Source organism: Emys orbicularis, chromosome 1 (assembly GCF_028017835.1).
Source record: "Emys orbicularis isolate rEmyOrb1 chromosome 1, rEmyOrb1.hap1, whole genome shotgun sequence".
Classification (NCBI taxonomy): Eukaryota; Metazoa; Chordata; order Testudines; family Emydidae; genus Emys; species Emys orbicularis.
This window is the reverse complement of record NC_088683.1, coordinates 195637404-195709492: the sequence shown is the minus strand read 5'-3', so window position 1 is coordinate 195709492 and position 72089 is coordinate 195637404.

Here is a 72089-nt window from a genome sequence, read left to right as displayed (position 1 = left end):
GGAAGCACCCTATTAGTGTGCTGCTCTTAATATGGAGGAGGGGTTATGCTGAAGTTTTGGCTAGTGAGAAATCATGCCAAAGACAAATGCTTCAGGTAAGAGTCTCAGAACGTGCCTGGTGCTTTGGGGTGGGGGGAGGAGGGGATAATCAGGAAAGAAGCCAGTGTGTTTAAAAAAAATATTTCTTAAAAGTATTTATTGACTTCTGATTCTCTGTTGGATTGTTCAGCATGAGATAAACATCTGACTAATGAGTTAAGTATTTTCTAATAATTTTGTGTTCCTGCAACATATTATAATACTCTTGTAATTGTTTATTAAAACTTTCATCTATTAACAAGTTTCAATGTACCCTTACTTCAAAGTGCTATAACTTAAAATTGCAAAATAAATACATTAGGATTCATATTATGATTGACTTTATGCCTCTTAACTGCACTAATGGAAAGACATTAATAATTGTCTTCTGCATGAATGAGATACATAGTTATTACCCTTGCATAAATTCAACCCTGTATTGTAAGACATTTGTAAATAATTTGCACAGAAACTCCAAACCAATACGTTTGTCTAGCTATTTTCTGAATATAAATGAATATTAAAATTTACTCTATTTTTAAATCAATCTTAATAGTCAGAATTTTATAAGGCGAGCTGGTACTGACCCCTATATTCAGATTGCCTAATATTTTCAATTTCGAAGGACTGTTGTGACCTTATCTTTGAGAAGTATTAACATCTTCATTGTTTGCCTTTGGTATACAGGAGGGAGAAACTTCTCAATCTATAAAGGTGCCTTTTCTTTTCCCCATGAAATTCCACTCATATTTAGCTGAATTTTAAAGTGTTAAAAATTATAATTTATCATACTTTGCTTTGTTCCTAGGGAAAATCATTGACTGGTCTAAAGATCCTACCCTGTGCCACTGCCAAAACATCTTGGAGGTGCCAGCGCACCCATAGTGGGAGCGGGAGGCATAGAATAAAGCTGGGCTTCCCCTGACAAATCCTACCTTCTTGCTAGGACCCAACACATGGTCCTAGTGTCCCAGCATCCTTCAGGAACATCCTCTGGGGACGGGGCTCCTGTTCCTCCCACAATGGAGAAGAGAGAAATCTAACATGGGCCCACTGATTGCCCTTTGGATCCTGGCACATGGCACCAGCAACCCCCAAGCTAACAACCTTCTCCCTTTGGTAAGTAATAGAGTTGGTCCTATAGCTCACGTGTTAGACATTTGTACTGCAATAGTCTTGTGTCTTTAGAGGAACCTACAAACCATATTATTTCTCTCAATTGTCCAAGAGAGGGCCGGACAGTGTAGAGCACATGGTTTTGGGAAAATTTGGGACTGAGAATGTGTTGGGGTCACCTTGCTGGTTGTAACCAAGGCTGGTGGAAACCAGAGTGGGGCTGTAAAGAGGCTGCTGGTGTCAGAGCTGCTGACCCAGGGCTGTCTAGACAAAGACACTTCAGGGTGTGATCTGTATGCTTGTAGGCTAGTTATGAGCATCACAGGCTGGAAGCTACAGCACAGTTACAGGGAAAATGGTGACACAATCCATCACAGGTCTGGATTGCACCCTGAACCTAGTAACAGGGTCACCTTAATTGTTTTCACCTGTTTGGGAGGCTGCCACCAGCCCTTTCCCTTTTCAACCTGGTCCCAGACAGCCCATTGCCCTTGAATAAGAGTAAAAAGGGTTGAAAAGGAAGGGGGATTGGCCCCTGCTATACCACATGTTAGGAGCCCGTTACCCAGCTTTTTTCTAAATCCTCTTCCAGTCCATTTCATCCAATCACTGTATCCAATCCATAATGAGTACCTGCCCTGGGCATATGCCACAAGGGGGCTCTGGCAATTAGCTTAGCTGCCTCCCTCCCACCTGCTCTGGGTTCCCATATATTTGTACAATTCTTTCCTTAATATTGGACAAGAATATATGTGCGCACCTGTCAGATAGGTGTACCCCATCCTCCCTGAATAACTTGGTTGCCCAATAATATCTGTCCAGGTGAGTAATTACCAATCCCCTGATTATTTGGTTTGAAATGTTGCAATGGAGTATATGTGGGGAGCTAGAAAAGCCTGCCTGGATTGATAAGGCTAGAGGTGGCTAAATATTTATACAACCAGCACATACTGTTGTTTCCAAAACCCCAACAGTTCCCTCCTTAAAAAGAGATTCAAAAGTTAATCAGTGGTTTCGCATGGTGACTTAATCAAGTGGAAAAACTGCTCTGAGCATTCCTGAGTTTTGCGAAGTTGAATTTGCCTTTTTACACACTATATTTTCAATTCATAAAGCTGTAAAAATGATTGGGAATAAGAGAGAGTCATTCAGCATATTGAAGTTTATCCATTTTAATACATCATTTCCTTCTAATTGCTTCTTGGTTGCACAGCTGTGTTTGCCTCAACAAGCTTGCCCATTAGGCCATTCCAAAAGTGTATTAGCCGACTGTGTTTAAAAGTGCTTCTTGACATCTGCTCTACATTTGTTCTTTTTGTACCTTGTATTTCTGTCACTCATGCTGTCTGAGATCTCCGCCTGATTTCAAACTGTGCTGTTAAGGATTTTATACATTTCTAATTTACCATCTCCATCAACCTACATTTTAAGCGTATTGTAAATTAGAATTCTAATATTCTTACTTTGCCAACTAGATCAGAAATTACTTTGCATGATCTGAGTTCTTGCACCTTTCATCGTTTTTCTGTTTCCCTCATTTAAATGCTTGATCCTGGTCCTATTGTATTCAGTAGGGCTTTGTTTTGTTTTATTTTTGTGTGGGTTTTTTTGCTGTGAGCAAGCCCTGAGTGTGAAAACAACAAAGAGGAAAGTGTTCAGTCAGGGGCCACATGCTAAATGGGATTTGGTTGTCTAGCTCCCTTAGGATGCTTTCAAAATCTGTGATAATGTAGGAAGACAAGAAAAATGAGATAGGGTGCCCTAGTGTCTAGCACACTGCATTGGGACTCAGGAGACCTAGGTTCTGCTCTAAATGATATTTGTAAATATGTGGCTATATGCATAAACTAATCTCCATCTTTAATTGTTTTATTTCCCTACCAATTGATTAGGTATAAAGTTTATCTGTCATCTAGAATCCAAGTTCCAAATCCTCCTTTTCCCCTCTTTTAAAAATAGCTGCTCTGGGACAGTTTCCTATCCATCCACACCCAAAACTCCCATTGAATGCTATTATCAGACTTGTATGTATTTAACAATGAAAGAATTGAGCCTACACTGTCCTACATTTCTTCCCATCTGTGGAGACACCAATCATTATGCAAGATGGAGTTCTAAAAATACTTGGAAAATTTCAAAGCAAATTTCATCTTTCCTTGTTGATTTTGGAATGCACTGACATTATCTGTGAATTCCTTAACCGAACCCCGTGATTATGTCACCTGACCCCACAGGATTAAGTCATGGTTTTTTTTTTCTTCAATAACTATTACTGCCTGAAATATCCTGTGACTTACTATCCATATTTAGTGAAGTGAAAGCAAGGTAGCTAAGTGTTTCAGTCTCTGCTTGCTCCTTATTTCCTGCCCCTCCATACTAAATAGAAGACCTTTACTTTCTATAGTTATTGTCTTGCATCTCATGTACCTATACATTCAGCACTACATCAATACACTACATCATTTCTTTACTGATACTTTTTTAGCTCAGAGTGTACGTTTGCATTTGAGTTAGTTCCTAAAATGATGACTCTCAATACAAGTGGTAAGACAACTCTGAGCAATGTGGATTTTGTGCTCTCAGAGCTCTGAATGTAAGAAGCTATGTATTGTGTAGCTAATCCCAGATATATCCTCTTCTTAAAGGGTCTGACAAATAACAGCCTCATTTCATTTGATAGTTCCTACCCATATTGTGACTGGCTGTATATCATCTGATGGGATTTCTGCCAGGTTTGTAAGGTTACTTCAGTGTGTACAGTATTTGATGTGTTTTTACTGTTTCAATTTGCTCTTGATGTACACTGTTATAACCTTTTGTATACTGGTCTGAGAGGAACTTCACAATTCCATGAAGTGTCTTGATACCTTATTCCATTACCTAATGTACAATTGAGCCATTTTCCATAACTCTTGTTGACATTTACTATTTTCAGAAAACCCTTGCATTCAAAACATTGTAAGTGACCCTTCTGATAGACAAAATTAGATGCTGCAGGCATGGAGACTGTACTATTTGAATTTGTTCATATTTTATCATTATCTGGGATATCATTTGATGTGTGATAGTTTATGTTAATATCAGGTCTGCTATGTCATAGTGATTTGGTGATGTTGAACATTTTTTCATAAGAAACATTGTGCATTATATACCTTGTTTGTTTAAGTGAATTTTGTGACCCGCATATGCGTCTTACATAGCCTCGTGCTCCAGGTGAGGTTGTAAGAGATCGTTGCACCGGAGTTCCCTCTTACCGCTGTATGGTCAGCATCTTCTCTCCCTGTGCTTGTAGCTTCTGTGAGAGCAATCATCCATTGTATATAGTTAGTTAAATTGTCCTCTTATTTGTGGATGTAGCTGGGCCCACCCTGACTTTGTCAGGGGACTATGCCCCATGTCCCAGGGTTTAAGAACTGTGCTTCATGCCCTCGTTTGCTCTTGATGAGCGAAGAGCACAGCCACTGCCTCTACTGCTTGGGGGAAGCGCATCTAGCAGTATATTGTGATAGCTGCAGGTCCTTTTCATCACGGACCCATGAGGCTTGTCTCCTGCACCTCTGCAAATTCCTCATGGAGGAAATACTCCGGCACTATGTAGCATCTGATCCTGGACCCACAGAACTAGTGGTGCATGCCCCGCCTCTACCTCCCACCCGGATCCGGCAGCACCACCAAAGCACAACGAGGGCAAGAAGGAGAGCTGCAAGCGCTCCCATCCTATGATCACTGGACTACAAGCACCAACAGCCCCGCTGATGGCAGGCTTTTCCGCGGAAGAGCTGTCATTCTCCCTGGGGTCCCGGAGCAGCTTGGATTTCTGGGTGCATCAGCTGCACTAGGGGGGCTACCCCCAGTCCTGCTGCAGCGGTACACTTATTCCTGGGGTGGGGTCTGTCCCACTGCTCGTACCCACCTCTGCCAGCCTTGCACTACTCCATCCATGCCCCTCTGCTGAAACTCTCCAGCTCGGACCCAGAGGCAGACCTGATGGCATCATCCTCTCCAGATGAAACACTGATTTCCTCCAAACCTCTCATCTCCTGATGATCATCACCAGAAATGTATGGCACAGCACTCCTGTCCCTACTGCTACCCTTACCACAGATGCCTCCCTAGCTGGATGGAGTGCACACCTAGATGGCCATGCCGTGCACGTGATGTGGACTCCATCGGAGGCACACATGCACATCAACATCTTGGAGCTGCATGGAGTAAGCCTGCCTTGCCGCACATTCCTGCCTCTTCTCTGCGATCAACACACCCAGACACTCTCGGACAATACTGCAGGAGACCATCTGCCTCTGGAACTGGTATATATGCCACAACATCATGCCCCATATGGCGTAACTTTCAGGGATGCAGACCTTCTGGCGGATGCACTCAACCAGACCTGGTACCTCAACCATGAGTGGGAGCTCCATGGTCTGACTGTTACCAGGGGTTTTCAGAACCCCCAACAGGAGCAACTTAACTATTTCATTCCAGATGGTGTAAGGAATAAATCAACAGGAACACAACAGTTCTGTCTGATAAGATTCATGCAAGTAAACATACTCTATCTAAAACTACAGTTTATTAGATTTAAGCACACACAAACATAAGCAATAGGTTTAGAACATACCAGATATTTACCTAACATCTGGAAGGGTATTGAGTAATTAACACAGGGCTGGCCTTACCATGAGGCGAACTGAGGCGGCTGCCTCAGGTGCCAGACTGTGGCGGGGGGGCACCACTAGGACCCAGAGTGTAGAAAATTGTGTCTGCTGGTGGTGCATATGTATTCTCTCTGCTCTAGATGCACAGAGATAGTGGAGTGCTGTGCTGGAGGAAGGAGAGCACAAGAGATATAACAGGCAGGCAGGAGCTGCTGGGAGAAAGAGAGAGGAGGAGGAGCCTCTTATGTACCTCTCTAGCACCCCCAGGAGCCTGGACTGATTAACACCAGCTCCTCAGGGAGCTTCCTATTTCCTGATGCTTCCCTGAACCCACTTGAGGAGAACAGGCAGTCAACTGAAGTAGTAGGAGCCAGTTAGGCCCTTAAGACGCTGATATCTTCCCTCACTCAGGTCCTGCTACCAACCTGCTTATTTGTCCCCTTCAATTGAGTGTTGAGAGCCACTATAGCTGGCACAGAACAGCAGTCATGAGTGAAAGAAGAAAACGCCCCTCTGAGGCAGCATTCAGAAAAAGAAAGAAAGCAAAGCAAGCTTTTCTATCTAAGCAGGAAGGAGCTCTTCTGAGATACATAGACACAAATGTTCATGGTGAGCCTTCCGGCCCCAGTGAGGATGTGAGTGGTGAGGAGATACCTGATCTTCCAGTTAGTCAGAGTGCAGGTGACCTGGCAGCTACTGCAGCATCTGTATCTCCATCTCAAATGGATGTAACCATGCACATTCCTGAAGAAAAGTGTAGATCAGAGAAGTGTGTGGTGGAGGTGCAAGAAACAGCTGCTGATGAGTTTAGTTCCTTAAGTCTAGATGATCCAGGACTGTGGACCCACTTGAGCAGTAGCCTGAGGGACTTCCTTGTACTGCATGGGCCACAGCAAGTGAAAAACTTCATGTTCCACAAAGACAATGAAAATAGATGTTTTCGTCCAACACATTACTGGCGTGAAATCCCCAATGGTGACAAAGTGGAGAGGCCATGGGTTATGTACTCAAAAACCCAGAATGCTGCATACTGTTTTGGTTGCAAACTCTTCCAGTCTAATATTCCAGCCACATTGGATTCTACAGGAACAAAGGACAGGAAAAATCTGGGTAGAAATCTGGCATGCCATGAGAAGGCAGCAAATCACCAGAGAGCATTCCATAGGTGGAAAGAGCTTGAGATGAGACTAAGGTTAAAGGCCACCATAGATGATCAGCATCAAGAGAAGATTGCATCAGAGTCTCTTTACTGGCAAAATGTTCTGAAAAGGCTCATTGCCATTGTGAGAATGCTTGCTACCCAAAACCTAGCACTGTGTGGCACTTCAAGTCAGCTGTATGTGCCAAACAATGGAAATTTCCTTAAAATTGTGGAGCTGATGGCTGAGTTTGATACTGTACTCCAGGAGCATCTAAGAAGAGTCACCACCCAAGAAATGTACACACACCACTACCTTGGAAAAACCATTAAAAATGAGATCATACAGTTACTGGCAACAAAAGTCAAACAGAAGATTGTGGTAGATCTGAAGTCTGCAAGATATTACTCTGTTATTCTGGACTACACCCCTGACATCAGTCATACAGAACAAATGACTTTAACGATGCATTTTGTAACAACAACAGGACTTAGTGAAAATGTCCCTGCAATGGTGACTGTCAGAGAGCATTTTCTAGAATTTATTGACATTGATGATACTACAGGAGTTGGTATAACAAATGTGCTTCTGAAAAAGCTGGAAGATACGGGAATTGCGATAGCTGACATGAGAGGTCAGGGCTATGATAATGGTGCCAACATGAGAGGAAAGAACAGAGGAGTGCAGACACGGATCCGAGAGTTAAACCCTCGAGCTTTTTTTGTCCCATGCAGTTCTCATTCATTGAACTTGGTGGTCAGTGATGTAGCATCAGCTTCTAGTGAGGCTGCTGAATTTTTTAATGTAATCCAAAGCATCTATGTATTTTTCTCTGCATCAACTCATCGATGGCAAATTTTGAAGCAACATCTGGGAACATCCTCTCTGACACTGAAACCACTGAGTGCCACACAATGGGAAAGTCGAGTGGAGGTGATAAAGCCTATCAAACACCAAATTGGGAAGATAGATGATACCATAGTTTCCATTATGGAGGATAATGCTATGACAGGAACTGTTCATGGGAGAACAGTGGCAGAGGGAAATGGAATCACCAGAAATGTACATAACTTCAAATTTCTGTGTGGCTTAGTGTTGTGGCATGACATACTCTTTGAAATAAATGTTGTAAGCAAGAGACTCCAAGGTGTTGACCTTGATATATCTGGAGCAATGGAATAACTGGACAAAGCAAAGTCATATCTATAGTCTTACCGGTCAGATGAGGGATTTCAAAATGTTCTGAAGAGTGCACAGAAGTTGGCAGAGGAACTTCACACTGAAGCTATTTCCCCATCCATTCAAGAATACAAGAGTCACCGAGGAAGAAGACGTTTTGATTATGAGGCACGGGATAATCCCATAAGAGACCCCAAACAACAATTCAAAGTTGAATTCTTTAACCAGGTGCTAGATTGTGCAATACAGTCAGTTGAAGAATGTTTCATGCAGCTCAAGGAACACAGCAGTATATTTGGGACGTTGTATGATATTACAAAACTCCTCACTATATCTGAAGAAGACCTACACCGGCAATGCAGGGCACTAGACAGTGTTGACACATGATGACATGCGCGATATTGATGCGAGTGATTTAGGTGATGAACTGAAAGCCCTTTCAAGCTACATTTCAGCAGGATCAACTCCAAAGGCTGTTCTGGAATATATGTGCACAAATAAGATGACCACCCTCTTTCCAAATGCTTTTGTTGTTCTGCGCTTACTTCTATCACTTCCTGTAACAGTTGCCAGTGGAGAACGCAGCTTCTCCAAGCTGAAATTAATAAAAACACATCTACGCTCCACAATGACACAGGAGATGCTGGTCAGCCTTGCAACCATCTCAGTAGAGCATGAGCTGGCCCAGACTGTAGACCTTCAGGAAGCAGTTCAAATCTTCGCAACCAAGAAGGCACTGAAAGCACCACTTTGATTATTCATACAGATACAAATGCCAGTGTTTACTATGCAGACAAGAAAAGTTACATTTGCTGTTCAGGCGTTTGAAATTTAAGTGTTACTTACCATTTTTGAACAAGGCATTTTAAGTTGTTAGTTCTCCTTTATTGGCATAGGTAGCAGAGCAGTACCATGAGAGGAGTAGAACAGGAAGAAGGCAGAATTGAGACCTTTCATAATTTTGGCCCAAGCGAGGAGGCTTGAGGGTGTCATTTGAGCTCCCCGCCTCAAGTGCCAAAATGTTGTGGGCTGGCCCTGAATTAACAGCAGGTTTGAAGTGTCCAGTTGCTCACCCACTGTGGAGAAAAGGTGTCAGGAAAAATGACTCTCAAGATGGCTTCAGAGGGCTGCTCCCAAGTACACTCTATTAACTAATCTTTTATAAGTAACTTCTACAAAACACATAGGTCATAATGACCCCAACTGTATCATCACTTTTCTAACTTTCAATATACTTTTAATATCAGAGGTGTCTAGACTCAAGATTTTCCAATCACCAAGGTTTTCAGTCTCAGTTGTTTACTTGTTTGTCCCCTCCTCCCATTCTGATTAGCAGAAACTGTAGCTAGGAACTGCTTTCTGCCCTCACCAGATCACCCTTCAAACCACTGACCACATGCTCCCTCTCACATCTATCCATGAAGGTTCTCTTCCTCATGGCCATCACTTCTGCTCAGTGGGTCAGCGAATTGGCAGCCATGATGCCTGAACCCCCATATGCATCTCCCATAAGGACAAAGTTTTCCTGCACCTTCACCCTAAGTTCCTCCCAAAAGTCATCTCCAAATTCCACCTCAACCAGTCAATCCATCTCCCGATCTTCCATCCTAAACTGCATGCCACTCCCTGGATATTCGGCGAGCACTGGCCTTCTACTTTGACAGGACTTACGCCTTCTGCACCTCCCCACACCTCTTTGTGGCCATTGCAGAACGATCAAAGCAGTAAGCCTTCTCCTCACAGAGCATATCCAGATGGATCTCTAAACGCATTGCAGAATGCTGTGCATGGTCCAAAGCTGCACTACCCTGCAGGATTACGGCCCACTCAATGAGGGCACACACAACCATCTCTACCTCCCTGGCAGATGTTCCAGGCACGATAGCTACCTTGCATTGACCTGGTGCTCCATCCACACCTTCCTAGCGCACTACAACATTGACCAGTGGGCAGCCGTGGACATGACCATGGGACGTGCCATCCTGCAGCAAGCGTTACCCATCATGTTCTTGCAGCCATCTCCAAGCTGATCACTGCTCCATACTCACCCACGTTTGGAATACATATAGGGACCATCGCTTGAGGAGGAAGAGGAGGCTACTTACCTGTAACTGGAGGTTCTTCAAGATGTGTGGTCCTTATTTGTATTCCAATGCCTGCCCACTGTCCCTTCTGCTGCGGACTGTCTATTCAGCTGTAAGAGGGTGACTGAAGGCACATAGCCCCACATGGCCTCTTATAACCTTGCCTGGAGCACGAGGCAATGTAAGGCACATGTGCGGGTCAAAAGACACTGCTGCTGAAAACTTCCAGCTCTGGCTCATGGTGTGGATGTGCACCCACATTTGTAATACAAATAGAGACAACACATCTCAAAGAACCTCTAGTTACGGGTAAGTAACCTCCTCTTCCCGACCTCAAATATGGCAATCGGTTAGACCCTGAGCATGTGGACAAGACCCACTAGGTAGACACCTGGGAAATAATTATTCCCATCAGAGCCCTCCCTATCTAGTGTCCCATCACCAGCCATTGGAGATATTTGCTTCTAGCAGTTGCAGATCAGCTACATGCCATTTTAGGAAGTCTCATACAATCCCCTCCATAAACTTATCAACTGCCAACAAGGATGCTGTTTGGGGTGCTGATTTTTGCAATATAGAACTGGTACAGAGACACCAGGAACTGAGATTTTCAATTAGCTCTACATAACCCACTGAATACCCTTCAGATGATAAAGACTTTAAGTCACTGTGTGCTAGTGCTGGGCTTTAACTAGTGACTAAGAAATTGATCCTGCAAGAGAATGAGCATCTTAGTCCTGAGCACTCTCTATTCCCACTGGGCCAGAATGTAATATTACCCTTACACTGAACAGTACATTACACTACACATAGTCCTGTTGATTTCAGTGGGACTACTTGTGGAGAAAGATTCTACTCAGAGATACAGCATGGCTCAGTGGTTGGTTCATTAGTCTAGGACTTGAGAGACTGGGCTTCAAGTTCCTGTTCTGCTACAACCTTCTTGTGTGACATTGGGAAATCATTTAGCCTCTCTGGCTGAGTTCCCTATCTGTAAAATGGGGATGAAAATACTTTCCTAGCTCACCGGGGTGTTGTGAGGATAAGTACATTAAAGATTATGAGGTGGTCAGATAGTATGGTGATGGAGGCAACATAATTACCTTAGACAGTGTGACTAAAGGTATCAAAATTTAGTTAGTGGGATACAGAGGCTACTCAACAGCTAAAAGTGATGGGCCTTGAAAGTGGACATCCAAATCCCATTACCAATCCAAATTCTAAGAGCCACTCTGTCCCTCCATTATAATTTTAACTACATGAGTTTATGGGGAAAATATTAATCCTGAGACTTACTAAAACACGTTTTTGCAAATTCATTTAGAGCAAAAGATTTCTGAAAGTGCCAGTTTACTCCTGCTCAAATTGGTTATATTTTATATATATTGTTGTTTAACCTAACCTAACAGGCTTGAAGCAAATTGATATAGATGAACTGGCTCTTTGTAATGTATCTATTAAACAATACTCTGCATTTTCTATACAAGATAAATATTGATGAAATAAACAGTACTTTGTAGTCTACTATGTGCAGATTTCTCTGAAATTTTAATGGTGTGTGGAAGCAACAAAGTAGTCAATGGTCTCAATGTTACTATATCTCCTAACGTCATAAATGTCTTGAAATTATAAAGGAAAACAAATATCTTTTGTTCTGATCTCTTTAATTTGAAGGATGAAACCAGCAGGGGGAAAAAAAAGATTTTGTGTAGAGAGAAAGTAAAACCACAGTGTGAGTGCTTTCTGTTCAGTCACCAAGAGCAATTTTCATATAGGGCCTGATTCTCCATCCCTTACTCAGCCAAAGGGAGTTTGACAACTAATGGTTATCCAAAGAGACCGTGTTAATTCAAACTTAGATTTTTTTAAAACAAGCTGGTATGGACTTTAAGATCAAGAGAAATGTTTCCTTAATTTCTGTTTTAAATAAATAAATGCAGCTACTTTTAAATGGACAAGCAATTCCCCTGCAGCATAAGAAGCTCAGACATTGCAGTGCTAAGAACATGACAGTGAAACTATCTAGGGTCCTGGTCTTGCACACACGTCCTCACATGAGTGGATACCACTTTCATGGATGTCATTGGGAATATTCATATGCTTAAAATTAAGTATGTTAGTGTTTGCAGGATCAGAGCCCTACTTTATTGTATTGCTCCCATTATCAATGCACAAACTGATTGTACGCATAGCACACACTGATAATGGCATAGCAGATGCATTTTTGATTTAATAATTTAAAAATTGATTTAATATTTTTTCATTATTCAAGCTAAGAGAAATGCAAAAGGTAAAATAGAGTTCTAAAATTTTCAGACTCAGTAATTAAAGGTTCTATTAAAGACATGTTTGTTTACAAGATTATTTTTTAGTTAAAAATGAAAGGTAAATCAAACTAAAACTGAAGATTCCTTATGTTTAGAATGCCTTAATTAGATACATTTTCTAAAACAATTTGAATATGGAAAGTTCTAAGTATTGTTATTTTATCAATATGTTTAAGCAATGACTTCTAAACAAGCTGTTAGAAAAGGCTGTATTTTTTTCTGTCATTAGCAAAGAAACAATTGAAGGAAAAATAAACGGACAGTGACTGCTATCACATCAATAACTAAATAACTTGATTTTGCAATTGCAAGTCAGCTTTAATGGCTACACTCTCATTTTATTGCCATTTCACTAAATACGGTGAGAGACTTGTCTCTTGACACCACGGTGTTTAGTTTGATTACTGACTTAAGGGCGTGGGAAAGTTTTCTGAGTCGATTTAATAGAGTATCATTCTGGAGGGAGGAATGGTTATTACAAGGTGGGTTAAAAATCCACTCAGATGCAGCAGAGGGCACAGGTTTTGGAGTGTTTTATCAAGGCAAATGGTGTGCACAAAAATGGCCTGACACCTGGACACAAAACGGGGTTGTGCGTAAAATAACCTTGGAATTTCCCCCCATTTTAGTTGTGGTGGTGATTTGGGGATTGGAGCTGGCTAATAAAAGGGTGTGCTTCTGGTGCAACAACATGACAGTGGTACAGGCTATCAATAGCCAAACTTCCAGATCACCCAGGGTTATGAAGTTGGTAAGGGCGTTTGTTCTACAATGTTTAATCTTCAACATCTGTTTTTCTTCCAAGCATGTGCTGGGTATGGATAATAGCATAACAGATGCCTTGTCTCGTTTCCAGTTTGACAGATTTCGTGAGTTTGCACCAATGGCTAGCAGTGAACCCGAGCAGATGCCGCTGGCTCTCTGGAACCTCAGAATATGATGTGGTCGGCGGAATTGAGATTTTTTGGCTCCAGGCTTACAAGTTGTTTATTTTGTTTTCTCTTAAGGAGTCTTGTCAATTCAAGGATCCAGAGAGTAGGTTGCCTATACGGCCCTCCATAGAGGGCGGTTGTTGCAGTACCGGGTCAAGGACAATGCAGCTGCTGGTGCCCATTGACGATCACACATGGAACAATGGGTTATTTCTCCCCAGTAGGGCTGCTAGGCAAGAGGCCATTTGGAAATGTCTGGGAACCCGGCTGGGTTGGGGGGGAGGCAGCCAAGCAAATTGCTGGTGCCTCCTTGTGGTGGATGTCCAGTGCAGGTACTCCATAGGGAAGGCAGCCAGTGACCAGATAAATGGCCTGGTAAAGGACTTAAAAGGAGGTGCTGGATAAAGGAACAGAACGGGGGAGGGGGTTGGGGACTCCTCTGATTGGTATGGCAGGGAGCCAACCCCCACCCATTCTCATAACCCACCTTAACCCACTTACGAGAGTGGTGGATGGTAAGGTCCAAGCCAAGGGTTGGCTGGGGGACCTGGATGGAAACAAAGGGGGGCTGGTGGAAGCCCCAGAGAATTGATTTAAATAAACATGGATTTGCCAGCACTGTACACTTTATCTGCTGGGTAGTACCAGACATCTATGTAATAAAGTTGCGGCCTGATTAAAATCCATAACAAGTGTCTCCAGTCCTTCTTGTGGTGTACCCAGACAATTAGTTTGATTACTGACTGAAGGCAATCTTTAGTGTGTTTTCTTAACAATTTTGATTTAATAAACTTTCTTCCTTAATTATATTACAAAGTATTACAAAGAATATTCCTTGAAGCCTGTAGTTAAGACTTCTTTTTAGCAATAGAATTTTTAAAGAATATTTTTGACATGGACAGTCTTATCATAGAAAATAAGAATCACTTTTGGTATCATTTTGTTGTGAACACCACCTGTATACTATTTCCATCTCCTTCACTTTCAAGCTGTAGATACATATACAATCTACCCTAAGTGTGTCTTTCCTCCAGCTGCATTACTGTTATTTTTTCCCCAATCTTTCTTCATTTTAGATCCTATGTCTAAAGATGCTAGAGTTCAGTTTTGAAATATCCTGGCTATCAAATCTCACGTGATGTCTATCACTAGGTCAGTATAATTCTCTTATAGGGACAAAGCTGGAATATATAGATGTGTTCTTCCCATGCTAACATAAATGTTCTTAAGGTCAGGTAGGGAGAATCATTTGTCAATCATGTGTCTCTAGGACTTCTAAGACTAGTTTACATTTATAAAAAGCTGTTATACTGTTCATGACAATAGCATAGCCTTTGCTCTTTTAGTTTTTCCTTTCTAAAGTACATGATATACTATAGGGTTACCATATTTCCACAAGCAAAAAAGAGGACACTGGGGGGGGAGGAGGAGCCCCGATCTAGCCCCACCCCTGCCCTGCCCCATCCACTCCCTCCCACTTCCCACCCCCTGATTGCCCCCCTCAGAACCCCCAACCCCCCCCGCTCCTTGTCCCCTGACTGCCCCCTCCTGGGACCCCTGCCACTAACTGCCCCCTAGGACCCCACCCCCTATCTAAGCTGCCCTGCTTCTTGACTGCCCCCTCCTGAGAACCCCCTACGACCCTACCTGTCCCCTGACTGCCCCGACCCTTATCCACACCCCCACCCCATATTCACACCCCCGCCCCCAGACAGACCCCCGGGGACTCCCATGCCCTATCCAACTGCGCCCCACCCCCTGACAGGACCCCCAGAACTCCTGACCCATCCAACCCCCTCTGCTACCTGCCTGCCTCAACCCCTCTCCACACCCCTGCCCCCCTGACAGCCCCGCCAGAACCCCAGACCCATCTAAACCCCCCTGCTCCCTGTCCCTGACTGGCCCAACCCCTCTCCACACCCCTGCCCCCTGACAGCCCCCCCAGAACCCCCAACCTATCTAACCCCCCCGCTCCCTGTCCCTGACTGTCCCAACCCCTCTCCACACCCCTGCCCCCCTGACAGCCCCCCCAGAACCCCAGACTCATCTAACCCACCCTGCTTCCTGTCCCTGACTGTCCCAACCCCTCTCCACCCCCCTGCCCCCCTGACAGCTCCCCCCCCAAACTCCCGACCCATCCAACCCCCCCTCCCTGTCCCCTGACCAGGGCCGGCTTTAAAGAGCCCAGGAATCGGGCTGCACTCCGGCTGGGGTTGCGGGGCTTGGGGCCGGGCCGGAGGTGCTTGGCCGGGGCTGGGCCGGCATGCTCGGCCGGAACCAGGGGTCCGACTCGGGCTGCTGAGGCCCGAGCCGGGCCGGCACGCTCGGCCGGAACCAGGGGTCCGGCTCGGGCTGCTGGGGCCCGAGCTGGGCCGGGCCCAGGCTGGCGCTTCTGGGGGCCGGGCCGGCGCTGCTGGGGCCCGGGCCGGGCCGGGGGTGCTCGGCCGGAACCGGGGTCGCCGCCCTGGGGCCGGAACCGGGGCCGGAGCCGCTGGGGCCCGAGCTGGGCCAGGGCCGCCGGGCGCCACTCGGCCAGGGCGCCACTCGGCCAGGGCCGCCGGGCGCCACTCGGCCTCCCCGGAGCTCTCCTCCTCGCGCCCCCCCCCGCCCCAGCTTACCTGCTGCTGCCTCCCCGCTTGCCCCTGCTTCTTTTCAGACTTCCCGCGAAGATCTGATTCGCGGGACGCAGGGGAGGGGGAGGAGCAGGTGGGCGGAGTGTTCAGGGGAAGGGAGGAGGGGGAAGACAGCTGTGGGGCCGGACAGCGTGGTAAGGCTGCAGGGGATGGGGGGAGCCAGGAAGGGGCTTTGGGTGCCCAGCGGCGCTTGGCTGCCGCTTTTCTGTCTATAAATAGCCGACCGGGGGGAAATCCTGGACATTTTTAGATTTTTAAAAATCCCCCCGGACGGCTATTTATAGACCGAAAAGCCGGACATGTCCAGGGAAATCCGGACATATGGTAGCCCTATATACTACCACTGAGCAATACATCAGTCTGTTTCAATCAGTGAACAGGAACAGGTGGGAGGGTCTCTTGATCACTTCTGGAATTTTTTAGTGTGAACAGAATGCAATCAAGAGGGTTAACTCCAGATTCTAGTCTCTCCAACAGGTGCTGTGACTCATTCTTGTAATTATATGCTGTTAGTTCAGGTACTACTATTCCCTTATGTAATTTGATTTCTTTGCTATAGTACAGAATATAAAATGACTCACTTTTCCATTTCCAATTGGTCTTTTTGTCCAAATCTTATCTCCAGGAGAACGTTTAATTGATTGGTGCTCTTTAGTTTGTTAGGATTGTGTAATACAAATTATATGACATCCTGGCCTCCTCAGGTTCTGTGATTCACCCTCAGTAGTTTTGGGTATTATCGATGCTAACTCTCCCCTGTTTTTGCCAACTAGTTGGTTTACTGAATCACTAGAATGTTGGGACATGCCTGACACATTCAGTAGCACAGTGGGTGCACTCTCTTAGGCCTGGTCTACACTAGGAGTTTATGTTGAATTTAGCACCGTTACATCGAATTAACTCTGCACCCGTCCACACCACGAAGCTATTTAGTTCGACATAGAGGTCTCTTAAATTCAACTTCTGTACTCCTCCCCAACGAGGGGAGTAGCGCTAAATTCGACATGGCCATGTCGAATTAGGCTAGGTGTGGATGGAAATCGACGGTAATAGCTCCGGGAGCTATCCCACAGTGCACCACTCTGTTGACGCTCTGGACAGCAGTCCGAGCTCAGATGCTCTGACCAGCCACACAGGAAAAGCCCCGGGAAAATTTGAATTCCTTTTCCTGTCTGGGCAGTTTGAATCTCATTTCCTGTTTGGACATCGTGGCGAGCTCAGCAGCACTGGCAACGATGCAGAGCTCTCCAGCAGAGATGGCCATGCAATCTCAGAATAGAAAGAGGACCCCAGCATGGACTGATCGGGAAGTCTTGGATCTGATCGCTGTGTGGGGCGATGAGTCCGTGCTTTCTGAGCTGCGATCGAAAAGACGGAATGCAAAGATCTACGAGAAGATCTCTAAAGCCATGGCAGAGAGAGGATACAGCCGGGATGCAACGCAGTGCCGCGTGAAAATCAAGGAGCTGAGACAAGGCTACCAGAAGACCAAAGAGGCAAACGGACGCTCCGTATCCCAGCCCCAGACATCCCGTTTCTACGAGGCACTGCATTCCATCCTAGGTGCAGCCGCCACCACTACCCCACCACTGACCGTGGACTCTGAGGATGGGATATTGTCGACGGCCGGTTCCTCGGACATGTTAGCGGACGGGGAAGATGAGGAAGGAGATGAGGAGGACGAGGCAGTCGACAGCGCTTACAACGCTGATTTCCCCGACAGCCAGGATCTCTTCATCACCCTTACAGAGATCCCCTACCAACCGTCCCCAGGCGTTAACCCAGACACAGAATCAGGGGAAGGATCAGTCAGTAAGTGTTTTAAACATGTAAACATTTATTTTTAACAGAACAGGAATATTAACAATATTAACAATGGGTTTTTCATGATTACTTTGCCCTAGGCGCTTAACGTTTCAGTCCTTGGCAGTGCAACTACTGAAAAAAAATCTAACAATGTCCGGTTTAGCATGATTGTTTTGCCCTAGGCACTCTACTGTTTAGTTCCTGCCAGTGCAGCTACAGTAAAATCCGGTCTATATGTCCAGGGATACAGCAGAAATCCTCCTGGGACATCTCCACGAAGCTCTCCTGGAGGTAATTGGAAAGCCTTTGCATCAGGTTCCTGGGGAGAGCGGCCTTATTGGGTCCTCCGTGGTAGGAAACGTTTCCGCGCCAGGAGACAATCAAGTACTCGGGTATCATTGCCTTGCCGAGCATGGCGGCATACGGCCCTGGTCTTTGCAGGCTTTCCCGAAGCATCCGTTCTTTCTCCGTCTCTGAAATCCTCATCAGAGTGATGTCACTCATGGTGACCTGCTTTGAATTAGGTAGGGGAATGTTAGTATTGGGACTGCTTGCCCGTTCCTTTACAGAACTGTAACCGGCGGTTTAGAGCCACGCGGTGGAGGCGGGAGAGGAGCAGCATACAGGGATCTTTCCCTGGGACAGCCGCGAGGGGGTGGGACAGGGACAGAGTTCATGCTTGCCGGATTGCTGGCAGCAGGGACTGGCATTGCTTTGAACGTGAAAGGAGGCCATGCTATTATTAAAGTTTTAAGCAGCCACAAGTCTACGGCTTACCATGTCAGCCTGTTACCCAAATTCCGCTGTCCTGTCCCGCTTGTCTGATCTGCACTGCAAGACCCCAGGCACTGAATGCGAAGGCCGAAAATTCAACCTTGTCCTGAGTGCGCATGTGATAGGTGCTGTGCATGGTCTTGTTCACAGAGAAAGACTATGTTCTTTGTTCACCCCAAAATTTATCTTTCTGAGGAATTCACTCCCTTTTTCCCATCCCACAGCTGCGACTGTCTCCCGACCTAGCCTGGCATCACACTCCCAGAGGCTAGCGCAGATTAGGCGTAGGAAGAAGAGGACACGAGAGGACATGTTCTCGGAACTTATGGGCTGCTCCCGATCCCAGGCAGCCCAGCAGACCCAGTGGAGGGAGAACTTGTCCCAAATGCACCGATCACACATGGAACGGGAGGAGAGGTGGCGGCAGGAAGACCAGCAGGCGACTCAAATGCTGCTCAGACTAATGAGGGAGCAAACGGACACGCTCCGGCGCCTTGTGGATGTTCTGCAGGACCGGAGGCAGGAGGACAGAGCCCCGCTGCAGTCTATCTCTAACCGCCCTCCCCCGCCACAAAGTCCCATACCCCCCTCACCCAAAGTCCCAAGAAGGAGGGGCGGCAGAGTCCGTGAAAACTCTCACTCCACCCCTGCAGACTGCTCAAGTACCAGAAGGCTGTCATTCCCCAAAATTTGATAAGTCCTTTCCTTCCCGCCTCACCCAAGCCCCCGTCCCAGTTTCATCCCCCAGTTTCATGTGTGGTTGCTAATAAAAAATATGTTTCTGTTAATTTCTGTTTCCATCATGTTCTTTTAGAGGAGAGTCTGTTTGAAGGGGGAAAGGGGGTTGGTAATTGGACAGGACAGTCACCTTTACCAGTGTACAGATGCGGGGGCAGGTTCAGCAGCAGGGCACACACACACTGCAGTCACTAGTTACCCTGGTCAATCTGGGAGGTGGTTTTCATGTTCTGTGGGGGGCGGGGGGGCTACGTGACTTTGTGGCAGGGGAGGGCGGTTAGAGATCTTATGCAGCGGTCCTTATCCTGGATCACAGAGCCACGCAGCAGGGGATCTGTAACCGTCCTCCCCCTGCCACAAAGTCACATAGCCCCCACGCACAGAGTCCCGAACAGGAGGGGTGGCAGGCTCCATTGAAACAACCAGTCCACCAGTGCGGAGCCGGTCATTCCTGGAGTTTAGAAGCGTCCTTTGCATCACTACACTACACCCGCTCCCCACCACAGTCTGCGTCCCAGGTTCAACACTTTACCGAGAAAACAGTAATAAAGAAAACGGGGTGTTCATTAACAAATTTCAAGTGATTTTATTTTTAAACGTGTGTTGGAAGGGGGGGAACGGGGTGAACGGGGTATGTAACTAGAGAGGATAGTGAACATTTACTGGGTAAAGAAACGGGGGCAGGTTCAGCTTCTCTGTAAACAAACTTAATAGTCACAGGTTACCCTGCTCACTCAGGAACCTAGCTTTCAAAGCCTCCCGGATGCACAGCGTGTCCCGCTGGGCTCTTCTAATCGCCCGGCTGTCTGGCTGGGCGTAATCAGCAGCCAGGCTATTTGCCTCAACCTCCCACCCCGCCATAAAGGTCTCCCCCTTGCTCTCACACAGATTGTGGAGCACACAGCAAGCTGCAATAACAATGGGGATATTGGTTTCACTGAGATCACAACGACTCAGTAAGGTTCTCCATCTCCCCTTGAGACGTCCAAAAGCACACTCCACCACCATTCTGCACTTGCTCAGCCGGTAGTTGAAGAGTTCTTTTTCAGTGTTCAGGGCACCTGTATAGGGCTTCATGAGCCAGGGCATTAGCGGGTAGGCTGGGTCCCCGAGGATGACTATAGGCATCTCCACATCCCCAAGAGTTATTTTGTGGTCCGGGAAGTAAATACCTTCCTGCAGCCATCTAAACAGACCAGAGTTCCTGAAAACATGAGCGTCATGAACCTTGCCCGGCCATCCGACGTTGATGTTTGTAAAACGTCCCCAATGGTCCACCAGTGCTTGCAGCACCATTGAAAAGTAGCCCTTTCGGTTAATGTACTGGCTGGCCTGGTGGTCCGGTCCCAGGATAGGGATGTGAGTTCCATCTATAGCCCCACCGCAGTTTGGGAATCCCATCGCGGCGAAGCCATCTATGATGACCTCCACGTTTCCCAGGGTCACTACCTTTGAGAGCAGTAGCTCAACGATTGCGTTGGCTACTTGCATGACAACAACCCCCACGGTAGATTTGCCCATGCCAAAGTGGTTCGCTACTGACCGGTAGCTGTCCGGCGTTGCAAGCTTCCAGAGGGCTATGGCCACTCGCTTCTGGACAGTCAGGGCTGCTCGCATCCGGGTGTCCTTGCACTTCAGGGCAGGGGACAGCAACTCACAAAGTTCAAGGAAAGTTCCCTTACGCATGCGAAAGTTTCGCAGCCACTGTGATTCATCCCAGACCTGCAGCACTATGCGGTCCCACCAGTCCGTGCTTGTTTCCCGGGCCCAGAATCGCCGTTCCACAACATCAACATGACCCATTGCCACAATGATGTCCTCGGCGCGGGGTCCCGTGCTTTGTGACAGGTCTGTGCCACTCTCAGACTTCAGGTCCTCACCGCGCTGCCGTAGCCTCCTCGCCCGATTTCTCAGCATCTGCCTCTGGGAAAGGTGGATGATAAGGTGCGAGGTGTTGACAACGGCCATAACTGCAGCGATGGTCGCAGCGGGCTCCATGCTCGCAGTGCTTTGGCATCTGCGCTGTCACTGACCAGAAAAGTGTGCGAACTGATTTCCCGCCGGCGCTTTCAGGGAGGGAGGGCGGTAGTGACGGTTGGATGACGACAGTTACCCAAAAGCACCCTCAACACATTTTTTTCCCCAGAAGGCATTGGGGGCTCAACCCAGAATTCCAATGGACAGCGGGGACTGCGGGAACTGTGGGATAGCTGCCCACAGTGCACCGCTTCCAATGTCGACGCTTGCCCCGTTAGTGTGGACTCACAAAGTCGAATTACTGTCCTTAGTGTGGACACACATGTTCGACTTTGTAATATCGATTCCACATATTCGATTTAAGTAAAATCAAACTACTCTCGTAGTGTAGACATACCCTTAGTGAACACAGGAATGATAGGAAGCAGTCAAGTTGTTAATTGCTCTCTGTTGGTGTAGTACTAGTCCAAGTGAGAAATATAATGTTTGTACTTTCAGAGCTCTCACAATCTGCCATTCAATCAATTGATCTAAAACATCAATAATTAAAATAAAAAAAATTTTTAAAAAGGAAAATAGGCCTACATAAAACTTTTGTTATTGCTAACTTGCTTGCTGTCTAATACAATAAGTATGAATGTATGAATTTTCATGCAATGTGTGAACTTACAGGGAGAGTGAAAGATTTCACATAGGAAGCACATGGATAAAGTAATAAAATTCTCTAATAGGAAACATCTAAACTTCAACACAATTCTCTGTGAACACAAACTTTCACCTACCAGTGACAGTGGCCATTTCCTAGTGTCTCTCACGCAAAAGTAGACAGCTGTTCATCTGTGATGAAATGTGTAAAATATATTTGAGGGTTCCCTTCCTCTCATTTTAAAATGTATTCAGGAGTGTTTTAATCCTTGTACTAATTCTTAACAAACAGGGTCCAGGTAGCTATTTACTTAAAAGAAAGCTCTCTTGATATGGCAAAATAGAAAAGAAAAATTAAAAGACCCACTAAAAAGTCTTCACATGAAGTCAGCTGTATCCATTTCTTGGGGTACTGAGGCTTTAGGACCTGATAGGCTTTTGTAGCTTTATTTGTGACTGAGCAGTTTGTTTGGCAGTAACTGTTCACTGCAGACACTACTGTGATTCTGGAAAGCCTTACAAATGTAACTTTGACAAAAAAAGACTTGTCTTTACTTCAGATTTTTTGGGAACTTGAATGGATTGTGGCAGTGAGCTTTTGGCTGGATACCTCTATTGTGTGGGCTCAAACAAAGTACCTGCCAAATATATTATCTTAACAGTATTCTATCATCCAAGTACATCCAGCATGATATCATTGCATTGTATGCTCCCATATTCACTGATTATAAAAAGCCATACTTCTAAATTTACTCCCCCCATTTAATAGAGAGAGGATGGGGGAAATAAATGTATGTTGTTGTTTTTTTCATGCTTTTTGGAAGGCTGTTGATTGGGAACTTGAGCCAGTAGGCTGTGAATGAAACATGAATGAAAACAGTAGGTGGCTAACCTATTTGTACTTAGAGTATTGATTAGTTGACAAGGCCATCAACAGGAACAAAGACTTACATTTAAAAATGAGGTGTAATATCCCGAATCATGAGATAGAAAGTAACTGCATCAAGGTCTATTTCCCCCTCCTTATTGGATAGATGGCTATTGAAATCTGTTCTTCTGTGGGAGTGGTAGGGATTTTTAACATAATTATTGGTGCCATTTGAATTATGCTTCCAAATCTTCATTTTAGAAGTTTGTTTCTAGTGCCTGGCAGGGATATTTGTGTTTGTGGGTCTGATATTTGGATTTAATTTTGTTGGCTATTTGTATTGATGTTTGGAGATGTAATCTTAAAAACAGCATAAAATCCATGAAAATTAATGATGAGAGATATTCCCATGCTAGTGTGATGAAAGTCAAACTAACTAAGAAGTGTGAAATATCCTTTTCTACCAGCTATACCAAGGTTGTGCCTGAGGTTTGGCCACAGATGAATGCAGATAGTGGGTTGGCAGTACACTAGCATATCTGTGTGTCCCTGTGCTCATCCAGTGCCCCTTTCTTCCTCTCTCTCCAACAAAACTCAACTGAGTGCAAGTGGAAGCCTGCAGATCATTCCTGTGTAATGATTTTGTACCCTCCTGTGTGTTCAGGATGCCTTGGACTCTTCTTTCTCTTCACAGAATTAACACTATGGGCCTGATTCACCTCCCATTTAAGTCAGTATTAGGATTCCCTATTAGCTCAAATGGGAGGTGGATAAGGCCCACATAAGTTAATAGGAGTTGGATCAGGTCTTATATGATCATTCCATTCTACTCACTGTTGGCCAGCAAGGACGTTTTCTCCCACTACAGGGTCGTTCATATTCACCCAGTCTCACTTTAGTATAGTCTGACCTTCACTGTGAAATAGAATCCACACTTCACTGAAGTTAAGGGGTCTACATGAGATCAGTCATGGTCTTCTATGGACTGAGGCATGGTAATTTTGAGGGCTGTTCATGCCTGTGTCAGAGATTGAACTGGCACAAACAACCTCTCTTTTGTCCCTGTACTAGTGCAGCTGGCCCATTGTATTTCCTTTCACTGTATTCTCAGTCATTCCCACTGGAGATGAATCTGTCCCTTTTAACATAGTGAGCTGCTTCTAAGTTTTCATACAATGAATTCTTTACTTTCAGTTTCGAAGCATTCATGGCATCTTTAGTGTTTATATCTACTGTTGTTATTCAGATGCTTTTCCATATAGCTATGACATTTTTGCTGACCCTTCTTTTCTTTCTTCTCTCTCGCGCTGAGTTGTTGAAATAGTAGTAAAAGCAGTAAATGGCAAGTTTTTTTAAATATGTCTGCTGTACTTGGTTTTTCTTCGGCTACATAATTAGCAATCATTCCAGTCTCCAGTCTCTTTAGACAGCTTTCAAGGTCATCTTTGTTTTCTTTAGACTCCATAATTCTGCCTATATGGAACATTTTGTTGTTTTTCTCCTTTTCTTTCTGCATCAATGTAGAAGATTACTGCCTTAGATATTACTACTACAGCTGGTTGATACAAATTCACTCTGCATTATACACGTACAAACTGATTCAGCAGTGTGCTACTCTTGGTTTCAATAGAAATCAATAGAATTATAGTGTATAAAACAGGGATCGGCAACCTTTGGAATGCGGCCCACCACAGTAAGCCCCCTGGCAGGCCGGGCAGGTTAGGCCGATTGCGGCTCCCACTGACTGCAGTTCACTACTCCAGGCCAATGGGGGCTGCGGGAAGCGGCAAGGGCCCAGGGATGTGCTGGCCGCCACTTCCCACAGCCCCCATTAGCCTGGAGCAGTGAACCGCAGCCAGTGAGAACCGCGATCGGCTGAACCTGCGGATGTGACAGGTAAACAAAACGGCCCGGCCTGCCAGGGGGCTTACCCTAGTGGGCCGCATACCAAAGGTTGCCAATCCCTGGTATAAAACATGAATGAGGTAGTGAAACAGGTCTTTTACCTTACCTAAAGTTAGACTGGGTCTACATAAGAAAATTGTGCTGATTTAAGTCAATTTAGTCATTGATTTCAGTAGGGCTCCCTACTGAAATGCATGGATGTAAGTATTTGCAAAACTGGGGCCTAATTTAATTAAACCAGTGCAACCCCTTCAAGTGGAAACTCTTAAATCAGCTTACGAGCACCTTGCATCTATTTTAGCTTAAATCAGTCCCTTTTTGATTTAAGCTAAATGTGTATATAGAAATATAAAATTGATTTAAGACTGTCCACTCAAGAGTCTGCACTGATTTCATGCCATCAGTTTCTATACCAATGTAGTTAAAAACAGTACTATGTTTGTGTGTAGACAAGATCCCAGAAACTTTGAGTCTGAGTCTCCACTGTCTTGCACCTTGTATAGTCGTTTGCATCTGTGCAAAGTGTATGTAATATGCCTTTGGTATGACTTTGGTAGTATTTTATACCTACTTGACACTCACTTTGTTACATGTATAAATGACTACATAAGGTGCAAGGTAGTGGAGAATTGGGCTCCTTGATTTTGCTGCTAACAAGCCACATATACCAGCTTCTTTTTAGGAATTCTGGGTAGTGTGGTCCAACAGTTAATATCAGTAGTAAATACTACCATATGCTCTATTTAAAACTACCTCCCTTATGTTACTCTTTATAAGCACACATGTTTAAGTGAAAGCACACTCAAGCCCTATATGTGCACTTATTAATAAATGATGTAATATGACCCCTAATCCTGGGCTGTGTCCAAACAGCACTTAGATGAATTTGTGGGGTAGGGTGCAGGTAAAAAAATGGCTTTACAACACAGTGACATGACCTCTATCCTGGGGCAAGCTGGGGACTGCAGCTAAGTTCCAGTACAAGTTAAAGCAGCCTCAGGACTTCTTCTAACCTACACCAGGTTGTCTATATGGACAAAAGTCCATTCTCGCAACTAGGCATTATGGGGACCAAAGACGTCCACTTTCCGAAGACATATTCCATGGATGAGGATGAGGACAGACTGTTCTCGTAGCCCTCCTTAAGCCTCTTGCGAGGCTGGTGGATGGTAAAGTCCAAGCCATGGGTCGGCTGGGGTATCTGGATGGAAACAAAGGGGGGGCTGGTGGAAGCCCCAGAGAATTGATGTGAATAAGCATGGATTTGCCTGCACTGTACACTTTATCTGCCGGATAGTCCCAGACATCTATATAATAAAGTTGAGGCCTGATTAAAACCCATAACACGACTCCTGTTCTTCTTGCGGTGTAGCCAGCAAAGGCTCTGACACAAATCTACTAAGCACAGGAGATTCATAGTTACCAAACTAGCCACAAGCCCAGTTTCAGTAAGGTTCATGTTCATTGGGGAATTAATTCTTCACTTTAAGAATCTTTGATTTGGTGGAGATCATCTCATAACTTCAACACCCTTCTAAGGTAGTTAGTATTCTGCGGATTTCCTTGGTGATTTTTTATATATTAGAAAAGTCCCTTTTTGTGCATTTCCATAATTCATGAAATTATCTGTAATTGTGTAATTAGTATAAATACATGCAATCACATTTACAACATATAATTACAAAGTTCAATGGCATAATTGTGATGGATAATGTCATAAAGAAAAATCTATATACAGGAGCCTATATGTAAAGCTGAATACTTGTGATGTCTATTAAGTTGTTTATGAAATTTGCCCCAAAATAACACCAAAATAGTTATTCCCCATTCAGAAATGATCTGAAATTGTATTTTTTTTTAAATTATGAGTTATAGAACAAAATTATTAGTACCTGAATTGGTTCTGAAACGTTTTGCTAGTGATACTTTCATTTAACTCTTAAACAGGTGTCAATTTACAGACTGCCAGCCAAATCGGTGTTTAGAAGCACAGACAGTCAGTGGGTAATTGTTTCTGTCCCTACAATTCTGGAAGTTCATTTTATCTCTGAAATCTTTACTTTCTCTAAAACTAGAATGAACTTTTTAGGTGTTCCAACTGTAGGAGTATAAGACAGCTTTTGAATCATAAAAATGTAGGGTTGGAAGGGACCTTGAGAAGTCATAAAGTCCAGCCCCCTGTACTGAGGTAGGGCTAAGCAAAGCTAGGCCGTCCCTCACAGGTGCTTGTCTAACCTGTTCTTAAATCAACCGGTTGATACATCAACAAGAACATGGAATAGGGTGGAGTAAACACAAAAAGTATTCTTTTCTTAAATAAATTAGTCATTATAAGATGCTCACAATTTCCTTCCATCCTCATTCCTCACGAGCGTATTCCTCAAAGTCAAAGACCATTTATTCTCAAATTAGTACTGCCATCCTGTGTCTGATGATACTTTGAGTATCTGTCAAATATATAAACAGTACTGTCTGCATCCTTTTGGAAAAAATCAGCTTCTCTGTTTTTAAATGTTTTAGCCAGTGATATCTTCAGTCACCTTACAGTATTGAATTTAAGCTTTTCCTAAATACTTGAAGTGGGAAGTATGAGTACAGCATATGGAACCGGTTTAATAAAGATGGTCACAACAGCCTCCTCATTAATTTGTATGAATTTTTCTATTCAAATTACTTTACTTGAGTCTATAAACTGGTATATGTCAGTGCACTTTGTTTAGAACAGAAGGACCATGAAAAATAATTTTACATTGTTTATTTTTCAGGTTAAGTTGGACCATGGAATGTGACTATAATGAACTTCTGAGGAAGATATTCCTCAACTTTATGTTGTGCATGGTTTAACTGATGGGAATTCTTTTGCGATTATTTTTTATTTCACTCAGGTGCATTGTGTAAATAAAGCACTTGAGGCCAAATTCTGTTCACAGTGGAACAGGAAGTACCAAAAAAAAAAAAATGTGGAACACAAATAGACTCAAGTGTAAGTCAGATATTTACCCCAAACTAAACTCCTTGATAAATGAAATGGGATTTGAAAATCAGTACAAAATATTCTGATCCTTTAAAATTCACTCACGACCATTGTCTGACCATACTGAAAGAAGGACAGGTGACACTTGATATGGATTTTAATCAGGCCGCAACTTTGTTATATAAATGTCTGGGATTGCCTGGCAGATAAAATGTACCGTGCAGGCAAATCTATGTTTATTTAAATCATTACTCGGGGCTTCCACCAGCCCACCTTCATTTTCCATCCAGTTCTCCCCAGCCAGCCCCTGGCTTGGACCTTACCATCCACCCCACTTGTAGGAGGGTTAAGGTGGGCTATAGGAATGGGGTTGGCTCCCTGCCATACCAATCATAGGAGTCCCCAACCCCCCATCCCCGTTCTGTTCCTTTTTCCGGCACCTCCTTTTAAGTCCTTTACCAGGCCATTTATCTGGTCAATGGATGCCTCCCCTATGGAGTACGTGCACTGGACATCCGCCCCACGCTACAAAATAAATTGCAACATATAGCCTACCCCCTTGTCTTCTTACCAGAAAAGGTCCTCCCTAACATCTGCTGTGGGGAAGGTGAAAAAACCTCACTTCACCGAAGCCAATCTAGTGGTGTGGGAAAAATTCCTTCCCAGCCCCCCTAGAAAGGAGAGACCAGCACAATGCCCACAGCAGGTCCTAACCCAACCTGATATTCGCCACCTCTAGGGGAGGGGGAGTGGGTGCTGCCTTGCCTGCTGCATGGAAAAAGGGGCTTTCAATTCCCAGGGCTCGCACCTTTATAGCCTTCTGATCTCACATTCCTCGGGCGTGAGTCAGTGCCACAAAACTGACCACTGATCACCTTTTGTAGTAATTTCTGACCTCCTTCTCTCCCCCCGCCATAAAACACTGCTACCTTCCCTTGGAAAGCCCAGACGTTCTCCCCACTTTAGGTGCAGTACGGTCAAACCAAATATTATTTTATTTCAATCATCCTATTCCATTCCTTCCACCCCTTTCTGAGTGTTGTCCATTTTTAATCCATACTTAGGTCTCAGTCCAGCAATGAAATCTATTTGGACAGAATTTTCCACCCAAAAAGAAGAAATCCAACAGCATGAACAAGTCTTTAGATTGTAAGCTTTCTTTGCTATAAGTTAGGTCTAGAGGATCACATTGAAGGGAGTAGGATCTAGATGGATGGAAGGATTTCGACATGTAAGTATGTCACTGAATTGTTGACTTGACTGCTTTCCCTGTTTTACTTTAGACATAATCCTAAACAGATTTTGGCCCTTTAACTAATGAGAACTCTGAAAATGAATAGCTCTTCTCATTCTCTAATTTCTATGTTAATGACATCTAATTCAGGGAGGAAAAATAACTCACAAGTTAAATTCAAGCTGCTCTTTTAATTATTGTGTTAAATTTCTATTCTAAGCATGAACTGTCTTACATTATTCCCAGTTACAGCTATGCACCCAGACATACTAACCCTCAAATACTTCTGACAAATAAGGGAGTTACATGTCAGTCCTTATGGTTGTTATAAGCTTTTTAGTTGTAAGTATGAAGAATGTGGGAGAATCCGTGTTTGGAATAGAAATATACTTCAGAAACTGAAAGAGTATTTTGAATTTGAGTATTGCTTTTCCTCTGTGTCTAAGATTTATCTGGCAAAGACCTAGTAGGTCTCACAGAGTGAATGCATTCTTTAAACTAATGGCAAGCATTAAAAGAAAAGACAACAGAATGAAACACATTCTTTACTCAATATATTATGTTTCCCCCCCATCAGAAAAATGGTCATTCATATTTGGAAGTCAAATGACATATAACTCAAAGTCTGTCATAAATGGTATTTCATACACTGCTTAAATATGGTACTTTGGATTTTATTATGGTTTTATAGTCTTTCTCTTAAAATCATTCCTTTACCTATCCACTCATCTGCAGAATTAGGGAACTTCGCTTAGACAAATGAGCCCAATGCTCATTAAGACGCTTATTCAGCAAATAACTTAAGTATGTGCTTAATTTTAAGCACAAGTAGTCTTGTTGAAGCCAATGAGATTTATGAGTTTAAAGTTAGGCCCCACGCTCAAGTATCTGGCTGAACTCATACCTGAGGGCTTGTCTTACTGCATGCTAAGTGTGCCTTTCGGCAGTGTAGTTTAACACACTTCAAGGTATGGAAAGCTACTGCATACAAAGGCACTCTTAGGGTATGTCTACACTACGAAATTAGGTAGAATTTATAGAAGTCGGTTGTTTAGAAATCGTTTTTATAAGGTTGATTGTGTGTGTCCCCACACAAAATGCTCTAAGTGCATAAAGTCGCCGGACTGCGTCCACAGTACCGAGGCTAGCATTGACTTCTGGAGTGTTGCACTGTGGTAGCTATCCCACAGTTCCCGCAGTCTCTGCCGCCCATTGGAATTCTGGGTTGAGATCCCAATGCCTGATGGGGCAAAAATAGTGTCGCGGGTGATTCTGGGTACATGTCGTGAGGCCCCACTCTCCCTCCCTCCCTGCCATGAAAGCAACAGCAGACAATTGTTTCGCGCCTTTTTTCAGCCCAGACGCCATAGCACTGGGATCATGGAGCCCGCTCAGATCACCACGGCAATTATGAGCACTTTAAACACCACGCACATTATCCTGGAGTATATGCAGGACCAGAACCTGCCAAGGCAAAACCAGGCGAGGAGGCGACAGCAGCGCGGCGACGAGAGTGATGAGGAAATAGACATGGACATAGACCTCTCACAAAGTACGGGCCCCAGCAATGTGCAAATCATGGTGTTAATGGGGCAGGTTCATGCCTTGGAACGCCGATTCTGGGCCAGGGAAACAAGCACAGACTGGTGGGACCGCATAGTGTTGCAGATGTGGGATGATTCCCAGTGGCTGCGAAACTTTCGCATGCGTAAGGGCACTTTCATGGAACTTTGTGAGTTGCTTTCCCCTGCCCTGAAGCGCCAGAATACCAAGATGAGAGCAGCCCTCACAGTTGAGAAGCGAGTGGCGATAGCCCTGTGGAAGCTTGCAATGCCAGACAGCTACCGGTCAGTCGGGAATCAGTTTGGAGTGGGTAAATCTACTGTGGGGGCTGCTGTGATCCAAGTAGCCAAAGCAATCAAAGAGCTGCTGGTATCAAGGGTAGTGACTCTGGGAAACGTGCAGGTCATAGTGGATGGCTTTGCTGCAATGGGATTCCCTAACTGTGGTGGGGCGATAGACGGAACCCATATCCCTATCTTGGAACCAGCGCACCAAGCCAGCGAGTACATAAACCTCAAGGGGTACTTTTCAATGCTGCTGCAAGCACTGGTGGATCACAAGGGATGTTTCACTAACATCAACGTGGGATGGCCGGGAAAGGTACATGATGCTCACGTCTTCAGGAACTCTGGTCTGTTTCAAAAGCTGCAGGAAGGGACTTTCTTCCCAGACCAGAAAATAACCGTTGGGGATGTTGAAATGCCTATAGTTTTCCTTGGGGACCCAGCCTACCCCTTAATGCCATGGCTCATGAAGCCATACACAGGCAGCCTGGACAGTAGTCAGGACCTGTTCAACTATAGGCTGAGCAAGTGCAGAATGGTGGTAGAATGTGCATTTGGACGTTTAAAAGCGTGCTGGCATGGTTTACTGACTCGGATAGACCTCAGCGAAACCAATATTCCCATTGTTATTACTGCTTGCTGTGCGCTCCACAATATCTGTGAGAGTAAGGGGGAGACATTTATGGCGGTGTGGGAGGTTGAGGAAAATTGCCTGGCCGCTGATTACGCGCAGCCAGACACCAGGGCGGTTAGAAGAGCACAACAGGGCGCGGGGCGCATCAGAGAAGCTTTGAAAACCAGTTTCATGACTGGCCAGGCTACGGTGTGAAAGTTCTGTTTGTTTCTCCTTGATGAACCCCCCCATCCCGGTTCACTCTACTTCCCTGTAAGCTAACCACCCTCCCCTCCCCCCTTCGATCACTGCTTGCAGAGGCAATAAAGTCATTGTTACTTCACATTCATGCATTCTTTATTAATTCATCACACAAATAGGGGGATAACTGCCAAGGTAGCCCGGGAGGGGTGGGGGAGGAGGTAAGGACAAGGGCACACTGCACTTTAAAACTTTAAAACTTATTGAAGGCCAGCCTTCTGTTGCTTGGGCAATCCTCTGGGGTGGAGTGGCTGGTTCTCCGGAGGCCTCCCCACTGCGTTCTTGGGCGTCTGGGTGAGCAGGCAATGGAACTTGGGGAGGAGGGCTGTTGGTTACACAGGAGCTGTAGCGGCGGTCTGTGCTCCTGCTGCCTTTCCTGCAGCTCAACCATACGCTGGAGCATATCAGTTTGATGCTCCAGCAGCCGGAGCATCGACTCTTGCCTTCTGTCAGCAAGCTGACGCCACCTATCCTGTTCAGCCCGCCACTTGCTCTCTTCAGCCCGCGATTCATCCCGCCTCCTCTCCTCGCGTTCATATTGTGCTTTTCTGCACTCTGACGTTGTCTGCCTCCACGCATTCTGCTGTGCTCTGTCAGCGTGGGAGGACATCTGGAGTGCCAAGAACATGTCATCCTGAGTGCGCATTTTTCGCCTTCTAATCTTCACTAGCCTCTGCGAAGGAGAAACATTTGCAGCTGGTGGAGGAGAAGGGAGAGGTGGTAGTTAAAAAGACACATTTTAGAGAACAATGGGTACACTCTTTCACGTTAAATCTTCCTGTTCACATTACACAGCACATGTGCTTTCGTTACAAGGTCACATTTTTCCTCTTATATTGAGGGCCTGCCAGTTTGGTGTGAGAGAGCACTCACGCAGTGCCAGGCAACAGAATTTGGCTTGCAGGCAGCCATGGTAAGCCACAGTCTTTTGGCTTTTTTAACCTTCATAATATGTGGGAATGGTTTCAAACAGCAGCGCCCTCATTTCTCATACCAAGCGGCCGTTGGGTTGGCCATTTAAAATGGGTTTGCAATTTAAAAGGAGGGGCTGCGGTTTCTGGGTTAACGTGCAGCACAAACCCAACTAACCTCCCTCCCTTCCCCCCCACACCCAATTCTCTGGGATGATCACTAACAGCGGGGAACATTTCTGTTCAGCAGAGCAGGAACGGGCACCTCTGAACGTCCCCTTAATAAAATTATCCTATTTCAACCAGGTGACTGTGAATGATATCACTCTCCTGAGGATAACAAAGAGAGATAAGGAATGGATGTTGTCTGCATGCCAGCAAACACCGGGACCATACGCTGCCATGCTTGTTATGCAATGATTCCAGACTACATGCTACTGGCCTGGCGTGGTAAAGTGTCCTACCATGGAGGACGGAATAAGGCAGCCCTCCACAGAAACCTTTTGCAGAGGCTTTGGGAGTACATCAAGGAAAGCTTTCTGGAGATGTCCTTGGAGGATTTCCGCTCCATCCCCATACACATTAACAGACTTTTCCAGTAGCTGTATTGGCCGCGAATGCCAGGGCAAATTAATCATTAAACACTCTTGCTTTTAAACCATGTGTAATATTTACAAAGGTACACTCACCAGAGGTGCCTTGCGTGCCCTCAGGGTCTGGGAGCACACCTTGGGTGGGTTCGGGGGTTACTGATTCCAGGTCCAGGGTGAAAAACGTCTCCTGGCTGCTGGGGAAACCGGTTTCTCCGCTTCCTTGCTGTGAGCTATCTTCATTGTCTTCATCATCATCTTCCTCATACCCTGAACCCGCTTCCCTGGTGTGTGCTTCTCCATTGATGGAGTCAAAGCACAGGGTTGGGATAGTGGTGGCCGCACCCCCTAGCATGGCATGCCGCTCAGCGTAGAAGCGGCATGTCTGCGGCTCTGCCCCGGACCTTCCGTTTGCCTCTCTGGCTTTGTGGTAGGCTTGCCTTAGCTCCTTAATTTTCACGTGGCATTGCTGTGCGTCCCTGTTATGGCCTCTGTCCTTCATGCCCTTTGAGACTTTTTCTAATATTTTGGCATTTTGTTTACTGCTACGGAGTTCAGCTAGCACTGATTCGTCTCCCCATATGGCGAGCAGATCCCGTACCTCCCGTTCGGTCCATGCTGGAGCTCTTTTGCCATCCTGGGACTCCATCATGGTTACCTGTACTGATGAGCTCTGCATATTCACCTGGGCTCTCCACCACGCTGGGCAAACAGGAAATTCAAAATTTTGCGGGCCTTTTCCTGTCTACCTGGCCAGTGCATCTGGGTTGAGAGTGCTGTCCAGAGCGGTCACAATGGAGCACTCTGGGATTGCTCCCGGAGGCCAATACCGTCGAATTGCATCCACACTACCCCAAATCCGACCCGGAAAGGCCGGTTTCAGCGCTTATCCCCTCGTCGGAGGTGGATTAAAGAAATTGATTTAAAGAGTCCTTTAAGTCGAAAAAAAGGGCTTTGTCGTGTGGACGTGTCCAGGCTTAAATCGAGGTAATGCTGCTAAATTCGATCTAAAATCGTAGTGTAGACCAGGCCTGAGTGTGCAGTACTGGCGTCACACTAAGAGTTAGTGTGGAATAGTTAGTATGCACTAGCTGTTGCAAGCTTTTCCCCCCATATAGAGAATCCATAGAAAAAACAATCACTTATTGGATGAAATCTTGACTCTGCTGAAATCAGTGGGAGTTTTGACTTTAACTTCAAAGTGGCCAGGACTTCACCCAATGTGTTTTCACCCACATCCAGAGTGATGACAATAATATACAGTTTAAAGTGGTTGGGCCAGTATTGTGAACGCTCTTACAAATTGTACCTACAAAAGTTGAAGAGGATCACATACAAATAGGAAACTTCAATGGGATACCCTTCTTTATTTGCTTAGTAGCACTGTAATATCAAGGCAAGTCCTGTACTTGATCAGAATGTAACATTACTTTTATTATGCTTGGTTTTAAAAAAAAAGTTATTTATAATCTGATTTACATTTTCCACATTAGACACTAACTTTGTATGTCACACTTGCATAAGATGACAGAGCTGAAACAAATTATATATATTTGACTCCTGTTTCTCTTGACAGTAATAAGCAGCATTTCAATTAGATGTAGCCTAAGCATCAGGGGCATATTACTCTAATAGTATTACACTGTCAGAAAAGAAGTATGATTTGCTCAGTCTGAAAAAAAAAATTAGTATGTCTCCCTAGTCTTAAAATAAGCACTGAGACCACTTGACAGTTAATATTGAGTACATAATTTGTTAGGGACGCTTATCTTGAAAAGTATGTGCACTGTAAAATCTTTATACAATCAAATGTGTGTGTGTGTGTGTGTATATTATATTCCTTCAAGAGAGTGTGCTAGAATTGGACTCCCTCTTTTGCATAAAATACTATTTCTAAGCGGGGGAAATTATAAGGCTTTCAGAATCAAAGGAGATGTAAAGGAAAACTGACATTTCACCAGGTTCTGCTATGTGACTATGGAAACTATGGACAAAAGTCATTCCAAAGTTGGAAACTGCTTTTGTCCCAGACATATAGAAAGAAAGACAAGATGCAAGGAATAAGATAATTAGATCACAAACTTACTAACTTAGCTCACCTGGGAACTATACATCAATAACTTGTATAGTGCAAGTCATGATTCCTTCCTTAATCATTTCCATGAGGTAGAGGACTTCTGTCAACCCCCCACCCCTCCACAAATGGTTCCCAATATATATCTATATTGGACACCTGCCACAAGGAGGCACCAGCAATTAACTTGGCTTCCTCCTCCCCCTTCCTCCCAACTCTGAACCAGGTTCCCAGATAATTAACATTTCCCTCCCTAACTTTGGCCAAAAATATAGCTGTTCCCTTCTCAGAGAGGTGTAACCCATTGTTCCTGAATGACCAAATATGTTGTTTATGATGGGTAGTTCCTGAGCTTCCCCATTCCAGATGCTTCATACATCTGTTGTTGTCAACTTCCTGCTTTATTCTCCACTGCAGCATTTCAGATCAGTTTACTTTAATCCCTAGGGAAAGGTACAGGGTATGTCTTACATGCTCTGTGCCCTGATGATTAAGTCAACAGCCTTACAAAATCCCAGATCATTTTCACACAGGTATACAATAATAAGTTTCCTGGATGTCAAAAAGTGTAAGAGAGGGCATCAGCTGCATACCCTCCTGCTCTGCCAACTCAGCTTCACCCTGGTACTGAGGCCCAGCTGAAAAGGGGCTCAAGCTAGAGGAACAGGGTTGATATACCCTTCCCCATGTGTTCATGGCTTACCTGAGCCCCACCAGCCTTCCCAGCTCAGGTGATTCTTTCCCCTGCACTCCCATCCACCCCTCTGAACTCTGGAGGGAGGGGAAGGACTTAAAAAGTCACTAACTTTTTTCCCACCTTGAGATTGCATTTTTCCAGCAAAAGAAATACAAAATAATTAATTAAAAATAAATATGGCAAAGGAAGATGCAACTATTTAATATAGACTCTATTTAGTTCATTTCTTTTGTACTCTGTTTTCAACTTGACACCAATCTTACAATGAATGGCAGAAAGGCAGACCCCTGTGCCCATGTGGAGCCCCAATAACTTCTCTCAGTGCACATCAAGATCAGGGTATAATTGGCATGGCAAAAAGTGACAGAAAATCCTCAAGCTCCAATATTGTAAGAAATACAATGTGTTTTTGCACTCCACCTGTTCATCTTTCTAAATTCCTTGCATATAATGTTGACATCATACAGCCACCTTTATGGATTTCAGATTCTCTTATAATCCAAAGATTGTTTTTTCTTGTTTTGGGATAATTTTGTAGTCTTCCCTTTTCTACAAAAGAGGAGTAACCTTGAAGAGATTCAAATTAACATCCAGAGTTGATGATATCAATGTTGTCCACTACCATTCCATTTCCAATCGTGCATGCTTATTAATAACATCATTGAAAACTTGACTTTCAAGCAGCAAGTTCATAAGTGATGAACCTGAATAATGCCACAAATGAAGTCACACTAAATGCTGCAGTTCTCAGCTGTGAGTAGCTTGTTTAATTGGAGATTTAATTAGGAATTTGTTATTTCAGAGAAATGCCAACTCTGACTGAATCTTAAACAATTGTTTATAACTACAAAACAGAGCTTAAGATAAAAAATTGTGAGAAGAGTATAGAAGTCAAAATTATTCTTAATTTATTTCAGAAGGATTATAAGGAAACAAAAAATATAAACACCTTTTTTAATTTGAATTTAAGATATTTGTAAGTGTGTAAAGAGGTTGTCTACAAGGGGAATGCACAGGGAAGTTAGTGTGACATAACTAGGTTGTAATTTTAAAGTGCCATAGCTAATCTGCACTAACTGCCCATACGGACACTCTAATTCCACACAACGTGGGATAACACTAATGTGCTTTAACATAGTGCTGTTTCAGATGGATAGCCATGTTAGTCTGTATCAGCAAAACCAAGGAGTCCTTGTGGCACCTGAGAGCATAAGCTTTGGGCACAAGCTTTTGTTGGCTAAAACCCACTTCATCAGATGCATGGAGTGAAAAATACAGTAGGCAGGTATATATATTACAGCACATGAAAAGATGGGAGTTGCCTTACCAAGTGGGGGGTCAGTGCTAATGAGGCCAATTCAATTAGGGTGAATGTGGCCAATTCCCAACAGTTGACAAGAAGGGGTGAATATCAACAGAGGGAAAATTACTTTTTGTAGTGACCCAGCCACTCCCAGTCTTTATTCAGGCCTAATTTGATGGTGTCAAGTTTGCAAATTAATTCCAGTTCTGCAGTTTCTTGCTGAAGTCTGTTTTTGAAGGTTTTTTTTGTTAAAGAATGGCCACTTTAAAGTCTGTCATTGAGTGTCCAGGGAGATTGAAGTGCTCTCCTACTGGTTTTTGAATGTTACAATTCTTGATGTCTGATTTGTGTCTATTTATTCTTTTGCGTAGAGACTGCTTGGTTTGGCCAATATACATGGCAGAGGGGCATTGCTGGCACATGATGGCATATATCAAATTGGTAGGTGCGCAGGTGAACAAGCCCCTGATGGTGTGGCTGATGTGGTTAGGTCCTATGATGGTGTCCCTTGAATAGATATGCGGACAGAGTTGGCAACAGGGTTTGTCGCAGGGATTGATTTCTGGGTTAGTGTTTTTGTTGTGTGGTGTATAGTTGCTGGTGAGTATTTGCTTCAGGTTGGGGGGCTGTCTGTAAGCGAGGACTGGCCTGTCTCCCAAGGTCTGTGAGAATGAGGGATCGTCCTTCAGCATAGGTTGTAGATCCTTGATGATGCGCTGGAGAGGTTTTAGTTGGGGGCTGTAGGTGACGGCTAGTGGCATTCTGTTACTTTCTTTGTTGGGTCTGTCCTGTAGTAGGTGACTTCTGGGTACCCTTCTGGCTCTGTCAGTCTGTTTCTTCACTTCCCCAGGTGGGTATTGTAGTTTTAAGAACGCTTGATAGAGTTTCTGTAGGTGTTTGTCTGAAGGATTGGAGCAAATGCGGTTGTATCATAGGGCTTGGCTGTAGACAATGGATCGTGTGATGTGGTCTGGATGGAAGCTGGAGGCATGTAGGTAAGTATAGTGGTCAGCAGGTTTCCGGTATAGGGTGGTGTTTATGTGACCATCGCTTATTTGCATTGTAGTGTCCAAGAAGTGGATCTCTTGTGTGGACTGGTCTAGGCTGAGGTTGATGGTGGGGTGGAAATTGTTGAAATCCTAGTGGAATTCCTCAAGGGCCTCCTTCCCATGCATCCAGATGATGAAGATGTCATCTATGTAGCACAAGTAGTGTAGGTGCAGCATTATTCTAAGTCAGCCATAAAAATGTTGGCGTACTGTGGGGCCATGCAGGTACCCATAGCAGTGCCGCTGACTTGAAGGTATAAATTGCCCCCAAATCTGAAATAGTTGTGTGTGAGGACAAAGTCACAAAGTTCAGCCACCAGGAACAGTATCCCCGATAATGTCATGGCAAACCTGGTGGCTGAACTTTGTGACTTTGTCCTCACACACAACTAACACAAGGAGCTGGTGCAGAGTAGCTATTCAGCAATAGATATTCTGCACTAGCTATTCTGGGCTTTTCACCATGTAGACTTTATATATTTAAACTTTTCACATATGTGATTGTTCAGGATAAATACGGTGACTAATTTTAAATTTAACATACATAAAGCATTAGAGAAGGATGGTTTTGAGTATATCAGGCAGTAAACTAGGATTGCTCACAAAGAGGCATAGGAAGAGAAAACATTTGTCTCCAATTCGTTATCTTCAGCACTGGTTTAAATTCTTGAACCCTAAATTGTGGGGCAAAGGATATGCAAATTAGAAGGCATTATTGATGATTATTCATCTATTCCGTTAGGAAGAAGTTTTACATCATTTTGCAGTACACTTTTAAAAGCATCCTTTGCCTTTTAGAACCGTGTCATTTGTCTTGTGTGTTTAAAGTCCATTAACTGCACTTACATGGAAACACATACTGCACTGGGTACTTAGTACAGCTAAAGTTTTAGGTTGATTTCTTTATCCATTGAGACGACAATTTGTCTTTTGGACCTGGGAGGCAAAACAGGTTATGTTGTCACCTCTAAAAGAGAAAATACAATTAGTTTTCAGTCTGAAAAGACTGACTAAAGAAATTTTCCACTATGCTGATCACTTCAAGAGATTCATCTTTCTAAAACACTACAAAGATCAGATGGATATCTTTTCATAGATGTATCTTTCAGCCCAGCTATCCAGATCTCAGATGACTTTGTTTCATTGTCCGGCTTTACCAAAAGGAGGACAGGAGACACTTGATATGGTTTTAATCAGGCTGCAACTTTATTATTAGATGTCTAGGACTACCTGGCAGATAAAAGTGTACAGTGCAGGCTCATTCCATAATTACCTGGGGGACTTTCACCAGCTCCCCCTCTTTTTCCATCCAGGCCCTCCAGCCAACCCATTGCTGGGACCTTATCATCCACCCCCTTTTGTAGAAGGGTAAAGGTGGGCTATAAGAACGGGGGTTGGCTCCCTGCCGTACCAACCAGTAGTGCAGTAGTCTGGGAGCTGACCTTGTTCGTGAAGAAAGAGGCAAAAAAAGCATTGAGTACATTACCTTTTTCCATATCCTCTGTCACTAGTTTGCCTCCCGCATTCAGTAAGGGGCCCGCACTTTCCCTGACCTTCTTCTTGTTGCTAACATACCTGTAGAAACCCTTTTTGTTACTCTTAACATCCCTTGCTAGTTGCAACTCCAAGTGTGATTTGACCTTCCTGATTTCACTCCTGCATGCCTGAGCAATATTTTTATACTCCCCCCTGGTCATTTGTCCAATCTTCCACTTCTTGTAAGCTTCTTTTTTGTGTTTAAGATCAGCAAGTTAAGCCAAGTTGGTCGCCTGCCATATTTACTATTATTTCTACACATCAGGATGGTTTGTTCCTGCAACTTCAATAAGGATTCTTTAAAATACAGCCAGCTCTCCTGGACTCTTTCCCCCTCATGTTATTCTCCCAGGGTATCCTGCCCATCAGTTCCATGAGGGAGTCAAAGTCTGCTTTTCTGAAGTCCGGGGTCCGTATTCTGCTGCTCTCCTTTCTTCTTTGGGTCAGGAAGGTAGAAATGATCCAGGGAAGGTAGTTTTGAAGAAACCACTTAAAGTGAATGTGTAACCCCATTAACAACAGGATTTCTCTCCACACTCCTCCCAACCCCTTTGCCCCAAATAACCTACTATAAAAGATCTTTGTATTTGTCATAAAATAGTTGGCTTTTGTTGTTTTATTATATGGTCACACACAATGGTGGCTATGATCTGGCACTTTGCTGACAGAGGCCAAGAATAGACATGATGACTGAACTAACCTTTTATTATGAAGGTGGGTAAAAGTTGTGTTTGGTAAGTACACTGTAATCACATAGGAACTTTGTTTGTTTTTGATTATTAACTAAGATTTTACTTTTGAAACTCCATATAGATGTTCCTTTAAACGATTTTTGAAACCTGCTGGCAGAGAAGTTCATTGAAGCATGTGTTATCATAGTCTATGTTCCATCTACAGATAGATAGAGAACTCCAATCTCTAGTGAATAAGTCTGACATATTTTATGAAAACCAAATTCCTTTATAACACTGCTGCAAATGTGTCACTGAAATTCTGAAAGGCTTTGTTTAAAATAAGTTCAGCTTCCAAAATACAGTGCAGATAGAGTTTCTACTGAGATCAGAAGGACAGTAACAATTTCCAATTGCATTACCTCATTTTAAAGACCAGGAATCTCAAACCCACAGTGTCTTTCAAAATGGGAGACACTTTCTAAGTGAGAACATGGTATGTATTTTCTGATTTTTTTTTCTTTCCATGGGGCTTCAACAAGTGCAAAGAAGTGGATGTTATAAAGGAGAGAGAACAAATAAATTCAGGAATTATTATTATTTATTTGTATTGTGGTAGCATCTAGGAGCCCAAGTCACAGAGCAAGACCCTACTGTTCTAGGCATTGCACTTCCTTACATTTAATACATACACACAGTGTAAAGAGTTGACAAAAAACAAAACAAACAAACAAACAAAACCCTCCAGCATATAAAAGCAATAGAGGATGCTATTTTAGAAAAAAAAAGAGAGAAAAAAATCCATATGAATCAACCTCTACCATACAGTGATATCTGAGATACATTACCACAGGTACTTAGAACTGAAAATACTTTTGATATCTCAGATACTGATGTGAAGTAATTGTTGGTGAAGATTGAGTTTTTCATGGTGATCGCTGTAAGTATTTTGACCAAGTTAGACTTGCTTCACATTTGTATTCCTCTAAGATAGTATCCCTGAGACCTATAGATGACTGCATATGCTTGGCCTGCCACACCACTTCTGTTCAGCTCTAAATGCAGAGTCTTTGGTCCCCAACTAAATTCCCATCATTCATGGCCTTCAAACTACCTTAACATATTTAATATAGACACTAACACTTTATCAAAAATATTGCAAACACAGATGTTCTGTGTATCTATATGTCAGCAAGTAGAATATAATCTATGTTGTAGGAAATATTTCAAGATAATTCCAGGTCCCATTTTGAGGTAGTTCTTTTTTCTCTCTCCTTTTCAGGGTTCTGTAGCTAAACAAACATTAAATTAGTACCAAAGTAGGATTTTTTTTCATATATATATTTTTTAATATCCCTATTCTTTAGGTAGGTATCCCAGTTTATAAAAGGTATGGAAAATATGACTGATTCTAATGGAAAAAAATCTTATTTTCTTAATCATACAGGTCATTCATACAAGTGAGTTTTCAGCAAGCTTTTCCTTAAACTCCAGAATAATTCTTATTTATAATCTCAGAAATAGTATTAATTTTTAAAATTAATTTTAGAGTGGTAAGGCAATTTTACAGTATATCCACAGTTTGGTAGAAGTGGACACTTCCTGAGTTATCTTCATTAAAGTATGATATGGGGCACTTAGGTGTAGTTATGATTAGAAAAGTGGCTGTATAGATAGCACTTTCTTAGTCAATAAATCAGTTCACTTTGTGTATTCTGAGTTGTATCCAGTTACATTACTGATTACTTGTCAACATGATGGCAGATGAAATTCAGTGTGGTCAAGTACAAGAACCACATTGGAACAGAGAATTTCAATGACTCAGACAAAATGATAAATTGTAAATTACTGCAACCACTCAGGGAAAAGGGGCCTACATGGCATTATAGACTGTTCAATAAAAATAAAATTACAAAAAAACCCAACCCTGTTCAATGGACATTTCATGGTGAAAAAGCAAACAATAAGGCAGGTTCTATCTAGAAAAAAAAACCAAAAAAACAGAGAGTCATACTAAAATATTATGATGTCTCAATATAAAACCCTAAACCAAAAGTGCTTTCTGGTGACTCCAAATGTCCCCTCTAGAATGTTTCTAGTGCATAGAGTCTTGATCTATCAATATTTCTATTGAAAACAGATAGCCCTTCTTTCTTGTCATTGTTGTTCTGAAATGGTGAAACACAGTAAACAGCTAAGCAAAGTTATCTCCATCCATTTCTACAGTGAACATGTAAAAGATGGACACTGACATCCAAAGACCTATCTCTGAAAATATTGACATCTCCTTACCCCCACCCCTTGGTGGTGGATAAACATTTTGAATGAAGTAGCTTGTTTACAGAAACTATTTGGGAATGCTAGACAAAACTTTAATTAAAGCTATAAAGTAATGGATCAAATATCTGCATTGTTTGAACCCTGCAGTGATATTAATGTGGTTCATGTGCAAAACTTTTTAAGGACTAATGGACCTTTGTAATGGAGAGCATATTGCTTTGGGAGCTGGTATGACTGGTGAATATTGTAAGATGAATCATCCAAGAGTTTGTGACATCAAATTTTATTAAATCCCTCTGAGTTGTTGTGTATTTGAAAATTTAGTGCCTAATTTGTATCTCGTTTATGTCTCTGTAAATCAGTCCATTTTTACACCTGTCTGCATGAGATCAGAATTTGGCCATTTTCTTGTTTTCTGGAAAATATTTTACCTGTTAGCACTCAAAGACATAAATCTTTTTACTGATTTTCACAAACTTGTTTACATTCTAGAGACTTGTGATATCCTGGCCTGACTCACAGGCTTGGGGAAGGAAAGTGGTTGCTGCTCACAGCTGCTGAGAATTATCTCATTCTACTGCTGGGACAATTTGCAAGAAGGATATGATAACAGTTTTATTGAAAGACAGACACATAGCAAATCCCACACATGCCTCTACAAGGGACAGGGAAAAGTTTCAGGCATAAAGGTGTGAATCCTTTGATAATAGAGTGTCTCAGATGTTTTTGCTATAACATTATTATCCTGTAATAATCTGCAAATTGTTAGATTACAGTGCATTTAAAAACTTGTTTCTATCCTATTCTTTAGTGCAAATGCAATACAACTCTCACAGTATAAACATTGCTGCATCCATTGCTCCTCTGTTAGCTGTTATTGCAGGATACATCAGTGAACTGTGGCACCAAATTGTACTCTGATATAGCACTATGGTGAGTCGGGAGTAAATCTGTGAGTAAATTGGCCCATGGACTTCAAAGCCTAATTTGGACTTTACAAGCTAACAAGGTTAGATTTTAACAATACAGTCTGGCCTCTGGTTGCTCTTGTAATATCAATATGAAATGAATGGTAATATAATTGTAATTGATGTACACCATAACATTAAGAATAATGTTGTTGGAATCTGCCCTTTAACTTTTACTTCTCCTGATTTTTGTGTGTGTGACTATGTAATTGCACAATCTTAGGCCCTGATCCTGTAATAGATTCAGTATAGGCACAGCAATATGCTTCGAACGGGAGAATCAGGACCATAATATTGCATTGACTCGGTACCTTGCATTTAATACTGCTACACCTGCTCTTTTTGACTGTTGTGTATAAAGTTTTCATAAAGATACTCTTCTTTCTCGTTCCTTTTAGTATTCTTTTCTGACAGGGAAGTGTGCTTTACAGAGAGGTTATTTTAAGCTAAACAGAACATGATGTACTTTCCCTTTTTTCCCCTTTTCCTGGTTGTATTAATATTTGTTTAATTTTTAAAATATATACATAATGTAAAGATTTAAAAAATAACCCTAAAATTATTTCATAACTTTTTAAATTACTATCTAACTAGTCACTTGATAGACATGTAAGGGGTCTAGTAAAAAGAGAAGTGTTATGAGAAAGTGGATCAAAATATATTGGAAAAATCAGAAAATTACAATCTTGCATAATACATACAGAAAAAGAGGTGTCAAAGATGAGTCCTTGTAAGGTCAAGTTGCAAGGTGTGTAGCAAGGAATGAGGCAAGGAACTGCAAGAAGAGAAAAGAAAGTCTAATGGCTATGGCAACTAAATGAAGAACTGGATTCTATCCCTGCCTCTGCCACACTGTTCTTTTGTGGGTGTCATGCTCCCTGGAGGTAACCAGGATTGTGGGGCATCTTGCTGCCAGGGCCGGCTCTGGCTTTCTGGCCGCCCCAAGCAAAACAAAAAACAAAAACCCTGCGGCCGGAGCCGGGGTGCAGGGGGACTTCCTGCCCTGCAGATGTGCCCCGGCTAGTGGGGGGAGGGGGAGGGAGCGGGGGGCGGCCAGGGCTTCAGCGGGGCGCTGCCATGCGGCCCCTCCCACCGTGCCCCCTGCCAGGAGGGCTCCGAGCCGCTCCGGTCGGCTGGGAGGGAAGGACGCGGGCTGCCCTGCCGGGCTTGCTGCAGGGCACTCCCATCCTCCACGCTACAGCCCCCTACAGGGCGGCCGGAGCGTAACAACAACAAAACAAAAAAAGCGGCCGTGCCGCCCTAGGATTGGGTGGAATGTCGCCTCCTACAAGCTGCTGCCCCAAGCACCAGCTTGCTTAGCTGGTGCCTGGAGCCGGCCCTGCTTGCTGCCCTCTGCCCTTAATCTGAGGGAACCTTATCTGTGCCCATGAGCATTTATCTCTGTGACAACCCTGCTCACAGGCAGCAGAAGTACTCCCTTCTCAGCCTCAACAGGTTCTGCTATCCCTTATGAATGTTAGTGAAAGGCATACTACAACCCCTGAGTCCTCCGAGCATCCCTCTGGAGTGTCCAGCACCTGTTCCACTGGACATTCTCAGAATTCACAGATCTGCTGCTCCCGAAGGAATAGTACACACTAGCTCATCAGTTTCACCTCAGGACAGAGCTCCACTTAACACACAGCACTTAGATAAGTTTATAGTGAAAATAGGAATGTTTATTTAACAAAGAATAGAGATTTGAGAAGAAGCAAGTAGCATTAACGGAAATAAATGGTTACATATAAAGTAAAATCAAAACATGCTTTCTAGAGCATATATGTAACTAACAAATTGCCCTCTTGTCTAATAAAGTACTGTTTACCCATAGTCTTTCTCACAGCATTTTCCAACCAGGATGGCTGAGACCCTCCTTTCATGAGATCTAGCCCACTGGCAGCTTATCTCCTCCAATGAAGGATGTGAGGATGTTTTTCTGCACCCCTAGATATAGTAGACCAGACCTTTGTTCTTTGCCTGTAAACAGGTTCTATCCCCAATGTTCACTTCTTCCTGTTTTTTTTTCTCTTGAAGTCCCCACAGTCTCTTCACTGGCATTTGACTCAGTATGCAAACCAGCTTCCATTATAAGATACACAATGGTCAGCTAGGTAGATAAGTATCTCCCACCTCCTGTCTGGTGGAACTGGTCATGAGGCATGAGACCTCTGGGTGACCTGCCTTTAACTACAAGATCTTAATAACCTAATTTCCAATATAGACACATATCACATTACATATTATTTGCACATACATTTCACAAAGTTTATGATGACCAGTGTTACACAGGCTTTCAGTAGAAACATTACATGACACTCTTTGGTGAAATAAAATGTAAATAACAGATCCAGGGCACCCCTTTAACACTTATGCACCACTGTGCCCTCTGCCAGTTGGCATCCAGAGGTCCTGGGGTCACAGTGGGTAAATCACATAAACTGAAATGTTTACAGGTGACAACTGCGTGTTTCTTGGTTTCTGGGTACCTAACATGACACACTTGGGACAAGATTTGCAGAAGTGCTGAGCACTACATCTGCAACTGAGGTAAATGGGAGGTCTGCTCTAACCATATCAAGTGCTATGAAATGCTAAGTACTCTGAAAAATCAGGTCCTACATAAATCAGGGACCTCAAACTGGATACCCAAAACTAGTGGACACTTTTCACCTTAATTTCTCTCTAAACAGGGGTGTTATTAAAATACATTGACAGGTTTCAGAGTAGCAGCCATGTTAGTCTGTATCCGCAAAAAGAACAGGAGTACTTGTGGCACCTTAGAGACTAACAAATTTATTTAAGCATAAGCTTTCGTGGGCTACAGCCCACTTCTTCGGATGCATAGAATGGAACATATATTGAGGAGATATATATACACATACAGAGAGCATGAAAAGGTGAGAATTGTCTTACCAACTCTGAGAGGCCAATTAATGAAGCACTAGAACACTATTGTGATGAGTGACATAGAAATGCCCATGAAGAAATTAATACTTCTGTCTTCAGAACAGGGTTTGAATAGTGAGCAATAAATAAGTACAGGGCCACACATCAAACAAAAAAGATAAAATAAAATATTAAATAGCTGCTCATTGAGTGAGTGCCATCTATCCTGTGCACTGAATGAGGCAGGGGTCTTGTGGGAAAAATACTATGTGACCATGTAATTAAAGACTATCATAATGCATACATACATGGGGGCTGAATTAAGGTGGCATAGGCAATCTTAATTCTGGCATTTCCTAACTTTTCAGTGCTTAACTATGCAACATTAATGTTCTTTTAACATGTCTGTCTACCTTTTAAGGGCTATTATGGTAAGGGATAGTAGGGACTGGTACCACCAGCCAACCTCTATTACAAGTCATAATGCTTTAAGATCCCAGTAGTTCTGGAACATATGACGGTCTACAAAATGGCAGAGGCAGATGCTAGGAGAGAGTAAGTGGTGCTAGAATAATAGTTAATGTCTCAGGAAAACCTGGATTGCTATTTATTTAAGGTTCTGGAGCCAGGAGCCTTGTAGTATAGGGTGGAACAAGGCTCCACTGTTTCTCAGCCAAATAGGACAAGGTCTGGGAAAGAGGGAAATACATAAGCTGCCTCTTTATTCAAAAGGGAGAGACAGTAACAGGGGAAGGACTGCTTGCCTGCTGACCTCCCTCAATCCCAGGGGAGGAAGGACTAAGGTGGTGAGATCTGGCCTCCAAGGGGGTATCTACATTGCAACTAAAAACCTGCCGCTGGCCCATGCCAGCTGACTCAGACTCACAAGGTTCAGTGTAAGGGACTGTTTAATTGCAGTGTAGGTGTTTAGGCTCAGACTGTAACACAAGCTCTGGGACTGTCCCACCTCACAGAGTCCTACAGCCCAGGCTCCAGCCTGAGCCCAAACAGATTCAGAGGATTTTTCAGTGGCTCTCTGTGTGCTGAAAACGCTGTTCAGCACCAGGTGCTGTCCAGCATCAGTGGTGCTGATCTGTCACCATTATCTGAAGCAGGGAGAGATCAAGATTTGGGCTTATGTACATTAGTGAAATTGGATGGTTGACAGTGAAACACAATGATGTGGTGTATATAAATATGTGATTTGTTTGATAATTATAAGAATTTAAATAGTTAAAGAGGACACAGGGAGAGAAAATAAAATGGTGGCTGCAAGGAATCAGAGATGTGAAAACCAAAATGGCAGCCTCAGAATGCTCTGCCAATGGGGAGCAGGCAGACTGGTGTGAATTAAAGGTTACTCCAAACACCTGAAGGGAGGGGTCAGTCAGGTAGAACACAAGTCTTCAAACAGGTCCAGATCTAAAGGTGCAGGTTTTCAATTAAGTCCACATTCAAAGCTGATTGGTGGATGCAAATCATATAAAACAACCAGTCAGAATAGGTGTATATAAGGTGGAGAGCTGACAGGCTTTACGCAGTCCACCAGCATGAGTGGAAGGCACCAGTGTATGTGGAAGAAGCAGCAGAAGAGAAGATCAAGACTGAGGAAAATCACAAGAAGATCAGAAGAAGGCAGAGTAGTGAGGGTGAAGGAGCAACATCAGGACAGAGCAGAAGGACCATAACAGAAGGAATGAAGATATCAGAGAAAGTAAGGATGATGATTTATCAAATGAAATGTGTATGTGTATGCTTGAGTTAATTAAGCTGTATGTCTGTGTATTCATGTGTTTTTTCTTGATCTTTCACTTTGGAGATTCATGTCCCACATACACATGGGTGCCGGGCACCCACGTGTAAGGGTGAAGAGGGGTACTTATGTAGCAGTCGAGGAAGCTTTCTGCTCCCTGCACTGGTTGGACAGTCTCAGCTGCTGGAACCCAGCTCCCTGCTCCACACCCTGCACAGAGTAAGCGAAGGAGGGTATGCTGAAGGGCTGCGGTTAGGAGGGGAGCAGAAATACAGAATTTATTTTCTTCCCACTGTGTCTCCCTTTTCTAATCTTCCCTCCCCCTATGCCACCTTTTACAGTGGAAGAAAATTGATGAGTTGGGCAAGAAATTCCCCCAAATCTGCAAAAACAAAATAATATTTTTTTCTGTTTTCAAAATTGTAAATGAAATGATAAATCAATTATAACCCAAACAAATTTTAATTTCACTATGAAAAATATATTGCAGGAAAAAAACATTTTCTCAAGCCCCCCCCCCCCCCCTTTCAGTACGGAAATTCAAGCAGCTCTCTTATTTAGCATCTCCTAATTCATATGGAGTGTATGGGAAGTTTATAAACTATTTCTATGGCAATTTTTTTTCATCCTCATTTTCCAGTAGTGCTCAGTACTTTGCAGCATCAAGTTTTAATCAGATACAGTGCAGTGTGGAGAAACTTCAATGGTGAGTATGCATAAAAATGCATCTGTCAGATTAAATGCACTATTGAATTATTTTACAGATAAAATCATCTAAGTTAAGAACAGATGATCATATTTTATGATTGCAAACATGATCTTTTTTCATTTAATAATAATTCTTGTTTTCTTTTTAAAAATAAAAAATCTATGTATTTATATATTTAGTTAGGCAAGCTGCAAACATAATGTGGGCAGATTACAAGTATCTGGGTTGTTTGGGGTTTTTTGTTTTGTGTAGCTATTATGGGATATTCCCTGTATTATAATTGTGATTAATGATTATTGTCCAGTCAGTAACAAAGATTTTTTTTTTTAATTCCTTGACCATATAGGTAGCTGAGATGATTAATGCATGGTAATTACCTATTTGTAAAAATTGCATTTAAGACCCATTGTGTTCATGACTTTCAATAAATATTTACACTGCACCCAACCAAATTTTTTTTCATCATCTAAGGAAAATATAAAGTGTCTTTGGATAATGAGACAGTTGAGAATAAATTAGATTTAGTCAAACTGTATCAGGAAAGAAATCACATTGGGTAAGCTAAAAGCAAGATCTTTTGCTAATATTTTTAAAGTCAAATTTTAGCAACAAATTTTGCCTGAAGACCACTGGGACAGCTACTTTTGGTGCCAATTACTACTTTGTCAGTGTTTTCCCTTTTTCAATATATTCATTTTTTCTTAAACTTCATTTAGGAAAGTTGTGCTTGGTTAGGAAGTTCTCCAGTTCTTCTGTTAGGGTCAGTCATGATTTTTGATAAAAGCTCTTTAAAAAAAATTCCTCCCCACTATAAACCATGCCTCCATTTTGGGTTTTAACATTTATAGTGAATTTTCTCTACTATTGTGCTTCAAATTCTCCAGACAAATGAACTATCCACCTTGTCTGTGATCATAAACCACACACCTTTTAGATTATATCTGCACATGAATTTTTTATGTACTAAGAACAATATTGATAATAAAGGGATTAAAATGAAGTTCCAACAGAGCATCTAAAAACACTCAACAAATCTAAATAAATCCCTTTAGGCTACAAAAGCAAGATGAAATTAGACAATGCCAATTAGAGAAAAATAGCCTGTAGAAAGAATACTTTTAAAGAGGAAGGATTTCAAAGGCATGAAGGGCAGTTATGGGACTAATTCCCAATTGGTACTTCACTCCCATTTGTGCCTTTGAACATTTTCTGCAAAGGACTGAAGTATAGACCTCTGGTACTGCTAGGCAACAGCTCCCACTACTTCATCCCTTTCCCTTCCACCACATACATTAATGCTTATCAGACATGACAAAATATTTGGAAAAGGAGTCTATATCCTCTTTCAAAAAGAGAAAGTTGAACAGAAGCTAATTGTCATGTTAAAATAGCAAATTGTCTAAGTTATCTCATTCTCTAAACATTCTGATTATATATGTGGCATTGTTCATTATAAAATACACAGGAAAAATACAAATCTTCTCTTTTTAACTTACACTAAATTTTGAGACATTACCTCAAGGGTAGCATGTCCATCACTTTCTGGAAATCAGGCCTCTTTAAGGAGGCTCGCGTTAGGCATTCAAAAAATAAGGTAACCAAAATCACTAGTCATTTTTGAAAATCTTTGGTCAAAGCTGTTAAAGGACTCCTGTGAGATCCTTATATCAATAACTATGGGTTTATACTTAATGTCAAAACCAACCTGCCAACCAAAAATTAAAAAAAAACCCTAACAAAGATGCAAGTATTGGTACATAACTAATTAGTGCACATCTACACAATTAGCCTGCTAGCCAAGAGGAAGTGACAAATCCTTTTAATCTTACTAACTGTACATAATATAGTACTTTGTATTTCCGTTAAAAAGAAAATACAAGATTTTGAAGCATTCCTACAACTCTGAACTAGAAAATTAAAGGAGTCAGAACCTGGAAGCACAGTAAACACCTACTTGCCTAACTTCATCACCTGAAAGGAGAAAGACATTTCCCTTTGGACTTCTTAGAGCTGAAGATTTTGTTTCTATTGAAAGATTTTAAACTATTTATGGACAATTTAAAAAGCGGTGATCACCCTCCTCGAAAACTTTACTCGTACCAAGTGGGAATTCTCACATGTATTTTTGGCAAGTTGGTCTCTGTTACCATTCTATTCCTGAGAAGTGCTAAGGTTTTTCAGGTTATATAACAGGGATCGGCAACCTTTGGCCCTTCGGTAATCCCCCTGGTGGGCCGGGCCGGTTTGTTTACCTGCTGCGTCTGCAGGTTCGGCCGATGTGCCGCTTCCCACAGCCCCCATTGGCCTGGGACGGCGAACCGCAGCCAGTGGGAGCCGCGATCGGTCGAACCTGCGGATGCAGCAGGTAAACAAACCGGCCCGGCCCACCAGAGGACTCAGCCTGGTGAGCCGCGTGCCGAAGGTTGCCAATCCCTGTTACATAACAATAATAATAAAAAATAATAATCTTACCCTAAATGATTCTTTATTCAGAAAATTGAGTATTTTTGTTACAATTTAAGGTCTTGGCATGTCATCTTTAGTCTTTTATTAGAGACCATAATTGGCTCTATGTATGTAATGTTTCAATATCATGTAATATGTTTAGTTTACTTGCATCCTGTATTCAGCAGATTCATCTAAGAGTGATTCAGCCAGAGAGACACTCAGGTAGTGATCAAAGTTTATGGGTGATATGCCCAAATTTAAAGAGAATTATTTTACAAATAACAAAGAGCATTTCTCAATGTTTTGAATGCCTAAATGTTCAAATAGAAATGATAAGACAGTTACACTTCCATCTGGTGGCTCCCAAAATAATATGAATATAAATATATAGTATTAAAACCTCCATGGTCTGCTGCTTAAACCTATCCCTGTGTCTGACTTTCATTCACCTGTGTGACCTGATCAATGATCTATCAGTCTATTTATACATTAAGTAGGAACAAAATGCTGCAAGTCTAAGCTAGATCTGGTCAAGAATTTTCCATTGGAATAATTTTCTGATGGAAAATGCAGTGACCACAAATTCAAAATTTTCTACAGGAAACTTCAATTTTGCCAATATTTTTAATTGTTCTATCAGGAAATTTTTTAAAAAAATTGTATTGGATCATCATTATCATGGCAAATCCCAAAGGAATGAAGCTTCCTTGCAGATTGAGCACCACCTGAAATGATCTCTAGCTAGATTTTTAAGGTGGTCTGGCTTGGATATTCAATGTATGTCCCTGTCAGTTTAATAGGGAGGCCATGCCCCTAAATATGATGTTTAAAAATGCAATGCTCAATAGGGGAATTAGTAGTTCAAGGGGCTCTGGCCCTCTGGGCAGAGCAACCAGCAGTTTAGAGGCCCTGATCCTTGGGCAGGGCAGAGCACAAGTGAATGCAGTCCGGCCAGCCTAAGGTGGGGAGTCCGCCACCCCTGAGGTGGGGCTGGCAGCAGGCAGTAGGGGGACCCTGGCCCACCTTACTTCACCAGGTCCCAGCCCAGGGCCCTTACAGTGGTGGAGGGTTCTACTACTAGGTTAGTGGAGATCCCACCAAAGCACACTGTGCTAGACTCTGGCAACACAACCAGACTAATATCTGCTATCCCTTCTGAGTGTAACTCCATCTCCTCCGGTTCCTCTGTCTCCTCAGGGTACACGGCCAGTGGCAATTCCAGTAGCTCCTCTGGGTACTGGTCAGTCAGCAGTCCTGACACTTGCTCTGGGTCCTCGGCACTGTAGAGCTTTATCTTGGGCACAGGACAAGAGACGCCTGATTCTTTCTCCATCTCTCGCACAACTGAGCTGCAGGGCCCACATTTTAAATTTCCTGTCCTGCCCCTCTGCTTCCAGCAGGGGGAAGGAGCGTGGCTTGTGTAGCTTCACCCACCAGAGAGTGGAGAGTGGTTTCTTCCCGTCAGTCTTGGAGGGAAGCCACACCCCTCACTACAGCCATTACTAGCAATCTAATCATGCAACGCAAGCTTCTGGGACTATGTGACAGCTGTCCATGTAGCAGGATTCTTTGGTAACACACTTTGTAACTCATTCATCTTACATTCTAATAGCATGTCCATAACAAGAAAGCCGCAGAAATCAAACCAGTGCTGATGGAGGGAGTTGGTGGGTTCAGCTACAAATAACTTAATTTCTGTTCTTGTCCTGCCACTTAATATGGAGCAACTGACGTAAAAGATGAAAATCAGAAATGCCAATCTGCTGCTCTTCAGCCTTCATCAGCCTCCATTTTTCACTGCCATACAATAGAGTTGTTATAACTGTGGAGCTACAGCTTTGTAGCAAGCTTGATGTCATGGCATCCCAACCAAAGCCTCTGAAGGACTGAAATTTGGCAGCAGGTGATGCTGCATGAGTGTGCACATCTTTAGAGTATCCTCCAGAACTATGACTCTTCCCAAGTATTTGACTGTTGTAATCTGGAGCTGGAGGCTGCTTGATGGTAATGGCCAGGGACGGAGTTTTATCTCGATTCATAACCAGACCAATGTGTGCTGCTTTTTTCCCAACCAGATTAGCCATCAGTTCCAGAGATCAGGAAAGTGAGCTTAAGAAAACCCTCATCAATGTATTCAAGATCTCAAAGCAGAATGGTGTTCAGCTGACTGTCACCGACAGTTTTTCCTCAAGCTTACCCAGCAACCAATCAATGCCAGTACTGAACAGAATGCAGCCTTGCCAAACTCCTGTGAAACTAATAAACCATGTTGTATATCTGCCATTATTTCAAGCATAGCTTTTGGTTCCATTATAGACCTTTTCTGTCTTGTTTTTGGTTGGTGTGACCCAAATCAGAATATTTTATTTTACTGAATTTACTTGAAACATTTGGTTTTGAATTAATTAAAAAAAAAATTAAAGTGCATTCTCATAGCATATTGCTTAATGGTAGTTGTAGTTCAGAGTCCTGTTGTCGTCTATGGACTGGGCTACGTGGAGGACTACAGCTTCCACAATGCACTGTAGACCCAGATAAATGAGCTGTGTGGTGCATCAAGGAAGACACAGTGTAGCCAGGGATCCATTGTCCACCTATGGGCCAGGCTCCACAGCTGGGGTACAGTGTCACAGTGACTAAAACTTTGATTTGTGAAGTCACGAATCTCTTGAAGAGAGGACTCTTTCTATATATTTTTGCAACTTTGTAAGGAAAGGTAGCATAGATTCTGATAGCAGCCGTGAGTGTCTCTGCATAGCTGGATTACTGGCTGCTTAGATCTGCTGGACCTCATGTGAAAAGCTTATGTAGCAACTGACTACAGAGATCAGTTAGTTACATTTCTTCTTCTACTTGCCTTTGAGAGCAGTAGTATACACTGCAATAACTATTGCTGTAACTAATGGTCTATTTCTACATGGGTGTTTCATATTATGTAGAAGAAAACAAATAAAGCTACTCTCTTTAAAGAGTTCTTTTTGGTCTGTGCAAAATGGTTCTTTTGAAGTTAGGCATCTACTTGTTATATTTTGAGATAAGTATATATGCATGAAAGAGCGTGTTAAATCAGGGTTTTTTGGGGGGAGGTGGTAAGGCAAGACACAGTTCTAGCAGTGATGCACCCATACATATTTAAGGTAAGAACATAAGAACATAAGAAAGGCCGTACTGGGTCAGACCAAAGGTCCATCTAGCCCAGTATCCTGTCTACCGACAGTGGCCAATGCCAGGTGCCCCAGAGGGAGTGAACCTAACAGGCAATGATCAAGTGATCTCTCTCCTGCCATCCATCTCCACCCTCTGACAGACAGAGGCTAGTGACACCATTCCTTACCCGTCCTGGCTAATAGCCATTAATGGACTTAACCACCATGAATTCATCCAGTTCTCTTTTAAACTCTGTTATAGTCCTAGCCTTCACAACCTCCTCAGGTAAGGAGTTCCACAAGTTGACTGTGCGCTGCGTGAAGAAGAACTTCCTTTTATTTGTTTTAAACCTGCTGCCTATTAATTTCATTTGATGACCCCTAGTTCTTGTATTATGGGAATAAGTAAATAACGTTTCCTTATCCACTTTCTCCACATCACTCATGATTTTATATACCTCTATCATATCCCCCCTTAGTCTCCTCTTTTCCAAGCTGAAGAGTCCTAGCCTCTTTAATCTCTCCTCATATGGGACCCATTCCAAACCCTTAATCATTTTAGTTGCCTTTTTCTGAACCTTTTCTAGTGCCAGTATATCTTTTTTTAGATGAGGAGACCACATCTGTACGCAGTATTCGAGATGAGGGCATACCATCGATTTATATAAGGGCAATAATATATTCTCAGTCTTATTCTCTATCCCCTTTTTAATGATTCCTAACATCCTGTTTGCTTTTTTGACCGCCTCTGCACACTGCGTGGACATTTTCAGAGAACTATCCACGATGACTCCAAGATCTTTTTCCTGACTTGTTGTAGCTAAATTAGCCCCCATCATATTGTATGTATAGTTGGGGTTATTTTTTCCAAAGTGCATTCCAATGTAAAGTCATATTGGTCTTAATTAAAATGTGCTAATGCTGTATTGTAAATACTAGTCCTCAGGAAGCATCACTTCTTAAACATTTAATTTGAAGACAGCTGATCCTAGAGGTGAATGGCATGAATCTGTATGAATTCTATTATATCAATGTTTGGACAGTGTAAATGACTATTTAGATTAGCAATTGTGTTTTCAAAAAGAATTAATTTATTTGCTAACTATAAAATAATCCTTTAAGAGAAACTTGAGGCTGAAATTATATAATTGTCTATGTGTATATGGGAAGGCCCAATCCTGCAAACACTAAGAACAAGGCATGGTGCTTCCTGCCAGCCTACAGTGATATCTTCAAGATAATGGCTCAGATTATTACTGCAGTTGGGATGATTTGGTCTGGTCCTTTCCTATGAGTCGTCCTCCCATGGTGACTGCTAGAATATTTGGGGTCCTATTGAAGTCAATGATAAAATTCCCATTTGCTTCTCAGGGGCCAGGATTTCACCCTGACTTTTTCCGGTGATCAGGTGAAACCATGCTCTGTAAACTTTTTATCACCGTTGCAGAAAGTTCACCTGACGTACTTGCAAGAGTTCTTTGTAATAATGCATATGTTTTAGTCTTTTATACTGTCAGAAAGAGGACTAGGTTCCTCTTAGAAAATAAGGAATCTGCCTTGTGCTTTCCTTACCCCAATGAGAGCTACTACAACTATGAAAGTCAGCTTAATGCATGTTACATATCTTGCCTGAAATATTGCATTTTAAGACCATATGGATTTTCTGTTAATCAGAATAAAAGCGTCTACAGTCTGATGTGATATTATTATAGGGCACAAGCAGAATTCTAGGGGGCAAATCCTCTGCTGGTGTAAATGGCTGGCGTTCATTGGACTAGAATGGAGCAGCACCCATTAACACCTGCAGAGGAGTTGACCCCAGAACAGGAAACTATTACCATGTGGAACTGGATGTCACTGACAGGATCGCAGGATAACATGCAAAAAAAAGAGAAATAGATTCTTTGAGCTTTTAAGGTGCTTATGTATTCTTCCCACACACACCCCGGAAGGAGGACAGTGTGTTTGTATTAAGTAGGATGACCGGTGTTCCCATTATTGTGTGCAGTGTTGTTGTAGACATTAGTCAGTTACGTGTGACAGTCCCCAGATAATTTTATTATAACAAAGATTTCCCCCACCACCACCAAATTCCGATGTTCCCTTTACTGTACAGTGCGGCTGTGCTGGTATCCTAGCTGGTCACTTATGGTCACCGGGAGGAAACTCCTTACTCACTTTCTACTTTTCCTCTCTTCTCAATAGAAATAGAAGTGAAAAATATAGTACTGATGCTTAGAACTGTTATTCACAGATGGTTGAGGTGTGAGGATGGCACTGCGACTCAGCTGAGAGTAGTTATTGTAAACAAAGTGTATGATTTGTTCTGACACAAATCTGAACCTACTAATTTTCAGTCCTATTTTGATAACCATGGCTATTGTAGTAACCAGCCTTTATCGTCTTATTGCTTCATTGCACGTCATATATAGCTAAATGAACACATATATTGTTTACATGTCATCAGTAAGTGAGTAAAAACGTCAAGGGAAATATTAGTTCAGATTACAAGTAGAAATAAAGGTGATCTCTAAATACAAGTGGATCCTGAAACTGGAGTTCTACCAACTTTTCATAACTAAACCTATAATAAGGTAAAACTTGATTAGCTCTATTTCTACTTAGAAACTTTACATTCTCTATGTTGAAGATTCACAGGTCTGCTTGTCCAGTTTTGTCCTGTCTCCCTTCACTCACTTCTGTATCTCATCCTGTCTGTACGACAGCTCCTTCTAGATGTTCTGCCTTCAGCTTAATCTTAACATAGCCAAAAACAAAACACCCTGAAGTATCCTCCCAAACTCTCTTCACTCACCCATTCTCTGTCATTGCTGACTACACTACCATCCTGCCTGTCACTTATGACTGTAACCTTGAGTTCATCTCTTTCTCTCTCACACACACACACCACATCAAGGTATGTCCATTTTTTATGCTTTTTCCTCTACAACCTAATCCTTTTCAGTCTTCCTGACATGCATATCACTTTCCTACATATTTAAAAAGAATCAAGATTTTTTTTTGGACAAAATACCACATTTTTAAACGTATGTGTTTTCATTGGAAAAAATTAGGGATATCAAAGGGAGTTAGGCACATAAATACCTTTAAGGATCTGGTCCTAAATCTAAAAATGGAATTACTTCACCAAGTATTGGTAGAATGTGTGGTACTGAATGAATAGTCAGTTTCCTGATAATCAAATTCATAGTCATGATTTTTTTCCACAGAAGAAAATAAATTGATTAAACTATTTTTTGTTTGTTTTTATAGAAATTTTTCTAAAATTTTGGTAAAAAAAAAATAAAAAACAAAAAATGTCAAGAACCAGAACTTTTAAACCAAGTAGGGAAAACATGTCTAGTGTTATCAAAATTTTGCTCAACTGCCTCCTCCCAAACCCCACTTTCCAGTTTTAGGTTCCCATCGTCAAAACAAATTTTTTTTTTAAATTTGTGAGTAGTTTTGTTTTTTTGGTGAAACCCCCACCTCCACAAAAATCAAAATTGGAGATTCCCCATGGACATTTCCATTGTGATGAAGCAATTTTTAATCTAATTGAAAAATTGCAACCAGCTCTAATTTAATGTTTGTGACATTTAACATTATGAGTGGTCCACATTGTACTCCTGACATGAAAAATGTGATTGAACTGACTAATTGAAGGTGCCCCATCAAAAGACTGTTCAACAATGTAATATATATGCAATATATAAATATTATAGCTAAAGGTTTTTTATGTTATTGGGTTCTTTTTAGGATTGGTCAATACTTTATTTGGAAATTTTTGCAAACAAAATTTTTCATAAATATAGTGCAGGTTTTAGTTGGGGGGAAATCCCAAACCACTAAAAAGCCTGGTTTTTGTTTGTTTGTTTGTTTGTTTTAACCCCATTGATTTTGGTTACCAAAATTATGGAGAAAAGTCTGTTTTCTGCTTTACATTTTTTGATGACCCCCCAAAATTGGAAGAGTACTGAAATGTCATTGAAATTTTTCACTGAGAAAATAATTTCCACCCCTGTTCTAGTTCCTTTCCATACGGGGGGGGGGGGGAGGAAAAGGGGAAAAAATCAGGTTTGGTGTTGAAAATTCAAGTATGTGTGACTAATGAATTGTTTTACTTGTAAAAAGAATAAACTTCTTTATTTCTTTCAATAACAAACTTGGTCAATTTTTGTATTGAAGACAAAATAAACACGAGTAAAAAAGATCTTTCACTTATAAATCACTAATCAAGAGATTGAAGCCACACTAAAATGGCAATTCCTCCTCCCTTTGATTATTTGTTATTTCCCTCTTTGTTTCTATGCTTGTTCGTAGCCCAATATTACCTCAGGCCTGGTCTACACTACGAGTTTAGGTCAAATTTAGCAGCGTTAAATCGAATTAAGCCTGAACACCTCCACACGACGAAGCCCTTTTTTTCGACTTAAAGGGCCCTTTAAACCAGTTTCTTTACTCCACCTCCGACGAGGGGATTAGCGATGAAATCGGCCTTTCCAGGTCGGATTTGGGGTAGTGTGGACGGAATTCAACGGTATTGGCCTCCGGGAGCTATCCCAGAGTGTTTCATTGTGACCGCTCTGGACAGCACTCTCAACTCAGATGCACTGACCAGGTAGACAGGAAAAGCCCTGTGAACTAATGAATTTCATTTCCTGTTTGCCCAGCGTGGAGAGCACAGGTGACCACACAGAGCTCATCAGCACAGGTAACCATGATGGAGTCCCAGGATCGCAAAAGAGCTCCAGCATGGACTGAACGGGAGGTACGGGATCTGCTCGCCATATGGGGAGATGAATCAGTGCTAGCTGAACTCCGTTGCAGTAAACGAAATGGCAAAATATTAGAAAAAGTCTCAAAGGCCATGAAGGACAGAGGCCATAACAGGGACGCACAGCAGTGCCGCGTGAAAATTAAGGAGCTAAGGCAAGCCTACCACAAAGCCAGAGAGGCAAACGGAAAGTCCGGGGCAGAGCCAGAGACATGCTGCTTCTACACGGAGCTGCATGCCATGCTAGGGGGTGCAGCCACCACTACCCCAACCGTGTGCTTTGACTCCATCAATGGAGAATCACGCAACAGGGAAGCGGGTTCGGAGTACGAGGAAGATGATGATGAAGACAATGAAGATAGCTCACAGCAAGGAAGCGGAGAAACCGGTTTCCCCAACAGCCAGGATATGTTTATCACCCTGGACCTGGAACCAGTAACCCCCGAACTCACCCAAGGTGTGCTCCCAGACCCTGAGGGCACACAAGGGACCTCTGGTGAGTGTACCTTTGTAAATATTACACATGATTTAAAAACAAGTGTGTTTAATGATTGATGATTAATTAGCCCTGGCAATCGCGGCCAGTACATGGTAGGACACTTTACCACGCCAGGCCAGTAGCACGTAGTCTGGAATTATTGCATAACAAAGCATGGCAGCGTATGGTCCCGGTATTTGCTGGCATGCAGACAACATCCATTCCTTATCTCTCTTTGTTATCCTCAGGAGAGTGATATCATTCATGGTCACCTGGTTGAAATGGGGTGATTTTTATTAAGGGGACATTCAGAGGTACCCGTTCCTGCTCAGCTGAACAGAAATATTCCCCGCTGTTAGCCACGCGGTGGGGGGAGGGGTGAAGTGATCATCCCAGAGAATTGGGTGTGTGGGGGGGTAGTTGGGTTTGTGCTGCATGTTAACCCGGAAACCGCAGCCCCTCCTTTTACACTGCAAACCCATTTTAAATGGCCAACCCAACGGTCGCTTGGTATGGGAAATGAGGGCGCTGCTGTTTGAAACCATTCCCACATATTATGAAGGTTAAAAAAGCCAAAAGACTGTGGCTTACCATGGCTGCCTGCAAGCCGAATTCTGTTGCCTGGCACTGCGTGAGTGCTCTCTCACACCAAACCGGCAGGACCTCAATATAAGAGGAAAAATGTGACCTTGTAATGAAAGCACATGCGCTGTGTAATGTGAACAGCAAAATTTAATGTGAAAGAGTGTACCCATTGTTCTCTAAAATGTGTCTTTTTTAACCACCTCTCCCTTCTCCTCCACCAGCTGCAAATGTTTTTCCTTCGCAGAGGCTAGTGAAGATTAGAAGGAGAAAATGGCGGACTCGGGATGATATGGTCTCGGACCTGCAGATGTCCTCCCACACTGACAGAGTACAGCAGAATGCATGGAGGCAGTCAATGTCAGAGTGCAGAAAAGCACAATATGAATGAGAGGAGAGGCGATGGGCTGAAGAGAGCAAGTGGCGGGCTGAAGAGGATAGGTGGCGTCAGCTTGCTGACAGAAGGCAAGAGTCGATGCTCCAGCTGCTGGAGCATCAAACTGATATGCTCCAGCGTATGGTTGAGCTGCAGGAAAGGCAGCAGGAGCACAGACCACCGCTACAGCCTCTGTGTAACCAACAGCCCTCCTCCCCAAGTTCCATAGCCTCCTCACCCAGATGCCCAAGAACGCGGTGGGGGAGGCCTCCGGCCACCCAGCCACTCCACCCCAGATGATTGCCCAAGAATCAGAAGGCTGGCCTTCAATAAGAGCTAAAGTTTTAAAGTTTTAAACTGCAGTGTGTCCTTGTCCTTGACTCCTCCTCCACCCCTCCCGGGCTACCTTGGCAGTTAATCCCCTATTTGTGTGATGAATTAATAAAGAATGCATGAATGTGAAGTAACAATGACTTTATTGCCTCTGCAAGCGGTGCTCGAAGGGGGGAGGGGAAGGTGGTTAGCTTACAGGGAAGTAGAGTGAAACGGAGGGGGGGTTCATCAAGGAGAAACAAACAGAAGTTTCACACCGTAGCCTGGCCAGTCACAGAACTGGTTTTCAAAGCTTCTCTGATGCGCCCCGCGCCCTGTTGTGCTCTTCTAACCGCCCTGGTGTCTGGCTGCGCGTAATCAGCGGCCAGGCAATTTGCCTCAACCTCCCACCCTGCCATAAATGTCTCCACCTTACTCTCACAGATATTGTGCAGCGCACAGCAAGCAGCAATAACAATTGGAATATTGGTTTCGCTGAGGTCTATCCGAGTCAATAAACTGCGCCAGCGTGCTTTTAAACATCCAAATGCACATTCTACCACCATTCTGCACTTGTTCAGCCTATAGTTGAACAGGTCCTGACTACTGTCCAGGCTGCCTGTGTACGGCTTCATGAGCCATGGCATTAAGGGGTAGGCTGGGTCCCCAAGGATAACTATAGGTATTTCAACATTCCCAACTCTTATTTTCTGGTCCGGGAAGAAAGTCCCTTCCTCCAGCTTTTGAAACAGACCAGAGTTCCTGAAGACTCGAGCATCATGTACCTTTCCTGGCCATCCCACGTTGATGTTAGCGAAACGTCCCTTGTGATCCACCGGGGCTTGCAGCAGCATTGAAAAGTACCCTTTTCGGTTTATGTACTCGGTGGCTTGGTGCTCCGGTGACAAGATAGGGATATGGATTCTGTCTATCACCCCACCACAGTTAGGGAATTCCATTGCAGCAAAACCATCCACTATGACCTGCACGTTTCCCAGAGTCACTACCCTTAATATCAGCAGGTCTTTGATTGCATTGGCTACTTGCATTACAGCAGCCCCCACAGTAGATTTGCCCACTCCAAATTGATTCCTGACTGAGCGGTAGCTGTCTAGCGTTGCAAGCTTCCACAGGGCTATCGCCACTCGCTTCTCAACTGTGAGGGCTGCTCTCATCCTGGTATTCTGGCGTTTCAGGGCAGGGGAAAGCAACTCACAAAGTTCCATGAAAGTGCCCTTACGCATGCGAAAGTTTCGCAGCTACTGGGAATCGTCCCACACCTGCAACACGATGCGGTCCCACCAGTCTGTGCTTGTTTCCCGGGCCCTGGATCGGCGTTCCATGGCATGAACCTGCCCCAGTAACACCATGAATTGCACATTGCTGGGGCCCGTACTTTGTGAGAGGTCTATGTCCATGTCCATTTCTTCATCACTCTCGTCGCCACGCTGCAATCGCCTCCTCGCCTGGTTTTGCTTTGGCATGTTCTGGCTCTGCATATATTCCAGGACAATGCGCGTGGTGTTCATAGTGTTCATAATTGCCGCGGTGATCTGAGCGGGCTCCATGATCCCTGTGCTATGGCGTCTGGGCTGAAAAAAGGCACGAAACTATTGTCTGATGGAGGGAGGAAGGGAGGGGCGAGTGACGACATGGCTTACAGGGAATTAAAATCAACAAAGGTGGCTGTGCATCAGGGAGAAACACAAACAACTGTCACGCAGAATGGCCCCCCTAAAGATTGAACTCAAAAGCCTGGGTTTAGCAGGCCATTGAGTTCACGGAGGGAGGGGGAAGCAAATGAATACAGAACAAATCTGGTCCATCTATCTTTTACATCTTAGGCTGGCAGCAGACGGTGCAGCATTACTGATAGCCATTGGCATCTTCTGGGTGCTTGGCAGAAGATGCTGCATTACGATTGCTAGCCATCATCGTCAAGATGGTGCAATAGGACTGCCGGCAGGACTGAGTCTCCAGGAGACAAAACATGTCTGCCCAGGCGCCTCTGACCGAACTCACTGAGGAGTACGATGACGATGGATACCAGTTGTAATACAGCATTTGCTGCCAAAAGGCAAGGAGCTGCTGCTGTATAGCAATGCAGCCCCACGTCTGCCAGCACCCAGATAACCGATGATGGCTACCAGGCATACTGCACCATACTGCCAAAAGGCAATTAGCTGCTGCTGTGAAGCAATGCAGTACCACGTCTGCTGGCACCCAGATGACATATGGTGATGGTGAGCTGAGCTGAGCTGAGCGGGCTCCATTCTTGGCATGGTATGTCGTCTACACAGGTAACCCAGGAAAAAAGCCGTGAAACGATTGTCTGCCATTGCTCTCACGGAGTGGGGGGGCCTGACGACATGTACCCAGAATCCCCCGTGACACTGTTTTTGCCTCATCAGGCATTGGGATCTCAACCCAGAATTCCAATGCGCGGCGGAGACTGTGGAAACTGTGGGATAGCTACCCACAGTGCAACGCTCTGGAAGTCGACGCTAGCCTCGGTACTGTGGACGCGGTCCGCCGACTTAATGCACTTAGAGCATTTTATCTGGGGACACACACAATCGACTGTATAAAAACGATTTCTATAAAACCGGCTTCTATAAATTCAACCTAATTTCGTAGTGTAGACATACCCTCAGAGTGAAGTGGTTTTCTAGGGTGGTTTAATTCAGATCAACACTAATCACTGTGTAGAGATCAAAAACCGCTTGAAATAAACCATCTTCAGGAATGGCGTTATATCTACTAACAAAAGCTAAGGCAGGGCCTCAAAAATATGTATTATGGAGTATAATTTGGGTCCCAGGATGAGGGAATTTAAATCAGTGTTCTCTGCGTCCCTCAACAATTTGAATTCCTACCTTAATGCAATCTTGGTACATGGCTATTAAGATGTTTTTCCTATGTATTTCATTTTTCTTTGCTGATAGCAGGGAACATATTCCCTCTGTAAGTTCAAAAACATAACCTCTCCTTCATATTACTTTGTGTCTGCACCAGATTGATATGTGTTATACCTGAATTCTGCCTTGTTTTTGTGAAGTGTTGAAAACAAAAAATCTGAATCCAGTGCCAGAGGAAAAAAGAGATTTTCCAACTCCCAAATCCTCTACCTTCCTCATTCTCCCCCCTTCCTCCAACCTCCCAAACACATCATGTCAAAAATGAGAAGTGTCAGTTTTTGAGGCAGTATGAGAATGTGGAAGCAAAGTTATCTAGTGTGAAAATGAAATCATATATTTCACTGTTGCAGTTTATGATGGTGGCCTTGCCAGAGTGCTTTAATGGAGCTGGTGTCTCTGGCCAGCCTTCTTGTGTAATGCAGAGAGGGCTGAAATAGGGAGGGAAGAAGTGGAACTATTTTTCACCATGTAGGAATGGGAAGGCTTCAACTTCAGAATTGTTTTGGATTTCTTCCCTGCAAAGGAGTATCCTGTTCTCATTGTTCTGAGTTCTGAAGAGGTCAGTGCAATCAGTATCTCAGTCTGAATGAGGAAATTATGTGATCTATTGGTTTACTGGACTTGTTAAAAGTGTGAAGAGGTCAAACTAAATATTACAAAAGGAATTGTGTGGTGATGATGTATAAAGTTAAAAAAAAATTTCTGTGTATGTGCACGAAATTATCAACTGTAATGTATTGGTAGAAAAACTGTAGCTTTTTCAAAAAGAAAAAAAACCCCATAAGAATGAGTGTTTTGTTTGGAGAAGGAGGAGATGATAATGTGTTTAAACTGAATTCTTGCATACCAGCTCATGGGGAGGAACATCCTTTCTTGTAGCTGAAAAGCATAAAATTTCTACCTCTGCTAAATTCAGCTTACACCCGGGCTAGCAATGTCCGGAGCCTCACTGTACACAGCTCTCTGAATCAATTGGCAGCACCATTTTGATTAGATATACTGTGAGTGTCTCTAAAATTGACGTGATGCTGAAAATGGCTACTGGAACTAGAGAGGCCCAGTCCAGCAAAGTACTTACGCACATGCCTAAAATTAAGCACATGCTTTGCTGAAGAAAGGCCAAAGGCTTCCAACATTACTAAAAGTGGTGTGGCTTAACTAGCGTTAGCCACAGTGGGAATATTGTGGTATTTCAGCTAATGTAGATGAGGCTTAGGTTTGAGTCTACACTTGCATTTCTTGGGAAATCTACCACTGTCTCACTTCCACCTAGAATTTTTACTATTGTGCATATAACCTCTTACTCAGAGCAGGCTTAGGGTATGTCTACACGGCAATTAAACACCCACTGCTGGCCCATGCCAGCCCACTAGGGCTTGCAGGGCTCATGTTGCAGGGCTGTTTGATTGCAGTGTAGATGTACGGGCTCTAGGACCCTGCAAGGTGGGAGGGTCCCAGAGCTCAGACTGCAGCCCTACACATCAATCTACACTTCAATTAAACCTCCCCTTAGCCCAAGTCCCCCGATCCTGAGTCAGCTGGCACAGTCCAGACTTGGGAGTCTAGCAGTGTAGACATAGCTTTAGATAACTCAATAGTAAAAATGCCTGAGCCCTGTCTACATTAGTGCTCCCTCCACTAGAGCTGCACTAATTTTAGTACAATAGTGGGAGCTTTCCTGGAAGGTTCTAGTGTACACAATGTTTTAGTCTCCATTAGGAACTGCTTTGTGAAACTACATATATTACTTTGCTTTTCTAGTCTTGTTTCCTGACTATTACTATATTTATTTGTATTATGGTAGTAATCTAAAGGCTCCATTGTGCTAGATACTATACAGATACATAGCAAGAAGGTGTGTGGGTTTTTTTTCAGAAGCTACCTGAACTGCTATAGTATTGTCTTGTACTTCTTTATCCATAGACACATCTTCATTAGGTTTAATTGTTACACAGCATTTCTCTTTTAGAGTATTATTTTATGCCTTTTAAACTATATACTTCTCATTGCTTGGCTGATTAACCCATTATGTTGCAGTTTAGAGAGGTTATTATCTAATTCCAGGGGGCTGACATCTACTGTGTTTTTAACAGATGGGAGACAATAGGATGTAGAAAACAAATATAAACACGCTACAGGATAGTCTCTTTATCACTTTTTAAAGCTGGGTGCTCCTGCTTCAAAGGACAAACTGGAATCAAAAGCTAGTCTTCCCATGGTGAACACTTAATGAAGCACTCTCAAGATGAAAAGAAGCGGCACTCTTAGCATGATATTTCCTTTTCAATTTGAAAGAAAAGTCTTCATTTTAATCAAAATATTCAGGGCAATTGTAACAGTAATTATAACTTTTTTGTATGTTTTCTTTATTCTTTGGAGAAAAATAAACTGAAGTCAGTTTTTCCCTCACCCCTTGATACTTTGACAATTTTCTTCCAGAGTAGCAATCAGGGTCTGATCCCAGTGAAACCTGTGTAAACATGGAGTGGATATCATTGGGGTTACTCCAAATCTATACATGTATCTGAGATCAGAATCTGGTCCTAGGTGTTTTCAGTGATTGGAGAAAATAGTGTAAATCTATAAACCTAAATATTTTCATAGTTTCTGTAATTTAAAGATAACAATCACAGTGTCTGTGTGTCAGTGAATAGTCGCCAACTCAGTCTTGTCCATGCAGAGATCTGCATCAAATGCACCAAATATCCACAAACAAGCTTGTGTAAAGTTGGGAAGAGAGCCTATTGACAGACAGGTACATGCTACCCAGGGCAAAGCTTGTCAGATATCAAGATCAGAATAGCTTAAAGCTCTACATTTGCGTATTGTACATAAAAACAGATTAGGCATCTAACAACCTATTTTTTAAGACCAAATGCCCATTCTCACACAAATATGGATGCTTATACAATTTTGAGGGTACATTCTTGGCTGATTTAGTTGTGGTCCTGCTTTGAGCAGGGGGTTGGACTAGATGACCTCCTGAGGTCTCTTCCAGCCCTAATCTTCTATGATCCTATGAACCCATTTTGAAATTTTAGTTCTTTGTCCCCAGCAGCCTTAAGGCTCTACAGCTTTTTGTTTTGTTTTGTTTTTTGGCCTCTGTTTTCTCCCTACCAGACTCATTTCTTCCACCTGGCAAATCTGGCAAGCCGTCCTTTCAAATATGTTAGTGTGGCCACAATCCTGGATTTTCCTAATGAAGCCTCTCTTTGACCATACCCAACAAATCAATAATTAGTAACTTTAAAAAACATTTTGTTGTTTACAATGTTAAATTTATAAGGAAAGTTTCATACTACTTTGAATGCTGTACAGCAATCTAATTACTATATATTATGGGGGTTTTCTGTTATTTTTGAATAATTAAGATTCATTTTAAGAACTAATCTCTGCATTGTTTAGGAATTTATTTTTGAAATCATAGTGCTTCATCTGAATAATTGTTAATGTCACTTTATCATGAACAGTTCTAGTTTGAATGCATTAAAATTGGTCTTTTTTATATATAATTTGTCTGAAAAGCTTCTTTTAGTTTTTGGTTTTGCCTTTTCTGGAAAATAGGTTGAATGTTTTTACGAAACATTAGAGAGTTTAAAGTTTCCAAATTAACGGGCTAAATGAAGATCATGAAGGAAGAATGTGTTAACCATGGTGAACTAAATCACTACTCATGATTCTCATTTAATCAGCATTGTTTCATTATTTAAATGTCTAAACTGGTTTAAAATTAATGTACAGAAGAAGTCAAATCCATTTAGTCTAAATCCCTGCACTATGTGATCTGAATTCTAAGAAGCAGCAAAGAGGAATGAGACCGGATATTCAAATTCAAGGTCTGCATGCTGATTTTACAGTTGTGTCTAAGTTAACAAAACAAAGTCCACAACATAGGTTAAGTTAAATCATAATAGTGTACCTAATTATTACATTAGAAGTAAATGTGTGGAAGCTTTCGTTGCAGCATGAGGTAATCTAGCCAATGTGAGCAGAAAACAAATATGTCTAAAATATTAACTTGGCTCCTTTTTGGAACACGTGAATCATCATCCCAAAGTGCTTAAAATTTGACAGATGCTAGAAAGTAATAAAATTGTATCTGCTTGAAATTATTAAAGGACTTAATGCAATTGGTAATAGTTGATAAAGTTAGGTCAGCCAGGTAAAATATAACTGACCTTCAAGTTTTGCCTTGTTTAACTTTTGACTCATACTTAGTGCTGCAAAACTTTGGAATAAAGTTGATTGCAGATTATGCTCTAAATAATAGTAACAATAATTAATAGATTGATACAAATTTTAAACATTTGGAAGCTTTCGCTTAATTTAAATTAATTATTTCCATTTCAAATATGTCTATTGATACCCAATCTGATGTTGCTTCAAATGGAATCCCAGCATGCTTTGCCAAATTTCAAGAGTCTCCTTTTCTAACGATGTGTTCAAACAATAATAGGATTAGGCCCAGGAAAGTGGCATTTTCTCTGCTGCTTTTGCTCAGAATATCCACCATGTTTGACTTTGATTTATGTAGTTAAAGTTATTGTCATAGGCCCTGAAATGGATCTATTTCCATGTGTAAAAAATTAAGCACATGCAAGATTGGGGTCTTATTTTGCCTTCTTCCCTCCTTGTTGCAAAATCGAATCCCCTTCCATTTTGGGCTCAGTTCAGAGACGAGGAGAAAGAAAGACATACACAGCTGGCTCCTAATCCAGACACTCACTTCAAAAGCTGTTTCATCCCCTACCTCTTCTTCTCAGTCAAGTGCTGCTCTTTCATATAGATTTCAGTTGACTGCTCAAGTGCAATGTACTCATTGATGAATGACAAAAGCAGCAGCAAGAGTCTGTGCTAGATATGAGTCTAATAGATGCCAGGTTGAGGCCCCTTTGAAATTGTGGCCTTTTATCTCCTAGAGAATGCAGAGAAAATAATGCAGAATTCTATAGCATGGTTAAAATTTAAAATAGCCTATAGTAAGGATTTCATTCTTTATTAAATTAGATAACTTTTTAGGCTAATTCTATATAACTTTTTAATGTCTACATAACCCTATTGGTTTCATCCTTATTCAGGACTTTTTCATAAGAGCTTCTGCAATTTTTTTTTCCAAACAGCAAAAAGAAAGTATTTCCTTTATATCTCATCTATTTGTTATTTTTTCACGTGGGGTTCTCCAATACTGCATCCCTGTACTTGTCTGCCTAGTTTGGTTCACAGTCTCCTTTGTTATAGAATTGATAGCAAAATTCAAGAGAGGATGATACATCTTTTTTTCAAGGATGGTTTCTTGTTTTACTTTCTGTTGACAGGACTCCACAATGTCCCAGTGACAGACTGTTTTTTACATATACATCATCTGATCATGTAAAAACTGTCAAAAAGAAGTGGTTCAATAACTTAATAATGAATTGTTAGCAATTTGTGATTTGATTTCACATAACCATAAAGTTTCCACTTGTATCCTGTATAGACAAACATGCATATGGCCAGCTTTACTCAAGCAAGTAACCCCACTAAAGTCAAAAAGACTACTCATATGAGTGAAGTTTCTTATGTGTGCAAGTGTTTATTGGATCAGGTCCAGATATAATATACAGTTGCATTCAATGCATATTGTTTTCTAATTATTCACTGAATATTAGAGGTTGCACTATCTTTTTCAGACTAAAAATTTTAATCCTGTCTATGAAACATCTAGCAATATGCTATCAATTCTACTAGTAAGATAACCACATTTTACTATGTCTGCTTTTAGTGTTTGGCTGCAGTTCTGCAACATTCCTGTTCCTACTTTACTAGTAGACTTTACCAGTGGCCTAATCCTCACTCCTCAGAGGGAGTTCGATGACTATCTCTGACCTGGGACTTAGGCACCTATGTTCTCTAGGATTCACAGCCGTGAGCCCTCTCCTGGAGTTAGATGCCTATGCCCTTTGTAGCAAAAAATGGTGGTAGTGGTGCCACCATCACCCCATAAACCTTTAGTCCAGTGGATAGTGCATTTATCCATAAGGTAGGATACCTGGGTGCAAATCCCTCTTCTTCTACTTGAGGTGGAGCAAGGATTTGAACACACATTTCATATCTCTAAGGCAGTAATACGCAGACTAAGGCTTGCGAGCAGCAAGTGGATCTTCGATGTGTCTCCTGCAGCTCTTGGCAGCCCATGATATTAAAACATTGTGTGATTTGATTATTAATTAACCAATTGGATATTTTTACTATGCTATTAACCAACTGTAGTTAGTTGTAGTTGTTAATTGTTGGTTAGATATTTTTTAATTATACTTATGTGCATATCCCCCCTGGACAAGAGAGTGTTAGCCCCACACTATGGCTGGCGGAAGTCCCGCCTCTTTGACCATTCTGGGCATGCTCCAACTGCTGCCTCAGTATAAAGGGGAGCAACCCAGCTAATTCTAGGCTGACCACCAGAGGAGAAGGACCTTTGGTGGAGGCTCCAGCTGAAGAGCTTTTTCCTGTGGGAGCTGGAGACCCTGAGAGCTGGACTGGAGGTCTGCAGCAAACAGCGCCTTAGGAAATGTTGTGTTGAGGAGCCCAGAGACCCCAATGCCTCATGGACAGCAGCTCCTGGAAGCGTGGTAGGAAGTGACCCAGGGAGGGTGTGTGAGTGGTACCTACCACCCGAGTGAGGTCAGTGCATTTTGGTGGTATTCCCCTCTCACCCAGTGGCGGACCACTCTGCCACTGTTACGGCCTTGGGTTGGGGCCTGGTGGAGTTGGGTGGGCCCGGACCCCCTACCCAGGCTGCCACCCCCCTGGAGATGGCCCCTATCCCCCCCACCCCACTGCTCTGTGTCTAGGGGCTGCTATATGGACTTTAGCCGTTGGGTCACACTGTCCCTGTATCCTAGGGCCATCATACTGATTTTGGCCATTAGGTCACATTTCCCTTCCCCTGAGGGCTGTTATACCGACCCTGGCCACTAGGCCATACTACTCTGCACCTGAGGGCGGTTATACCAGCTCTTTCCACTAGATCATACTGCCCTGTATCTGAAGGCAGTTATACTGACTCTGGCCGCTAGGCCGTGATATCCTGGACACAAGGGTCGCTGTAACCGACTCTGGCCACTAGGCCACTCTATCCTGAATGCCAGGGCCACTATACTTGACTCTGGCCATTGGGCCACATCACCCTGACCTTAAGGGCCATCATACGTCTTTGGCCTTTGGGCCATACCGCTTTCAGCCTAAAGACTGTCAAGAGGACTGTAACTGCGGTGGTATCACAATCCTGGCCCTCCCCCAAATGGGGCAAGGTGTGCATACCCAGCGACAACATATAAATAAAAACTAAATGTGTCCCCGTCATTCTATTTAAATATGAATAGTTCTATAGTAAATGAAACAGTGAATTCACACTACTGTGGCTCTTTTGGGGAATGCTGATCACTAATTTGGCTCCTGAACCACTGCGGTCTGAATATCACTGCTCTAAGGATAGTGCCCTTTCCATGAGGTCTTACGGGATTGATCATTGTCAGTCTCTCCTGATGAAGCTGTTCCACTTAAATGAATATTCATTGGAACAGGGATTTGAGCTTGGGTCTCCCAACCTCCAGCTGAGTGCCCTAATTACTGACCAGTAGGATCATTTTCACTTTTTTGACCCAATTAATAATTATTTATACAAAGTGGAACAGCTTCAAAAGGATATACGTGAGAACTCTGCCCCACAATTCCTCAGTGGTATGGGCACTATCCTGAGCAGTGGGAGGTATGGTTTAAAATCCCTACTCCACATCATGCAGAAGATGGGATTTGAACCCACATGTGAGTGAGTGCTCTAGCCACTGGGTTAAAGAGT